This window comes from Galendromus occidentalis, unplaced genomic scaffold (genome assembly GCF_000255335.2).
Source record: "Galendromus occidentalis unplaced genomic scaffold, Mocc_1.1 scf7180000075579, whole genome shotgun sequence".
Taxonomy (NCBI): domain Eukaryota; kingdom Metazoa; phylum Arthropoda; class Arachnida; order Mesostigmata; family Phytoseiidae; genus Galendromus; species Galendromus occidentalis.
The window spans coordinates 291,133-344,297 of record NW_003803569.1 but is presented as its reverse complement, the minus strand read 5'-3'; the positions used below and the strand labels follow the sequence as shown (position 1 = coordinate 344,297).

General features: G+C 50.7%; 7 protein-coding genes across 12 annotated transcripts; 2 read left to right on the top strand and 5 right to left on the bottom strand.

The window, feature by feature from the left end:
* Nucleotides 1–13,282: 13,282 nt before the first annotated feature.
* On the top strand, nt 13,283–15,588 carry LOC100897805 (ileal sodium/bile acid cotransporter). Its single transcript, XM_029111418.1, has 6 exons — nt 13,283–13,659; nt 13,911–14,116; nt 14,221–14,428; nt 14,549–14,675; nt 14,791–14,921; nt 15,104–15,588. Exons 1-6 carry the CDS (start codon nt 13,528–13,530, stop codon nt 15,275–15,277), a joined length of 978 nt encoding a protein of 325 aa, XP_028967251.1. The 5' UTR covers nt 13,283–13,527; the 3' UTR covers nt 15,278–15,588.
* A 1,089-nt stretch (nt 15,589–16,677) lies between these two features.
* On the bottom strand, nt 16,678–20,316 carry LOC100906287 (non-specific lipid-transfer protein). 3 transcript variants are annotated; one of them, XM_003737561.2, is made up of 2 exons: nt 20,160–20,316; nt 16,678–18,155 (listed from the first exon to the last, which is right to left on the bottom strand). In XM_003737561.2, the coding sequence occupies exons 1-2, from the start codon at nt 20,249–20,251 to the stop codon at nt 16,919–16,921; spliced, it is 1,329 nt and encodes a 442-aa protein (XP_003737609.1). In that variant the 5' UTR covers nt 20,252–20,316; the 3' UTR covers nt 16,678–16,918. The 3 variants fall into 3 exon arrangements, with proteins under 3 accessions (XP_003737609.1, XP_018495038.1, XP_018495033.1); XM_018639522.1 differs by lacking the exon at nt 20,160–20,316 and adding an exon at nt 19,154–19,214; XM_018639517.1 differs by lacking the exon at nt 20,160–20,316 and adding an exon at nt 19,093–19,163.
* A 717-nt stretch (nt 20,317–21,033) lies between these two features.
* On the bottom strand, nt 21,034–23,821 carry LOC100897660 (uncharacterized). Its single transcript, XM_018639555.2, has 8 exons — nt 23,791–23,821; nt 23,465–23,602; nt 23,089–23,330; nt 22,749–22,947; nt 22,439–22,628; nt 22,101–22,290; nt 21,577–22,008; nt 21,034–21,383 (listed from the first exon to the last, which is right to left on the bottom strand). Exons 1-8 carry the CDS (start codon nt 23,819–23,821, stop codon nt 21,168–21,170), a joined length of 1,638 nt encoding a protein of 545 aa, XP_018495071.2. The 3' UTR covers nt 21,034–21,167.
* Nucleotides 23,822–24,661: 840 nt separating this feature from the next.
* LOC100897511 (protein PAT1 homolog 1) lies at nt 24,662–27,314 on the top strand. The gene is made up of 2 exons (XM_003737580.2): nt 24,662–25,653; nt 25,811–27,314. The coding sequence occupies exons 1-2, from the start codon at nt 24,662–24,664 to the stop codon at nt 26,982–26,984; spliced, it is 2,166 nt and encodes a 721-aa protein (XP_003737628.1). The 3' UTR covers nt 26,985–27,314.
* A 668-nt stretch (nt 27,315–27,982) lies between these two features.
* LOC100897369 (melanoma-associated antigen E1) lies at nt 27,983–29,543 on the bottom strand. Its single transcript, XM_003737579.2, has 5 exons — nt 29,268–29,543; nt 29,009–29,125; nt 28,689–28,876; nt 28,470–28,574; nt 27,983–28,285 (listed from the first exon to the last, which is right to left on the bottom strand). Exons 1-5 carry the CDS (start codon nt 29,385–29,387, stop codon nt 28,105–28,107), a joined length of 711 nt encoding a protein of 236 aa, XP_003737627.1. The 5' UTR covers nt 29,388–29,543; the 3' UTR covers nt 27,983–28,104.
* Nucleotides 29,544–32,830: 3,287 nt separating this feature from the next.
* Nucleotides 32,831–33,609, bottom strand: LOC108864250 (glycine-rich protein DOT1-like). The gene is made up of 2 exons (XM_018639487.1): nt 33,592–33,609; nt 32,831–33,463 (listed from the first exon to the last, which is right to left on the bottom strand). Exons 1-2 carry the CDS (start codon nt 33,607–33,609, stop codon nt 32,831–32,833), a joined length of 651 nt encoding a protein of 216 aa, XP_018495003.1.
* A 6,251-nt stretch (nt 33,610–39,860) lies between these two features.
* Nucleotides 39,861–41,750, bottom strand: LOC100906430 (uncharacterized). Of its 4 annotated transcripts, none has more exons than XR_001951183.1 (5): nt 41,632–41,750; nt 41,337–41,453; nt 40,283–40,323; nt 40,150–40,205; nt 39,864–40,060 (listed from the first exon to the last, which is right to left on the bottom strand). XR_001951183.1 is itself a non-coding variant. In XM_003737562.2 (4 exons), the coding sequence occupies exons 1-4, from the start codon at nt 41,509–41,511 to the stop codon at nt 40,006–40,008; spliced, it is 327 nt and encodes a 108-aa protein (XP_003737610.1). In that variant the 5' UTR covers nt 41,512–41,514; the 3' UTR covers nt 39,864–40,005. The 4 variants fall into 4 exon arrangements, 1 of the variants encoding a protein (XP_003737610.1); XR_001951184.1 differs by having other exon boundaries at nt 41,595–41,740; XM_003737562.2 differs by lacking the exon at nt 41,632–41,750 and having other exon boundaries at nt 41,337–41,514.
* Between the last annotated feature and the right edge of the window lie 11,415 nt (nt 41,751–53,165).

Sequence of the window (53,165 nt, the reverse complement as noted above, 5' to 3'; positions counted from 1 at the left end):
AGACTACCTATTCTTCGTAGCCAACGGCCTGAGTCGAATTAATTTTATTCCATCAGAAAGGTATATTTGCCGAGTTCAGTCTCCGTGTTCGTGGTACGGTCCACGTCGGCCAGCTGCGAGAGCAAGTTCGCTCATCTCTCGAGCGACCACAGGAAGAGTGACCAGGACTGCCCCCTCGCGATTCCGGATAATCTGACCCCCGAATATATGTAGCTGGCCCGATTATTCGGTCCAGAGGGCCTACCTGGCGGGATGTAATGTGGGGGTTTCCGAGACCCGGGTCGACCTACAAATCCCGCGCTATCTCGTCTAAATCGCGAGGGTCATTTCTGGTACTTCCCTTCTTAGCGTGCATCAGAGAGACATTCAGCTATCAAAAAATATCGGCTCGGATTCTCACTCATTTCGGAGCATATCAATGGTGGTTCAGACGTCGGGATTGATGTGTGACGCCCCCTCGGAGACGCGGGTAGGAACCGAGAGAACCGGTGGGTTCCGGATCCGAGAAGATCTGCCGAAACCCGTGGTTCCTGGACCTCGGGTAGGAACCGCTGGCAGCCCTAATTACAGCAGCATCCTATTCCATGGGAGAGGAGGAAGAGAAGAACTCGGATCAGATCGGATTTCAGCATGAGTTTTATTCCATCCAAGTCGGGAATGGCGTATAGTCGATTCTCATTCAGTTCATGGAGCCTCTTCCTCCGATAGTTCCTTTCCAGAGTGTTTCCCATTTCGGATACGGCCCTGATTTCGAAGAGAGTCAGAGATTCTAATCGGAAGAAAGCATCACTTCCCCCTTAACTTTTTCTCTATAGCGCGAGTGATTCCTCGTATAGCGGGGTTCCCGTATAGCGAGTTTGTCGTGAAGCGAACGTCTCGTGGGGTGAGCTTTCCGTATAGCGAACTCCTAGTGAGCAGAACCCCGCTCACGGGGACTTTCCCGAATAACTAACCTTACTGCTGATGATGCGTCATCCTGAGCAACGCATAACATTGCGAGACATGGTCGATAGTCAATAGGAACCTCCGAAAGCTCGGCCCAAGATCCGATTCGATTGCAAACACTGTTCTAAACGGTAATCAGTCTGGTTCTGGTGTACGACTCAGAATCCTTCACTTGCGATTTCCTGGCACGGCAACAGTCATGGCGCTCCTCTACGTACGATTCGTGGGCACGGAGCTGGCTTCGGTGCGTTTGGAGACATCTACAGCGTGAGGGGATCCAGACGCGTCGAGCCGCGGATCAAGGCGTTGGTTTCCGAGAGGTTTTCCAATAATTCCTCATTTACCGAGTCCATTCGAATAAGTGGAGTCTCGTCCATCCATTAGGTTACGCGCGTTCAAATGAGTGCCTGGAGCGGACTACGCCCATTTCTTGCATCTTCACGGATTCTCGAGCTTATCGAAGGCAGATTTGGCTCGCTGGAGTGTTTCCTCCGATCGCTGAATAGCGTCTTCCTTGTCCTCCCGGACGCTGCGTCTCCTCCTTCGTCCAAATCCTCCTCCGGTAGTGACGGCCGGCAAGAACGTTATTATGCTAATCATCGTTAGCAGCGGGAGGGTCAACGTGATGGCGCCGTAGAATCTCTGCTTTGTGCTCAGATTCTTCGCATATTTAGGGTTAACGTAGGGCGAGTCTGAGAAAGAATAAGCACTGTTGAGTACATCAATCGAATTCAACTAGCCTAGATGGGGACAGCCCACGGCTGCCTTGGAGCAAAGCATCAAGAAGGTGTGCATTTACCCATGTCCTCTGATGTGTACTGCACGTACTGTGCCGCTGCAGCGATGTCGGGAAACTGATCCGGATACCGCAAATCTACTTTCTCGTGCTGCCGCAACTTCCTCGTGGGCGATCCGGTGCATCGAGGCACGACAACCAAGAGCAGCAATAGCCTGAGCAGTCTGTATGCAGCCATCGTAGGCATGCGCACGAAGCGAGATGTGGGCCGAAGCTTCGATGATTCTACCATTTATGTTCTTTCCGATCTCAAATCTCGATCGGAGATTTTCGAACCCTCACCGCGAAGTCTCGACCACGGGTTTCGCGAGTTTTCGCCGCGGCGGATTTCATCTCCCGAGGGTACTTGTTGGACGCGCAGCCACTTGAACTCCGCTGAGTGCACAAGCAACTCGTCACGCGCGTCCACTGGGTACGTTGGGGGCGTCGGATTCCGCCGACGAGGTGAGAAGCCCCTTCCGTGAGGAGCGCCTACGATTCTGCGGTCGGGACGCCCTCTTCAAGTCCCGTACTTCATCGTTACATCTCACTCTTTTTACTCTCAATTGCGCCGTGCAGAAGATCCACGCAGCCACAGGCTGTTGGACCCGGCTCGGGACTCCGGCGCGTTTGAGACCCGTTGCATCATCGACCTCCGAAGCAGGTGACGTAATTATACTCGAAGAAGCGTCAGATTCGTTCACCTCGGGAGACATAAAATCACAACTCGACGAGGGGACCCTCTACCGCTAGATGACTCGGTGCGGATATCGGTCAAAAATATTCATGCGACGTCATCAGGAGTACGGCCGTCAAGTGGGGTCGGTCGTCGTCGTCACCGAGGAGAGATCAGGGAGCGACCCTCTGTCGGCTCGTTCGGTCACATCCGACAGGAGCATAAGAACCCCGCCGAAGCATCGAAAGGATCGCTCTGCGGCGGTATGGACCACGGGCTGTGGGTCAGCGCGACTGAGAGTCGGGAGGAGCGGGGGTGACTTTTCAAATGAAAGCCGGACGTGAAATCGATTGCGCAATCATGAGCAAAATCAATAATCGAGAACTCACAGTGCGGGCCACTACCTTTGCACGTAAGTGTGCACATGGTAGGAAGTCGTATGGGAGTTCCGAGTCAGGGAGGACCGATCGCTCGAGGTACAGATCGGATAAGACTCAAGAAAGACACTGGGGCGAGCTCAGATTGACTGATCGCGCCTCGCGGGCGTTAGATTTTTGTACAATCTATCGAAGGACACGGTCCTATCAGCTGCGAGTCGCGCGCAGAACTGCGTTCTCACGTACGCGCTGCCCCCCGGCTAGCACCAAAACTGGTTGGCACCTACCGTGGCGCGACGGACGGTTCGATTTTTTTTTGTAGTGTAGCTTCTTGATATTACTACAGTGGTGTGAACAAGTACGACGACAACAGCGGGATCGGTCGTCTATCAATCGGCACAGTTGAGTCGATCGACCCATGTGAGTCGGCGGGTCCCATAATTCGCCATTCGGGTGCAGTTTCGCGAAACTTCGTCCATCTACGTTTTTTGATAATTTTCGCCTTATTTGCGTTAGAGAGCTGACGAAATCGAGCCGCTTTCCCTTTCTCTCACTCCATGACGAACCTGGGTAGACTCTGCCGTCGCGCTCCCTTATTCTCGTCATTCACGTCCTGGTAGGAGGAGTCTCCCGAGGAATCACGGGAATCGGTTGACCGGCGAACATTTCAGGGAGAGACAATGTGGAGGTGAATTAGCCGATCCCAAGATTCGGCATCGTTTCGGCGCTGAAACATCGGGCTTGCTGGACGTGAGCTAATTCCACAGAATCTCCGAGAATTCTACGCGGAGGCTGTGACTGTCTGTGATTTCGGCGCAAGATGTTCTTTGCGTCAACTTCTTACCGGCGCGACCCATGGAAAACCGAAGGGCTTCAGCGAAATGCGCATCACATCCGGACCTCGGATTCGTGGGACGACTTCGCCTCGTTCTACAGGTCGTATGCTCTAGTCCAGAAGCCAGCTGCGGGCTCCCGTAATCTCCGGGGCGGCGTCGATGTCGTAGTTTACAGCCGCCTTAATGTGATCCCGTACTCCTGTACTGCAGGCGAATGGAGCCTTTCACGATGCGGCGAGAAAGGCGCAAAGTGAGAAATAGAGAATCTCGCAGTAGACTCGAATGTCGAATTTCGAAGAGATTCAGGAGAATCCGCCGTGATTATTGGTGATTCGTGCTTCCCCGCGATACGATGACTTCCAGTGGACGCGATTTAGGGAGCTCTTCTGTACTATTGTCTACGCTGGTGGCACCCCCGGAGAGCTCGTTCCTGTTCGCTCATCGCTCATGCAGCTAGCGCGGTGCCTTCCGGGAGTCTTCGGAATCGAGGAGATCATCCACACGTTGCGAGATTCCCCATCAACGACATTATCCTTCAGCCATCATGAGCCCGAATTACCCTGTAGATTGCCTGAGCGTACCTTCCAGCTTGAAGAAGCACTGACTGATATTTCATTGTCTGGCTCAATCGAGTCGCATGGGAACTCGACGGTCATGGCTCCACCTTACGATCTGAATTCGACGGAGTAGCTGATCATCTACCCTCATGACGAGAGTCCCCGCTACCCGTGAAGCTTTCGAGGGAGTACTCAGAACTCAGATTCGCTGAAATATTCAAGGCAGCCGAGCTGGAGATGTTTCTATCTTCTGGTGACGTCGGCGACTCGCAGAGAAAAGGAGTTTGAGCCATGTTCAAGGCCGTTCAATCCGGCGTTCGATTCCTATCAAGGAGCTCACGGGAATGGGAAAGGTAGTTCCAATACGACATTGATGAGAAAGGATCTTGGGGTGGTAAACGGACTTCGACTTTCCTTGAGAAGCGGAAGCCTCGACAGGAGTGCCGTTCGAGGTATCGGTCGCGGACGTTCGAGGTGTCTCGAGAGAAGAGATCCGCTGTTCTCCGGAAGCAGCTCGTATGAGTCTGCTCGGGGACATTTGAGCGGTGCATATAATCATAAAATGCATATGGTTCCTCCCCAAATTGGCTCCGCCGGCGCATTCTCCCTGATTGAATCGATCAGTCAGTCAAGAGAATCGGAGCCTGCTGCCTGCTGCAAAACTCCCGCTGAAGGCTATATCGTCATCGAAACGACCTTCTGTGGATCAGGAGTCCCGTTGACCCGGCTTCCGCATAGATTCACAATGTTTCGGAATTTCCGGCCCTTGCCGAAGAAGTCTGAGGTTCGATCCAGATACTTACGCTAAGTCAAGATTCCTGAATGATTCAGAGAGTCGTGCTTCTGAGAAGCCATTTCGCTGTAATGACCCTCCCATCAGAAAATGGGCCGGCATGAAGAATCGAAAGTTTCGAAAATTAGCAAGTCAATTTCGTCTTTTCAATTCAATCAGTCAACACCGATGCAATCGGCCTTGCTCGGCGCCGGGAACAGTGTTCACAGCGTCGAATCCGGAATTCGCATGCATAGAGAGCGTGAAGCGAAGGTCTGAGATCTACACTAGATTCGAGCAGCAGATAGCTGTGCCGCAGAATACCCACTCGACGCACCAACCATCCACTTCAGGGCACGAAGACGGTTTATCACGAAGAGAAGACATTCCCTCCTCATGGAAGAACGTCAACCGAAGCATGCGTATCCCGTCTGGAACCACCACACCCTGCATGAAACCGATGCTTTTACTTCTCCGGGAAGAGCCGTATAAATGGCATCAGAGAAGATTCTTCCATCATCGTTCCCTGATTGCGACCACCAGCAAATCAAGATGTCTTTTCCGAGCGTCTCCACCTTCCAAGTAAGCGATGAATATGTAGGCTAGAGATACAACCGTGAAGTTCGCCTCAGTGATATCTCACATTGAATTACTCCTCAGCTTCTGGCTGTCCTCGTCATGCTCTTCGGTCTCATCTCGGTGGTGAGCTCTCAATACGCCGTCTACGGGGGCTATCCTGCGCATGGCTATGCCTACGGTCATCCTTATGCTCATGGATATTATGGAGATTATCCGTACTACTCTGCATATTTCCTCAAGAAATGAGGAACAGGAAGAAGCCAAGGCTAATATCGATTCGGCTCGATTGGTGCTGAATAAATCTCGAGAAAGGAGCTCAGTCTTGATGCTCAGAGATATGAGTATTGATTCCGAGAGCCGTATACATAAGACAGCGTACGCCTCACTGGAACTCAGGATTTCCGAACGACGAAGTCGCACGCAATCCTGCATGCGAGTGATGGGTGAACATCGAGAGAGATTATAAAGGTCCGTGAGTCGATTGAATCTCCTGCACTAGGGCCGGAGTGGCAACAGGACCGGACCGACTCCTCAGGAGCAATGGCTGCGGTCCAACGAGCCTTGCCTATCGTGATTGCTAACCGCGCACCTCAAGAAGGAAGATACTCGAGCCTTGACGCGCGATATACGAGAGATTGAAGCTCTTCCTCAGCTCCGATCATGTAGGTAATGTTTGCGCGAGCTCAACTCGCTTTCCCGAGAGGATTTCTGCCTTAGAGAGGACATATCGCTCTTTTTTGAGTATGGTTCCGTAATCCCCGGGAGCATGTTTCGTCGGATGGGGATGTCGAGAAGCTGCTCCTGGGCGAGAGAAAATGAACCACTCAAGCACCGGATGGGCTGGTCACGATGTGCAGTCATGTCGATCGAACGAAAGTCCTCCACGCAACGACGGCAATTTGCGTTGGCTGCGCTGTTGGCACAGCTCTGTTCTCATGGAGGCAATCGACGATCATTCGTCAACTTTCATGTGGAGGAAATTAAAACTTCCAAACCAAAGGACCATTCAGCTTTAGACATCAACCACCGACGGATGATGACCTCCGCAAATGTTGACCTTGAGGCTTGAAGCGGACGAGCCTTCACTAAACGTCTAAAGTATGTCGTTTCCGACAATAATTTCTTCTGCGAATAAAGAATTCAGCTCACCTTAGCCTCTCTCGAACATTTTGCAAATTCCTCCATTGATTTCAATGAGTCACTGCTATCGCCGGGAACCTGCATTCACTTAGCGCGAGAGTCATGTGCTTCAATCAGGCCTCGGAGTCGGTTTCAATGCGGAGGGAAGAGTTATCGGGGACAGCCGTGACAGTTCGCCAAAGCATACCGGGAAAGATACAAAGCTTGACTGTCTTTCTCATTCTGAGAGGAGGCTTCTGAGCCCCGTACCTACGTCGAGCAGTCGACAAATCATAAACCTATCTTTGTCCTGAGAGCGGAACACCACTCGAGCGCTTCGCTCGGGGATTCCCGAGCCCGATTCCGTTCCGAAGCGATCCGCCCTCGAAGAGGAAGTGTCAACAACCGGAGAGAACTTTCTCTCCCGAGGGCTATCCTAAGTTCCGTTACTACATCGTCACGAGTGTCCTTTCGACCGACTTCCTTCCCGGTCCCTCCCTGAAGATCAGAATCATCGTAAGCATCGTCAAAACTTCCGACTTCATCCTCGGAATCCCTCTCGGTGCCAAATTCGCAAACCTCCTCATCGACGTACGGGGTGGGCTTGATTGCCCTGTCACAGAAAACTTGACCAGATAGACGAGCTACTCGACGGGTGGGAGGAGTCTCTATTCTACTTTTCTGGTGTCAAAACGTGTCGTCGTCACCGTTCAACGCAGCTGTGTCCGGAGAGAAGAACAATGTTTGATCTCAGAGACGAGATCTATCACTCATCTTTTCATCACTCATGATATGATTGTCACCGTCGAGATTCGCTTTTTTTCCGGACAGGGCATGGGATTCTGGTCACGGCGGAGCTCTGCTTGGAGCTAACATGAAAGGGCAGCATTGTGCTCATGGCTTACAACATGACCGCATCCCTGCACGTCGGCATTGCATGCATGTCGGTATCTTTGCAAAACTGCTTCATTCGACGAGTGAAAGCAGACGGATGCTCCGACCGAATCGACGATTGGGAAAGCATAACGTCGCTTGGATAAGAATGGAAAAGGTTAAATTACATGCTCTGCAACCATTCACGATGAGCGTTAGATAGGGTGGACCGTGTGAGTAAGCGAAGAAGTGTTTGTCAGCTGACCGGGGCAATGTCACCTCTACCTCGCTTAGTCACCCGTCTGTGTGACTTATTCCTTCAGTCGAATGAACAGGAGTAGGCTTCCCAATCAGATGGCCCAGTCCCTGTAGGGAGGTTCTAAGGGAAGACCCTCCTCCTCGAATCTGAAGGGATAAACATAGGCTCTACTTGATGGAGATAGGTTATCAGGCTCTCCCTCGAAAGCCGAGCAGAATCGTCCGCTCTCGTGGAAGTCTATCCTTCAGAGAGGGATCGTATAGGAGCTGCGATTATCGATTACGTTCGCTGGTTTGGGCACACTCTTCGGGCAGCTCCGTCAACGAAGCTGCTGCTACGTCAGAAATTGATCGTTGCCGACGCGCTGTCACATCTCGCTCCTGTCGGAAGGTAATTGAATACCGGAAGGCGTCTGGGGGAAGAAGAAAAAAAAACACTCCACCTTTCGTCTCCTACACTTACAGAATTTCTCGCGATATGAGTCGATTCTACAAAACTCCCACCGACGACAATCGACTGACTCTGTTGTTTGCTTTCGGTGCTCCACTGTCCCTTCCTTCAACGAAGTTAGAAGATCTCCCCCTCGTGAGCTGCTCCTTTCTCCAGCGGTAATGATATATGTGTCATTCCTCGGATAAATTCTAAGCGGACGCAGCTTTGTACGGATCAGAGTATTCAGAGCCACCGACCATGACCGCCAAGCACATTCGACGATCTACATATATGAGCTCTGAAGTTATTCATGGGATACATGTATGTATCAATGAAAAACATATATGCATCAATGAGATACATCTCATCTCTCCCTCGTACCCGGAAAGGGATTCGGAGATTGCGATCTCCGCAGACTGATGATGAACAGCCCGAACTCATGATCTGGCCCTGAATACGCATAACCATGCGGTTACAATGTGATTGAGCTGGATTCGGTAAATAATGATAGGCACCGTGGAGTGGAAAAAACGCGAGATTGTTATGAGACGGAAGGCCCGTCAAGTCAAGGTGACTGATTCCGAATTATTAGTCATCTGGAAGCAGTCGCGAGGCTTTGATCGAGAGTGGTCGTCGTCTGGAAGGGGTTGACACTGAGTGAGCTCGTTACAAAGTAATCAAGAGGCGCTCTTCCTTGCTTCTCTTTGAAATTAACCGCTGAACCTTGACCAGATTGCTTCCTTTTCTTCTGCTCTTTTGTAGATTTATCCTGATCATCGCCGACGACGGCGAATACCATTCTTCAGCCGAAAGACGATGGAATCGGGCCGGCAATAGGGGAGATTTCAGTCTTGAACGACCCTACAAGGAAAAAACTGAGGATGACATGCTATGTGATGCGAAGTCATAGGCAGCTTTCTGTCGGACTGCCTCAACAACATCAAGTGGTCCAGGAGGAGATGACTCGTCGTAGGATATGACTACACCGCTGTGACCCGAAGCATAGAAAGCGAGAATCTTTTTCGCTCGGAATTGCGTATTGCTCGATTGACTCACCCGAAGTTCCGAAATGATGAGAACACGAGCAAGGACTCTAATATGTAAGATTCTAGAATCCCCGACGCGCAATCCCTGGTTCTCGAGTCGTCTTCCCAATAACTGTGTAGTAAGGAACTTCATGAGCGAAAAAGCGTTGTTTGAATGACTTGGCTTCATCGTGATCGCAATCTCTCCGGACATCGCGTCCGAGAGGAGATTCTCCCCGGGGCATATCTCGAGGAGCGAGCATCCGTTAATCGTAATGCTCAGCAATCCAGCCCTGGAAGGAAGCTGCCTCGGGTTGGACGCTCCTTCCTTACCCGATTACAACACTGCGGGCTCCCGCTCCTGAATGAAATGGGCTATCCAGACGTGAGTCAATCGGGATACCAAACAGAACCCAGGCGTTACGCTTGACGGATATTTTGAGGGCTCAAGAACTTTCGATGACATCGTTTCGGACCGTAGCGGAGCTCCAAGAATTCAGAAATCTCATGCGAGGAATGGCTACGTTCACCACGCATCCAGCCGACATCGGCAATGTTCCCGTGAAGAAAATTTCGCGGCGGTCGATCTGTCTGCGGTAGATTTGGCTCTTCTGACTATTTCGATCCTCATAGGGACTGAGTCTGCTTTGCGTTCGGAATTGATTCGCCTTTCTGGCAGGATAGTGCGTGATCCTCGTGGCTACTCCTCCTCCTCGAAACCGAAGGGCAATGTTGATCCTTCTTCTATGGGTTCCGGGGTCGGATCCGCGACACACTGAGGGGTCAGGATAGAGGTCTCAGGTCGACTGGAACCAGTCATCTCCATGAGAGTTGGCTCGTGTCTGTCCGAGAATTTCGAAAGTCTCTCCGTGCTTCCTCCGAGGAGCTCCCGTCGAACTGACGATTCAAAGGCTTCCGGATTCCTTTTGTGCGCCATAATTTCCATAATTCCTCTTCTGACAAGCGTTATTCAACGCCGTCGTTCGTAACTGTAGGTCGCGTCAATAATGTGGAAACTGCCACGTAATACGGACCCGGTAATCACGTTCAGTATCGGGTAATACGAGGTCAGTCGGAGAAAAGGGATACAGAATCGCTCCGTTATAGCGAGTCTGTACTTCTCCTATTCTCTGCCACTTCGTCTGTCAGCCGCTTCGCCCGGTTTTCTCACTCGGTCGCGGCCGGGAAGCGGGACGAAAACATCCGGAGCTGCAAATAACAGGAGAACCTCCCAGACGTCGCACAATGAGGTTCATCAGATTATACTGGTCGTCAGAGCTCCGCGAGAGATTATATGGAGAAAGTCATACCGACATTGTGCCGTCAGAATCGTAACATTGACAAGTCTGGCGGACAATATCCCGCCTAGGTCGAGCCTGGAGCATCCTCGAGCGACCTCGAGGAGCGTATAGGACTTTGGATTCTCCGGATTGCACGAATGGTCTGATTCGGCATTCGAATAGCGAAAAATGCGGCGCCAAATATATTCTTAGCAAGGGGGAGGAAAGCAAAAAATCGTCAACTTTCGCGAGAAGAAAAACTATCTCACGTTCTTTGACAATTCTGCCAGCCAAGATCAAGGCAAACGAGGGTCGGCCGTTGACGAAACGGAAGTGGTATTCGTGAATAAGTGTGCCCGTGTGTTAAGGTTTGTTGCCGTGATTGCCGTCAACACGTAATGCTCGGGGACACGCAGATCTTGGCATTGTCCGTAATCGAAGCGCCTCCGGACGCTCGAGTAGGAGCTTCGCTCTGGGAAACTCACGCTGCGCGAAAGGGTGCTTACGATTTGTTTTGCTCTTCCAGGTTTTCAGGAGGAGCGAATGTTTTTTTCTCGAAGCTTCGATAGAAGACTCCACGCCTTGTGATCTTCCCGCCGAGTCAGGGAATTAAGACCCGTCCGTCGCAGCAATGCTCTACGGGCACACTAATCTTCCTCTCGCTGATTCCTAATTCGGCAAACCTTGGATACGGATTCCATTCTCGGCGGATGCTCCAATCGTTCGCTGGACCGGAATCCGGACATCATGCTGGTCAGCTATCCCCGAAAGATCGACTCCGAGGCTTGATTTCCTTGGAAACCTTTGCATCCGACAGCGGACGATCTTCGAATCGACTTGCTCGTGGAAGAACTCGCGGAGACCGAAATTCGAGCTCCCTTCTGGGGAATACTTCGTTGTACCAGTCTTGCAACAGAGGGGGCGACAGAGGGAACAGCCCGCCCTATGACTTTCTCTCCGGATCTTCTGTTTTTTATGGGTTTTCTTTCGTTCCGTTTGATTTTTTGAGAAAACGCCGGTGAGGGAAATCTCTCCTGCCACAACAACAGAAAGAGGTGTTTATAACCGGACAGCTCCGCGATTCCAGGACAAAAGCCTCCCACTAGAGTCGGTGAGTACATTGAAAATTTTCCTCTTGAGCCTCCCTCGTGTGATTCCGGATTCTTGAAGTTCCGAATGATAGTCAGTGAACCACTCCGCTCTCAACCGGATGTCGAAGAGAAAGTTGTCCCTAATTCGTATTTCGTGAAGTCTCGAGCGTCGCGTTCTCTGTGCAGAGCATTGCGTCCCCTGTGTTCAGAAAGAGCCTCAGACTCTGAATACTGAGTCTCATGTTCGAGACAACGATTTGGATATGAAGTTTCCTCGGAATGGAGTCGAGATTCGAGGAAATCCTGGAATGAGCGATATACGATCCCGTCTGTCCGAAATGTGCTGAGAATCATTTGTTTGTCGGACGTCTCTCCCCGTTTTCCCGCTCTGTCGGTGCTCACTTCTGTGAATCAGTTCCGAACCGGCGCGGAGCATAATGTGGCGACTTACTGGAATCGCTCAACGGCGGCGCCCCTCAACTTCGGCCATTTAGTGCGGAGATTTCAGCTTTTCTGCAATGGATTGAGGCATCCGAACACAGAATGTCATCGCAGGGAAGACGTGACAAGTTATCGAGAAACGGGTATCACCTCCAGTGTAGCTTCCGTGAAACGGAGTTTCGATTCGACGGAGGCATGAAATTCCGCCCATCCGAACGGACTAAGGAGAATCGAGCGACAGAGCCTCAGAGACGGACGGATAGTCTTAGTGACAGCCAGACGCTTCGATGGACAGGCAGCTCGAGAGTACTCTCCGCTCAATGTAACTCTCTCTTTAACCCACGTATTTAACGTTACGCTCCTATCGCGGGACATGTGTGCGTCTCTTCGAAGGCTTCGCATGTCTTCACTTGCTCTCTGGAGTCACTGTATCATCACGGCTTTGTGTCCCTAGCGCAGGAATGTCCACCAAACAGATGTTTTAATCGGAGATCGGCTTTCACTCCCGAGAGGTTCGTTCGAAACCGAGTTCAATGAAGTAAGGATCCGGGCTATCGCTCCCCGAGCTGTCTGTGACTCAAGAAACTTGCCCGCGCACCTGTCTGTCTGCTTGCTCAACGTGTCGGCGTCGACAACGTCGGGGCTGGCCGCGGAGGGGTCTGATACACCATCGAGACCCATGATTGAATTTCAAGAACAGGCCCTCCTCAGTGTGATTGCCGGGGAAGGTCCAACGAAAAACCGACAATCCGTTCCTCGTGATCGCGACCGGATGTCAACACCACGCCTTTTGGGACGTTCCGGTACAACTGATTTTTATGATTTTTTTTGGAGCGCGAACCCCGAATTTCCTCCGTGACTGAGTGGTGGGAGAAAACGCGTGATACTGTGCAATGGATATCATTCTTCTCACGTTTTAACGGGAATTCACAACACGGAGAATGACGCCGGATTGCACCGGTTATATTCACCGGGCTCTGATTGGATTCGCGCTGATGGCAAGGAAAAAAATGCTCCGATACAAATATTTAGAGGGAGGGAACGACTCCCATTGTGAATGAGATTTCTAGCGCTCCACAAAGAGTAGAAACCCGAAAGAGAAGTGGTTAGAAAGAGTTTTGGGAGTGGTTTCTCCGATTCTCCGATCGTCAGAAAGCGTCATGTAGGCTGATTCTGCAAGATCTTGCATTCCGCCGGGTCTCTACTCGAGCCTCTCACCATAGATCCGCGAATTGTATCGTTTGAAAACTTCCTAAAATATGCCGGATTGTATGGTTTGTAGATCCTCCCTGACCCACGCAGGTAATTGGAGCTAAATACTTCCGATAGCGACCGAGAGCGCGTCCTTTTACCTGCTGTCGCCCTCCTCAGGAATTCAAGAGGATTCGGAACAAATGAAAATAAAGTTCCCCACGAGACATCGATTTCTCTCCGCGCGATTCCGCGTGATTTGACGCCGGAGCCGACAGGATCCACCATAAGGAATCACGATGAATTCAACGTCATTCGATGCGGAGTGGAGCTCCGAGCCGCACTGGCTCAAGAAGTACTATGATAAGTCAGTGCTCAGCATTTTGGTTCTCATCATGTTCTCGATGGGATGCACAATACGCTGGAAGGAGGTTAGTGGTAGATCATTCGAGATCTCTTCATCTCTCGTTCGATGCATTCCTCTTCAATCAACGCTTCCATGTAGCAAGGAGGGATGACGATACGTATCTATATAAACCTATAAACAGATGACGGCATACTAGTTGTCTCTCTAAGCTCACACTGACGTGTACGATCACGATCAGGGGGCGGATCCTGTCAGCGGCCTCGGAGCCAAGAGAATTCGACATATACTAATCTCACCATGTCTTTCACCCCTCAGTTGATGCACCATCTGAGACGACCTTGGTCCGTGATGGCTGGTCTATTCTCGCAGTTCGTTCTCCTTCCTGCGACGGCTTTTCTCCTCATGAAAACATTCTCGGTGGAAGGCTATTACGCGGTGGGGATGCTTATCCTCGCGTGCTCACCGTCCGGGACAACGTCGAATATATTCACCTACTACCTGGATGGAGATGTGCCTCTCAGGTAGAGCTCATTATCTCGCACGTCCTGGTGCCAGCAATGTCCCTACCATATCGCTGATTCGCTCGATGTACATGTATGCATGCAAAAGTAACTTCTGCTTTCAGCATCTCCATGACGGTCTGCTCCACGGTTGTGGCGATGCTCATGATGCCATTCAACATGTATGTCTATGGACACTCCTTGGAAAACAATTCGGAAGTCAACATACCTTACCTAAAGATGGTGCGATCTTTGATGTACGTCACGGCTCCAGCCGCCTTGGGAATGCTGGTATTCTACAAGTTCCCAAAAGTCGCTCCTTATATAACAAAGGTCCGTAGAGTCGTGAAACATCCATACTCTACGACAATAGTCTGATCCAATCCGGTACTTGAGTCGCTACATATTTTCGAGATCACTGATTCCTGAAGCGAAGCCTTGCTTTTCTCACAGCTTGGATCCTTAGCGGGTTTCGCGATGATAGGTGTTGCGCAAGTGATGATCTTCCTCATATACCCGAATATATTTTCCACTGTTCCTGCGAAACTATTCATCGCGGTCGCCATATTGCCGATTGCTGGTGAGTTTCTCATTGAGTTACTATTGTTTATACGTGGCGACAATACTGTGACGGATGTGACAGCCTGATCTATTGATTATAGTATGTGATTATTCATTCTATCTTAACTTCCTAGGTTTGGTAGTTGGGTACATATTCGCCCTGGTCACTAATCGACCTGCGCCCGCTCGGAGAACGATAGCCATCGAAAGCGGCATACAGAATGTCGGCATGGCTATCACTGTCGTCACTCTCACCATTGAGAAGGTAAACTCTACATTACTCCGTCTCTAGTACTCGCGCTCCGACTTTGAATTATCCCATTCGATATCCGACGTTCTGGAGGGTGGTATGAATCCGGGGAATCTCGGATTCACCGGAACTCAGCTCAGGGTTAAGAATCCTGATCACCCTTATCGAGTCCTCACGTCTCCGGAATTATCTTTCAGTTCCAAGAGAAGGCGTTGGTGTTCCCTCTTTGTTATAGCTATTGCATGCTATCGTTGTGCGCCTCCGCATCGATCGCCTATAACTTGTACATGAAGTTTTCTGCGGAGCTGCTTGAAGAGGAGGATGAAGAGAAGAAGGTCCCCCCGAGAATCTGTGAGGAACTGCTGCTATAATTTCAAACCTTGAGAGAGTCCACGACTGTGAGAATCGCGCATGTTCCGACATTTCGAATCGATCGCTTGCATTCGTCATATGCTCTCTTACATGTAGCATCCCGTTTCCTTGACAAAAGGGAGTATATCAGCATGAAACGTACATTCCAGTGATTGACGCCTCTGTCCCTCGATCGACGTCGCCGTCAAGGATCGCGATTCAGTCCCGTTAGTGTCGGAAGTTCCTAGGGATTGCCTCTGTAGATATGCTCGATACGTAAATATGATACTTACAATTAGTTAGATTGAGATAAAAGCGTCCTCGTCCAGAGACCCACAACGTGACTCGGCCCACTTGTTTCTGAGCTCGGCCTCTTTGTCTCCTCCGTAAGTTCCATGTTTCGTCCCCCCGCTCTCTCATGAGATCTGCGTTTGCTTCGTTCCTGCCTTGTCTTTCTCTTGAGCTCGTTTGCGTCGAAATTTTCGTGAGCAATGGACGCAGCGGATAGTATCTGCTCGGAAGTCGGAATGTTCCGCCGCCCATCTTCTCGCTCCTGTCTGTTTACATTCTCAAAGCTTTCTTGAAATTCGCTGGTTCCGAGACGTCCGAGATATACTAACCTCATTCACCGGGTGACAGTTGCAGAGACGCCTGAAAATTCACTCGAGTTGGCTTACTGCCTCAGAAACTGTCATTTCTGATAGGACCGATCACCGGAGCCTGCTAGGAAAGTTCTGCGAGGTTGCTTGTACTCAATTGCTGCCGCCCTCGGGTTTCGTGATACCGATGCCGTGATCGTATCTCCCTGCATGGGGAGCTGGATTACTAGGTATCCATTGAACGAGCCCGGAAATACTTGGCATCGGGAGCCTGGCCAACACATTCCCATCTCAGATAATGGTGTTGTTTCAGTCATTTTGTAAATTGAACGATCACTCGTTGTATAAACCGTCTCCTTCGCGGAGCCGTTCAGGTGTTTGAGGAGAACTTCTGCGTATTCGATATGTCTAAGCGTAGTCCCGACCCGCGTCGAGAGGAGGTGACCTGCATGTGGATCGACCCCGACGAGATAGAATGGAAGCTTGTGCACTGTAATAATTCTGAAGAAAAATTCCACCTCTGTCTCGCTCTACGAAACCGACTGTGGTAGTCATTTGCGGTTTTCGAAACTCCGCATAGATGAGGATAAGCAAGTTTCCGTCACAGACAGAGACGTAGGTTCTGGGAAGCAACCGAATGTGTCTCGCCCAATTCATTCCATCGCCCTTGCCCGCGAATGTAGGCACCTCCCGAAAAGGTCATCGGTCGTTTTATTTCCTCACTTTCTGCTTGCTTCGACGGATATTCAAGCGGACATCGAATGTCGGATTCTGTCCCTCGCTCCTTTGAAGAAATTTGCTGCCGGCTGAGGTAAGAGGCGTTTTTTAATGAAAATATTTATTTTCGATAGAGGAAGAGCCTTTAGCGCTTCCATCATCTGTTTCCTTACAATGGACCCTTGAATCTGACAAGAAGTCCGTAAAATTATAATTTCTCCCTCTTCTCATCTCAACGATGTAGACTCGTATTCATATATATAGATAATAATATATTCAATAAAAGAGCGAACCAGGCATGGAAAAAGATAAACAACACCCGATCTGATCGGCAGACTTCAACATCTACAATTTCGATTTCGGGAAGCCGAGTCGATACAGGGCAACGACGCTGGCACCGCCAAGACCTACGTTTTGTTGCAACGCGATTTTCGCCCCCGGTACTTGACGATTACCGGCTTTGCCACGGAGCTGCCAGCACAGCTCAGAGCATTGAGCTAAGCCAGTTGCCCCGAGAGGATGCCCTTTCGAAATCAAACCACCACTCGGATTTACAACGAATTTTCCGCCGTATGTGTTGTCCCCTCTGTCTATGAATTCACCGGCTTTACCGATTGGACAGAGGCCCAGAGCTTCGTACGTGATGAGCTCATTGGCACTGAAACAATCGTGGAGTTCGATCACTTGGACATCGTTCGGTGTCAGTCCGGTCTTCCTGAAAGCACGCTCGGCGGCCGTTTTAGTCATGTCGAAGCCGACCATTTTTATGCAGGACTTTCCCTCGAATGTCGACGGCAGGTCCGTTGCCATTTCCATCGCGATAATCTCCACCGCTTGGTCCTGGAGACCTAGCCGTCTAACCATGTCTTCGCTCATGAGAACCGCGGCTGCGGCTCCGTCGGAAGTCGGACAGCATTGGAGTTTCGTCAGTGGACCGAAAACCTCCGGAGACTCCAACACTTCCTGGAGGGTATGCTCGGTACGGAACTGCGAATTCGGATTATTGACCGAATGCTTGTGATTTTTGACGGCGATCTTAGCCAGCTGTTCCTTTGTGGTGCCGTACTTCTCCATGTGCTCCATCCCAGCTGCTCCGAACATCTGAGCCGCCATCGGGGCCGGAGAAATGCCGTAAGTCGCCGCCAAGACCTTGGCGTGAGTCTCGACAGGGTTTGCGCGATCTCGGAACTTGCTCGTGAGGGAACCACGGTCCATTTTTTCGAAACCTACGGCTAGCACGCATTCGGAGAGTCCGCCCTCGACCAGCTGCTTGGCCAGGAGCAGTGCGGTTGATCCAGTGGAACAGTTATTGTTTACATTGTAGATAGGAATTCCGGTTAGTCCAACCTCGTAGAGTGCCCTCTGACCGCACGTCGAATCTCCGTAGACGTAACCACAGACGGCTTGTTGAACCTCAGAGTACGGTAGACGCGCGTCGGCCAGCGCCGCGGTAACCGCCTCGCGGGCCAGAACCGGATAGTCTCTCTTCTTGTCTCCTGGTCTGGCAAAGGGGGTCATGCCGACTCCCGTGACGAAAACACGACGCATGTTGGACTTGATAGATGGCGAAGACAACGGAGAACTGGAAGGAATCAGGTTGAAGCGCGTTAGCTGTATAAACACAATGATGCGGATGGGGCAGGAAATTGTTTTCCACTCGACACTCCGCGGAGGATATTTCTTCAGTTTGAGTTGCGGCGGAACGATCTCTTGCGCGAAACGCGCGTTTCCCAGCGAACGATTCGAGCTCTCGATCCTCCTCGCTGGAGCTGAGTATTGAATCAGTTGAGCCGGTCGTGAGAAACCGCGTGGGAGACGCGAGAGCGCTTCAACCGATATCGTTCCTGATTTGATTGCGATAGAGCATCGTCTAGAATTGATGTCAGATTCCAGGGTCCGTCACGATTAGACGATCAAGATAGAAAGCTCGACCCGTCTCATCATCGCAGAGAGAAACACAATCCACCGCCGACAGACCGGATCGACATCTCCAACAATGTCTCTCCGCCCGATACTCACATCGGAGCACTGTATCATACAACCGAGAACTGGTTACTGACGATAAAGATTTCACCGCACAAGGGTCGACCGGGAAACCTCGAGCCGACAATCGAAAATTACCGACACCTATGCGGAAGATTTCCTGTGCCGATGCAAACATCACAGAATATCCTCGAAGCTGACGAGGAAGTTCATCACCATCTAGACGTCAAAATTTTGTTTCTACTTTCCGTCCAGTCCGAAGGGAGAATATGGATCGATTTATGGTTTTTCCGAGGAGTTGTTCGACGCAATGTGTGTGGACTCGCACGAAGAACGCTCGCTCGAGCCGTCTTCACGCATGTGGAGCGAGGAGCCGCCGAAAACCACCGGCACCAACGAAGCTGACATTGATGGTAACAGCCGTCAGCACGGTCAGACGGTCGGGGAGTCAACACCGCGATTCTCTTCGGCTGACAACGCGCACTTAGGGCATCAGACATGAGCGCATCAAACACTTCGTTCAACAAGGTAAATACCCGAATTTCCTCCAGCAAACTGACAATATGTTTCAGCTCGTTCGCTGCCGTAAACACCTACCGAACGCACACTAAAGGATGGAATTATCGAGTATCGAGCAGCAGCAGCAGCACCGCCACCATTACCACCAGAAAAGACACAAACAGTCCCTTGCCGCTATGGAGAGGACACGCTGTGAGAGCTGCAGTTGGATCGTTGCGTGTTCCACGGGCAAGCATTCGGGAGCAGCTCCGATCGGAATCGTTCTTGACGTCTAGAGAAAAAAATTCTCATGGATCACTTGGACTTTATCTGGAGCCAATGACTCCAGATCGAGGGAACGCATGGAAATACAAAGCTGTCGGGCAGTGATCAAAGTCGCCACGAACTATGCAAAATAGCTCCCTCAAGGAACGAAATCAATTTTAACACAGGCGAGTTCCCAATCATCGACTCCGAGGGGCAAGCGCGGGAGCCGAAAGCCAGGAGCCAGTTGTGATTTTGTTACATAACTGAACATCGTTGATGCGTAAGTGGACTGCAGGGGTGCTGTTTTCGTCGCTGCTCCTGCAACACTCGCTCAGTCGGCTGCGGTATCTATGGTGTTGCGCAATAATCAATGTCGGTCGCCGGTCAGACATTGCGTTAACCGGCTGACTCAGTCGTAGGAGGCGGCTGAAGCGCTCAATCCGAGTGAAAAGAAACCTTCGGAAGCTACGCGAAAGGTTGAACAGCTCCCATGAGGGCCACAGATTTTTCGATTCGTTCGAGTGAATGGGAAGACGAATGCAAGCTACGACATCACTGGTCCCGACGTCGACGGTCAACCTGGAGCGCTATTGTTCACCGTCGCTGTGCGGGGTCGCTGTCACGCCGAAGAAAGTTCACGAAACTTCAGACAAACGTTCACGAACGGAGAACTTCAAAGAGCTCTGACTGATCCGTGTCGAGCAGAGGCACTGACGTCGACCGGGGTTCACGGAGCGATTGGATTTGTCACATACACCGCTGGTCACGGTCACTCCCGACTCACATTAAGCTGTCACTGACTGAGATTGATCGGAACACGGCACCCGATCGAACTTACCTGCTATTAATGCTAGAACTGATGGTTTTCTTTCTCAACGGTGTGACATCTTGGTATTTTTGGTAGTTGGCGTGCATGTGCAGGGGATTCATGGCGGGCTCTAACCATTCGCTTGTTGGCCAAGCGACCCGAGCAGTGGAAGTGAGCGCTTCTCGCTTGACGGCGGGTTACACAATGGCTGTCTTTCTTCAGTCCCTTCCTGGAGTCCCTCACCCTCTGGGGCTCCGCTACTAGGGCAAGCGAGGGGCCGCGGACGATGCGCATCAAACCATAGCGGCTTGGGGTTGCCTTCCGAACGTTTTCCACCGCAGGGGCGACGTTCCCGGAGAAGACGCCATCTAAACAAAGTCACGCGACCGGGCTCGATCGGTCTTGTATTCGAATATCAGCTGATCGCGTTCGTCCCTCTCCGCGCGCGATTCAAATCCCGGCAAGGATAGTGTCTCTCCCCTCGGACCTTCAATTTATCTGTCATGCCTGGCTGAACTCCATTTTTCACCCTTTTGGATCACTTCACGAATTATTTCCGTTCAGAGCTGGTCGTACTTGGGTTGACCGCTTCTTGAACCGTTATCGGATGGAAGGAGCCTCGATAAAAACTTCTGTGAATGCTGCCGCGACTGCCAGTCTGATTCACCCTTTCCAAGGCAACTGTTGTCAACACATGATGTCATTTCCCCACTCCTTAGCTCGGAACGCGGGTCGGCTCCGGCATCCGATCAGAAAGTGAACGTCCGTGGGTTCACCTGAACTACGAGCCTCTCCAAAGCGCCGGTGGACTACTTAAAATACTCAATTGTCGCGCTCGGCTCCTATCGAATGTCGTCTTCGAAAACTCCTGGAGAACATTCGGCGCAAGTTTTCTGTCGTATCGAACAACGTAATGTTTATATATTCAATTCATTTACATGCGTATGTTATTCAATAGAGTTCCACAACGAAAACGCGATTCCCGTAGAGCGGAAGCGGATTCTGAGCAACTCTCTTCCCCTGTATCCTTCAGTGATTTTACAATGAGAGCAGAGAAAGAAGTTTCTGTCGCTTTCGGTTTTTGCTGTGGGAAATCACATTGTCCCATGCTTCTTTGTTGTTATCTTCGAAGTACTTCAGGCCCCAATGGAGAAAGACGAATTTCCCGATCCGGTCTCCGAGAAGGGTCTTCTTGTGTTTGACCAGCTCTCCGGCGACAACTCTCAGAGTCTTCACTTGGCATTGTATGATTACCTGTGAAATGTGGAAGACATCTCGCCGGTGAATCGAGTCATCAGGAGGCTGGGAACTGAAGATTCATTCCGTGTCCGAATAAACTGGAAATCAGCGATTCCTATCGAACCTCGTTCGCTTCGCTTTTGGTCCACCCATATATAGAAGACACGGGAACATATGAAAGGCCAGACTTCGATCGACTCCAACTCACCGCGTCCATGAGTCGGCTTCCAAACTTGTCGACCGCTATGTTCTGGAATTTATCGGTGAGTTTGATCAACATCTTCAATTTGACTTTCTCCCCGATTCTTTCACTCGATATGATGGCCTCGAGTAGGTTCACATGAGAACTGCACGCCAAATTCATCAGCTCCTGCGACGAAAGGTCGTCGAGCGCCTTCAAGACTTTCTGATTAGCTTTGAAGTTACAGATGACCTTGAAAACTTGGAAAAGACCGAGGTGCCTGACGAGGAAAATGAAGTTCTCTTCACCCGGCTCTTTCAGCTTCATTTGAGCGTATAATTTATCCAAGAAATCGTTTTGCTTCATGTCGAATCTCAGACAGGCTGAAGCCAACTCAGCCTTTTTCGTGAGGAGCTCGAGAGTGAATTTCCCCGATAATTTCTCGTATAAGTCGACGAACTGAAACACAAATTAGACAATTAGGCCCGAAACTATCAGGAAAGCGGATAAATTCGACATCAGCAAATGTTTGTGAAACATAAGACCAGTACCTCGTCTTTGTCCTTGAGACCTGCAATCATTCCAGTGATAATTCCTGGGTTCGTCTCGGAAACTTTGTCGGCCATCTCCAGGATCTTTTCAGAGCACTTGCGCTGTAGATCGAACGTGGACGAATTCCTCAAGATGGCGTCCACTACGATGAATGATTCTTCGCATAGCAGGATAGACTCAGCATTTTCCCTGTAATTAATTCGATTACGTCATTCGTTAATCGATCACGTCACTGCACGCCTTCCCGCAGTACAGGGTTCAAAGATGCGAAACTCTGGAGGGATACTGCGGTAGTTTTTCCTCCACACCCCCTCTGGTCAAGGGACGCCAGACTCACCCAGAAATCAGTTTGAGGAACCTTTTGAAAACTTTCCTCATTCCCATCGACGCCGCCAGACAGACCGATAGTGCAACTACGAAGCGAGCTTGCGGATTTCGCATCAGAGACTCGAGATCTGCCTCCTTCGTTAGGTAATGGAAGTACCTCTCGCGTACCTTTTCCAAGTCCGACGCGATCCCTAGAGTCTCTGATCAAAGGAAAACGATTAACAGCTATAGTACGCGACCGTTCATCAAGGTCTTCCGAAATGCTTCGGTGGGCTAAACTCCAACGAGAACGTGTATTTCACCTCCCAGATTGAACTAACCAGAATCCACTCCGTCAGCGAAAGACTTCACGAAGCGTTTCCCGCATATCATACAGAGAACTCTCTGCATGACAAGCGTTTCTTCGTTCAGAAATATCTCGATCTTGTCCATAACGTGAAGAGCCAGAGAATTAAGCCATCGAATGAAAACGGCGCCATAATCCACATCCGAAGCCTCTTCATCGTCCTCAGATTCGAACTGAAACGCAACATCAAGGGGAACTTTAGGAGACGAGTCAATCAGACGAATATTCGTCAAACCTACCCTTCGCCCTTGAAATCATGGAGCTGACAGCAAGAGTACCGGAGCTTCTCTCCAGCTCAGATGATTGTCACGCACCTCTGCCGGGTTTCTGAAGAAGTTCATCGCAGCATCGACAAGAGCCTCGAATATTTTCATAGTTTTGTGGCTCGGTATCACTTTCTCCAAATTGAAGGCTTGCATGAACCTCGCCACGACTTTCGGCTCCGTACACTGGGCCAGAAATTGGGCCACGTTGCCATTCAGGTGATAGGAGTCACTTTTCGTGAGTAACGCTTCTTTGCCGGCGGTTTGTTTCAATACATTCGAGATCATCAGGCCTGCGTTGGGAGAATAAGTTTGCGCTTAGACCAGGTACCTCCGTATTCTGAACGCCTCTGATCTGGAACGATCAGTGAGCGACTCGCTGGATAGATTAATCACTGACTGCGCGATAAGCATCGGATTGAATAACCTTGCTCTTCCTTGTCCATCTTTTGGGCTTTCAGGTGTGCCTTCATTTGGGATAGGAAATTTTTCAATGGGACCAGATCTGGATGAATTTCTTCTCGCTCTTCGCGGGAATGTTTCGCTCCATTTTCTTGATCGAAATCTTCGTGGTAATCCGATGGACGTTTAGAGCCTCTCCTGGAATCCCTAATCTCAAGCTATCGGTTCCAGCTTCGGATGATATAGAAATGAGTTGCGGTGTCGATAGACGGGCTTACCTATCTTCGAAGTAGAGTCCACTTCCCCGACCTCTGCCTCTGCTCCCTCCTCTGTTCCCTCCTCTGCCCCTACCCCTGGAGTTGTACCCGCCGTTCCAGCTCATGATGCGCACCGTCGCGCTGAGCAAGAGAGCGGTATAACGATCACCTAATGAGGAATCATATTTTTCCGGCTGTTCCTACATCTCGAGCATCATATGTCACATCCAACTGGAAACTTCGTCGAACCACGATGAAGGAATTATCCAGAGTTTCTACGTACCGAATGATCGCGTTGGATCAAATTCCGGACTTTCCTGTCAGCGCGATGAAGAACCAAAACATCCGGCTGGAGTCGCACGTGGGTCTCTCGCTCAGATCGCTGTTCATTCCCTCCTCTATTGTGAGAATGCGACCCGACGCTTCGCCGCCTCTCGGGAAGCGGCGTCTACGTCATCCGACCTGAGAGGGGATCTTCGATCACAATAGGGACGTTTGATCGAAGAGAAGAAGATCTCTGAGCTTTCTGAGAACAACTTTCACGTCATCTGATATGGGACCGGAACTTTGTTTACAAATTCGAACTTCCGCGCCAAACGTGGCGGGAAGGTCGCGCGCGACGAAGGGGCCTTTGTTGTCGAAAGGGTCCGAGCCGTGAAGGATATTCTGTCCGCAGGCCGGTTGCATGGATGATCAGTCTGAGTCCCCTAGCGCGTCGGGTCTGCTCTGATAGGGGTCAGATTTTCCGATCGCTCGGGACCAAAGTTCTTCGCAAACATCTTCTACAGTAGTTCTGGCGCTGGTGTCGTTCCGCTGCCGCGCCTCTGCACTGGCTATCTGTCGGCTGCTTCCCTGACTATCGAGAAAGTTGTTGTAAACATCCAATCAAATTGACCGTCGACGGATAATGCTCGAACGCCTGTCCCGCAAATGAGCAAGAGCGGAGACGTTTGCCCCTTGCCGATATGGAGTCGACGCTTTGTGTCGATCAGGACGTGAAGGAAGACGAGTATGACGCGCTCAACGACGAGACATTTGGAGACGCGGGAATCGACGACGCCTGGGAAGAGAACCATGATGTTCTCGCGGCCCAACTCGAGGAAACCATCAAGTCGCAGCAGCATAACGCCCAACATATTGAGGACATCGTCAACACTTCAATCTCCCAGCTCGGATTGGACGAGGAAGTCAGGAACTTCGCGTCTCAGCCCCCCGCTGCGGCCTTCACGCAGCAGCGATCGGGCTATCCTCCACCAGCGCTTGCGGGACATGTTAGCGCTGTCCCGTTGCCAGGACATCCTGTCACGCCTCAATCAATGCCACCTCAGAAGCTGCTGAGCTTGATACAGGGTCCGCACCAGGCAGTTTTACAAGCACGAACCCTGATTCGGACTCCGATGATTCCACCCATGGTGGTCAGTGCCGAGCAACTGGAGAAACAAATGCTCGAGGAGAGCCGGCGATCCCAACCACCCGCACCGCCACCACCCCAGGTGAAAACTTTGGAAGAACTCGAGTCTGAAATGTTCCTCCAACAGCAAGGTAAACAACGGACGAAAGCTCTTCCAGCGCAACAGCGGCAGCCATCGCCACCACCACAAAAAAACCAACAGAATCTTGTACGAGCTCACCAGCCGTTGCCGCAGAACCTCCCGCCGCTACAGCAGCTGCAACAACAACCCCGGATCCTCCGGCAGGCCCATCCGCAACATCTCCAGCAGATGCCGCACTTACAACAGTTTCAACAACAGCAGCAAGCGCAGCAGCACTTGCAGTTGATGCAACAGATAGGGCAGCTCGACAGAAAGCCTTTGAATACAGAACCTCATCTGAGTAATCCTTCTGTGCTGCAACCGATCGCTGACCCCTCGCAGGCTCCCGCTCCTAACGGATTTCGGCAATCCAGAAATCCACCCGCAGGAGCCTTCCCTCCACCACCGCAGAATTTCAACGAACGGTAAGTTCCCCTAGAATTGAGAGTTCCCAAAAAGCTTCGGACCTTCGAGAAACTTGGGATGGAGGAATGTAGTTGCCGACCTCCCCGTCTGGTTTTCCCTGAAAGAACTATCCTCCCGCCGATTCTCACAGGTCTGATATGATACTTTTTCCTCCAGGTTCTCGGATTTCCAGAATATCCCTCCCGCCATGAACAGTGCCCCCATGGGGAGCCGTTTCCGTTTCCCCCAAGGACACCCCGCCCTTGTCTCGAGTCATTATCAACGAGGTCCGGACTTTCGCGATCAGCGTTTCCGGGATCAAGGACCGCGAGATTATCGACGGGACGATGGGAGGTACTCTGAGCAACGAGGGGAGAACTGGCACGGCAACGCTCATTCGCCGAATGATTTCCACGAGCGGAACGCGGGTCGGTACAACAAACGCGACGTGGAGACATTTGGTTTCGACGCTGTCCACGAGCTCCAGCAGGAACAGGAAACCAAAGCCGTTCCCCGATCGGACGACCCTTATTGCGGGCTAATGGCCGAAAGGGAGAAAGAATTCGTCATTCGGGTTCAGATGCTTTCGTTGAATATGCAATGTCCTCAAGAGCAAGACTATTACTACCTGGAATTCATGAAACGCAAAAGCCAGGGAAAAGCTGTTTGTAGGAACAAATTATTGACGCAACGCATCCAGCGAACAGTAGACAGCCCTCGTGAACCGCAGCAGTTTGAGAACTCCTTGGGCAAACTTCACTCGTCGACCGCGCATGCGCCCAAGAAGATCCTTGATATGGCCGGATCGCGAAAACTCGACGATGGTGACGGCAGGACCGTTCCTGCCAATACCGATCTCTTGCTGTTCCGGAAACTTCTCATGGACACCGAGAGAGGATTCAGCCTTGTTCTGAAGATTGAGGACCCCGAAGTGTTGACAAGTTACGAGGAGAAGATTCTGGCTGCTCAGGACCTCGTTAAAAGACTGGGCCCCGCGCCCGAATATCTCCTGGGGATTCGGAAGGGACGTCTCCTCGTTCTGAGGAGTATCGGAGCCTTGTGGCGGCTCGGTGGCCACAGAGAATTTTGTATTCGATTACTTTTTTCACTTTTTGACCATCTCGAGCTCATTCTCGTGAGGCAACGAGGTCTTGGGGATGCGGTGTTCATCGAGAAATTAGATATTATCGACGACGTTTTGAGGGAATGCCAGCCGGAGGACATTGAAAAGCTTCAGAACTGTATGAAGAAATACGAAGTGCCGGGAAACGATGTTGGTCAGTGGATTTTGGCCGGAGAGCTCGGTCAAATGATCACCGAGAAGCTGCGAGAAGCCGCAAGTCGACGATGAGGGACTCTCGTGGGAAACCGTTCGCAGTTGACTCTTTCTGTTGATCTAAGAATGAATTTCATATTTTCCAATTATTCCGACAGTGCGTTCGCCCCCAACATTTGCTTCTAGGCGTTCGGATTGTCACCAATTTTTAAGTTAAGGAACATTGTGCTCATCGAAGATATACATAGAAATGAAGCTGATCAAGCGTTTCTCCCATCAGTAATGAAAGCAATGGCTCACATGCCCACGGTCCCCGTTGGAGTTGACCAGAAAGCAGAAGAGGAAAATGCGAACTCATCGTTTTGTGAAAAGAACTCCTTCCAGTAATAAATCAATACCTGACATGCATTTCGCGACCGCTCTTCAATCGATCGTCTTCCAAACCTTAGGAGTAGGAGCGTCCGCGACCGTTCTTCTTCTCCTTCTTAAAACTCGTATTATTCAATGCTTTCTGTATGGAGCACAAGTACGAGCATCCATCCCTTACGAAACATGTCATCAGGTCTCGATCATGATCCCACACCGATCAAGGATGTGGCACGCTGCAAACTGCCGAAAGTTGTGATAGAGAAATCCTTGACAGATGTCTTCCAAGGCGTTTGAGGCGATCAGATCCGCAACACGAGAAGATAGCGCCATTTGCTCGGGAAGTTTCTGAACCAAATGGGGTCCCCTATACTAGGCCATATCTGCGGAAAGAATTCGGGGAATTCCGACTCGATTCTGATTTAGATCCATTTCGACGTGGCGTCGAAACTTGGGGAAGTCATGACGAAAGCAGAGCCCGCCAAGGCCGGTCGCGCGTTCGGTTCGCCGTTCGCTGGCGGGGAGTCAGAACACAACCTCTTTCGTTTTTCCGATCACGGATGTTGGGATAATCGTCACCGACAAAAAAAAGATTGACTCCAATTATCTGCATTGCACGAATCTCCCTTAAGGCTTGCGTTCACAGATCTGACAAATCGACTGAGTTCGGCTCCAGGTCGACAAAAAGGCTGCGGCCCGGCTTTTGATGCTATAACGCGCCTTCAATCGAAGACTTATTTATTTTTCACATTAGAACATCAGCTCCGAGACTATTTACAATGGTGATCCGCACCCAGACATAGCATTTGGACCCGCAGCTCCTCGCACGTTACTCGTCAACGTGGAAGCTCTCATTCATGCTCTCTGATGACTGAGCAGCTTGAGCCTCTTCCTCTAGGCGTCTGAAAACTCCAGTGAAATCACGAGCTGTGCGACCATCGCCGTAGATTGACGCCACAAAGTTCAACATCTCCATCTTGTTGAACTCGTGCTCCGCGCGAACTCCCCATCTGGAATATATGTCCTGTCGGAAAATGACTCGAGATCCACAGGGAGGGTTGAGCATTGGAAGGGAAAGTCGATTTCATATGTATATCTTCACTAAGGAGGTTATAGGTTCCCGTTACTGGGACTGTCGTTCAGAAATCAGTTTTCTGCGGTATATCCCGGACCGGGCAGCTCTCGGAACCCCACCTGAAAGAGTTCAGTCCTTGCCTCTCTTTAATCAAATCGAGGTAATGCCATCGAACGAACGTGGTTTTGACAAGTTTCTCCACGTCGCCTAGCGTCGGATGACTCCTGGAAAAAGAAGTGAATTTAAGTAGCATCGCGTATCTCTCGGACGTGCAAGTCGTGAATAGAGATCATCCAGAAACCATCCAATCACGCAATTGGGATCGTTGCTCGACTGACTTGTCATCTTCGGCCACATTAAGATTCCTGAGGAAGTCCCATAGCTGCTCGTCTCGAATCTCGCCCCCCGACATGAGGATGAAACTGAGAACGATGCAGAGGAAGCCGCGGATCTGTTTCCATTCGCCATCTATTTCGAGGAACTGTTCAACTTGCTCGAAGTCCAAAGTATTGACAAGGATGAAGAGCTGAAATCAGGCTCGTATTGAATCAGATCTACTGGGAGAGATTCTGGCGGAGACCTTCCGAGAAAAAGCCACAATCCTCGACTCCGATCATGGAACGTGAGGCTTCGACTCGAGTATATCGGGACACCTTACAGCTTTTCCTGGAATCTCCTTGATCTTGTAACCGAAGGCGTTCTCCAGAAGACGACTTGCTTCTTCGAGAACTTCTTTCAGCAGCCTTGTCGTGGAAGCTCGATCCTCGGCGTGACCCTAGGGGGCACAGGACAAAAGATCCATGTTTGGAAAAGAATTGGAATTGATATGAAGCTGCCGAAGGAATCACCATAGGAATTCCCTGCCAGCGGGCGCATGGGAACTTCCGTCCCCGGCAGTCGATGTGGTAGAAACTCACTCGCAGAACTTGATTGATTATGTCACTCTTTTTCAGGCCGAGTTTTGTCTTCTCTTGAATCAGGAGCATGTGAGCCAGATTTGAGGCAAGCGACGCCACTAAGTCTAGTGAATGACTCATTTTTCAGAGCTGATCTGCCGGTCCTCACTTGCACTCAGACCTCACATTTGCATTGAAATCCACAGAACCACGATCCCCGGAAACACAAAGTCGAGAAGCGGATTCCGAGTAGAGCACAGGGGGGAGCGCCGATACTCGCGCGCTCTCTCTTCACGCTCTGTTGTTTACATCGCGAGACTAGAAACTTACAGCGCCAAATTCGAATTTCGTCACTGTGAGAGTCACGCTACTGTATCACGCAGAGGAATCTTGCATTCGGACTCAGGAATCATGCATTCAGACACTTTCGCTTGAGCTCCTCGCTCATTGTCTCCAATGGATTGTTTCGGCCTGTATCGTCCCTTTGATTTCTCTCCGTTTTCGTGGAGCATCACAATCAGATGGAATAACTGTCCCCAGCTGGCGATATTTTCGAGTCCGCAAATGATGAGAGACCGTGAAAGAAAAACGCCGGGCACCCGTGACAGAGGGTGACACACGATGACATACAGTGGCGACCGCAGGCCCATGCTCGATCCGCTCTCCGGAGCCCTAGGCGCTCTGGACGAGCTCAGCTCGCCAATCTGTCACGCGTGCAGTTTCAAGACTTCGGAGAACTTTCAGGAAGTAGGACGATCGAAATCCAGTGCCTGAAGGAGATCTATAGTCCGGCACCGCTACGCCGCAGAACGCGCCGACGGGGGAGCTGAAGGATTTTAGTCATCGAAAATCATTCGCTCCCAGGCTAGAATCCGCTGCGGCTGTGACTCGCCCGAGGCTAGAAACTCGCTGGTTTCCTTGATTCCGGGCTCGATTTGGTGCGACGGCGATCCCGTTCCTTAAGGAGCGAATTGGCGCTCGCAGCGGGGATCTTCCACCTCTGAAAAACTTCATTCCACCTGGTGGTGGACCCACATTGAGTGCCTCACAGATAGCACGCTGCGTTGCTCGCAAAGCAAGACGAAGGGTTGTAGAATTGAGCTCCGAAGGAGACTTGTGATTTGAACTGTAGGATATTCTTGAATCGTTCATATGGTTAGTTATTTACCGCGGCTCGTGTCGCGAAGTACAAATGTCAATTGTCCAGGAGACGATTATCGTGGATGGCGAGCCGGAGAAGTACGTCGGTCTCATTTAGCGGGCTACTCTTCGGTGTGGTCACATCGATTATTATAGAGTCTGGATTAGACCGTAAGGATCGGAAACTTCTTCTAGATTCCGAGACCTCTCTCGACGACAAATACCAAGGAATGACCCATGAATAATACATGAGCCTAACGCTCTGATACGTGGAAAGGACTACTCGCAGAGCTGGGATGGCCAGGGAGGCGGATCGGGACGAATTCCAAAGAATAAGTCTTCCGGCAGCATCGCATATTTCGTGGCTCTCAAAATTGAGGACGGACAGGCTATCGTCGGAGCGAAGAGCACGGTTATGAAAAGAGCGGAACGAAGGGTTCAGACAGCCGCGGAAGATCCTGCCGTGGAAGAAGTATTCTTAACGCGAGCATGGTGGCATTACGAAAGCGTATTCATCTCTAGGATGTTTTGAAGTCGTTTTTTCCTGATGACACCAGGGTCCGCGGCGTCGATATGCATCTCATCACCGACTGAAATATCTTTAGGGATGGATACTCAGCTAGACTTCGGACGCTGGCGACCGGTCGCGACCGGTTGACGCATCCGATGGACAATGGAATCGGGAGAGGAATAAATAGAGACTTCCCTCGTTCTAAAAGCTTCGTGCGGACAATCCTTTGTTTTCACAAGCATTATCACAAAACTGCGGTCACAAACCTAGTCGATGTCCTTAGTCGCTGAAGGGTCAAAACATCGCGGAATGGCCGAATGGCCTCAATAGCTCGCTCAAGCGCCGTGCCGGTCTCTGTACGGAATCTTCAACCTCTTGAATCAGACTCAACGACCTGATTTCCATGAGCGTCCTCCTGAGGGAGGAGTCTCAAGTCATCCACCAGAATCGGAATGGCGTGCCATTTTATCGGACCAGATCATAGAGCTCTCCCGACTTCGTGATCCCTTACAGACGATGGATATATTCGACGGGAGAGGCATCTATCGGCCAAATGCGTGACGAATACTTGAAAATAATAATCCCGGGGCAAGCTATGGACGTAATGACGGCTTCAGTGGGGTCTGATCCTCAACAGATCGTCGATAAGGTATATCGATAGGGACAGTCCTCACTCTGCCAAAAAATTTCAGGTGCCGGATGCAGCTGGATTGTAGATATTCCTACATATCGTCCATTTCATCTTATATATATATTATCTATTGATCCAGAATCAAGATATGATGTGTGGCAAGACTTGTTCCGCGGTCCATCATGGGGCCCCGACTCTCCGCATTTGGTTCCCATACTGCGGGATAGGTCTGAGACTTTCTTCTCTATGTTCACCGGGGCCTTTTTCTCCGCTCTGATCCCAGGGACCTTGAACTGCGTCCCAAAAGCGATGGAGTTCTGGCATCATTCTAAACTCGAACGAGAATTCGCGAAAATTATCAATCGTTTCTGAAGACAGCCAGATTCGTGAATCAGAAAACACATATATTCGAAATTGCCCCTAAACAGCCAGATGGATACTTCAGTGGGGCCCCGTTACCAAGCGCCTCGGACAATGAACGCTCCCGATGATGAACCTCCTTGAAGTGTAACCATTGACCCGCATGGCGGACTGATCCGATCAGCTTAACGAACTCCCTCATATTCCGGGGGGGAACGGAGTGGATCTCGGACGTTTCGAGGTTTCCGAAGTCTCAGTTTATATCCTGCGGGAGCGCGACGACCTGCAGCAATCTATATGCAGGATTGAGCGGTCCAATTGGTGAATCAATGTGTTCGGGAAGCTGTAGGTCTGCTGTATTGTCTTCGTGAACACAAGGCTTGAAGCCTTTTGTGAATCTAAATTGGGCGACGCGCATCGCTCGGAACGGGAAGCCTCGTCGCTCATCGGACCAAATGTCGAGTAAGGCCCCTCTCAGCGAACTTTCCAGTTCAGGGATCTTTTCACAGCACTGAAGGGACTTTATAAGAACCCATCTGTACCTTGATGATAGAGTCCGTATCCCCTCTTATTTGTTTCAGACTTCGCCGCAGGTCAGGTTCGTTTGTTTTTGACTCAGTCCAGCAACAGCTTAGACGAAGTGTTTCAGCGGCTGTTCTCAGCGAGAAGGGCATGGATTTCATTCGTCAGAACAGTGGTATTTATTTTCTTTGCTCTCGGGACGTATGCGGTTCTGATTTATCGGAGATCGCTTCATCCTTTGTTCGATATCATAGTAACAATCAATGGGAATGATGACATTATATACAACAATGTTCTTGAAGTTGAAGCTATCTACACTCCTGAACGTGAGGAACAGGAAGGGGACCCGGGCCCGGAGTAGGAAACGACACTTGAGTGTCAGCTCAGAATTGGCCAAAGAGTGTGGGTGTTTCGAGGGCTTCACCATCCTCCGCGACCGCCACCGCCTCCTCCAGACCATCCACCTCCTCCGCCGCCTCCTGACCATCCACCGCCGCCGCCGCCACCACCTGCGGACCAGCCTCCTCCGCCGTGTCCACCTCCTCCGTAACCACCTCCGCCTCCTCCAGACCATCCGCCGCCTCCGCCGTGTCCACCTCCTCCTCCCCCTGCATGTTTAATTTGCGCGGTGCCGACAGACTTCACAACCAGGATCTTGGCGGTACCTCCACTGCCTCCGCCTCCTCCGGATTTCGATAGGATTTTCCCTCCTTGGTCCAAAGTTCTGACTTGATGGATGGTCTTGATCACGTGGGTGGGTCCGGCCACGGTGAGAGAACCCCCGCCGTGTCCGCCTCCGCCTCCTCCTCCACCTTTGACTAGAATGATCGCGGATTGTCTGCCACCTCCGCCATGACCCCCACCGCCACCTCCGGACCAACCGCCTCCACCTCCTCCTCCGCCTCCGGACCAACCACCACCACCTCCCCCTCCGCCGGACCAGCCACCTCCACCTCCGCCACCTCCCGACCAGCCACCTCCTCCGCCACCACCTCCGCCGAAGTTACCCGCATGAACGGAGTGAGCTGCTAGGCAGCCGAAAAGAGCGAGAGCCTGCAACCAATATTATCCGAGTCAGAACACCTGTCACTTCCCGCACATTCTATCCCGTCGGACTCGGGTCCGGGAACTTCGGCGAAAACAAATCGTTGAGAGGTGAAAGCTCATCGGAGAACACTTACGATCACCCTGGCTCTCATGTTGAGCCCCGTCAGATGAAGCACTGTTGTGGGGGGAAAGATGCGCGCGGCAGATATATATGCGGTAGACCGGCCCCGGGCAAGGGTGTAAGTTGCGCCAGCAGCGAGCCATGACGCCAGCTTCCATCAAACCATTGTGTGTATGTTAGCGCGTCCGTCTGTCGGTCTGACCTAGTGTCTGTCTGTCTGCCCTCCTGCTCATGTGAAAGTCGCTTGGTCACTTGGTCCGCGTGAGTTTGAATGTCCATCGGGAACGACTTCGGTTATGACGAGCGGCAGCCTGTCTCGCCTGCCAGTTGGTCGGTCGCTCGGTCGAGCGAACGGAACGATAGACAAACAGACGGAAAGTGCCATCTGGTGGGTCACCTGCAATAACACAATCCTGTCATCGACGACAACTCTGGAACAGGCACGGCAACAACAGCAGAATCAAACAGGCGAGGGAAGTGTTCATTGCTTTCGGCTAAGGAGAACTCACAGTTCTTGGGTCGAGTGTCCTCGTCATCGAAGTTTACCGTTACATGGCTTTCTCGGAGAAAACTGCAGTGAGAAGCAATTCTCACTCAGCAATGTTTTCTGGGTGATCGGGGAATGTACCGAAAATCCGACACGGTCGAGAATCGGATGAAGAAAGTAGCTCCCAGGAAGCGAATCGTCCTCTGACAGGCACCTCAAGACCCTGTCCCTCATCCCTCATCGCACCTTTCGAGGGGCTCCCACGCTAAGGGAAATTCTGATCCTCGTGAGATGCATTCTTTCCGACAGAAGTTCAGAACTACTACGATCCACGCTTCAAACGGGATTTCGAAAGGTGACAGCATTCTTCGTTCCAGGAAGACTCGGGCAGGCTGGAAATAGCACGGAGGGCGACGATGCAGACTTTTTGAGCAGCATCGATTCGCTTCATCTAGCATGCCATTCACGTCGCGGAAGAGTTCCGAGAAGAAGATTCTCAGTCGGAGCTGGAATTTTCCATCATTCACTTCAACCTTGGGCATGGCTCGAGTGCGAAATAAGACAACCCATTGATAAAGCGCGGAGCGAATTAAGCTGAACGCTCATCAGGTGACATAATCTCTCGCTTTTTGCGAGTGACATCAATCACGACTAGGAGCGTATTGTTCTCTTCTCTGCAATCTGCCCTTCAGGAAAGTACGCTCATTCAGAACTCAGCCGACGAAACTTTCTCTGGCGGTGTCGGCTATGAGAAAAAGCCCCTTCCATGGATCGATTAAAGAACAATCGACGTGAGAGCGGTCCATTCCACCTCGAAGTTTGATCCGGTTATCTGGCGTTCACTTCGTCTTTGCTCGAGCGCGGATACTGGCAAAAGTTCTGTCGTGACCTTCGGCAGATGAATCAATCACACAGATAGGGATCTCCATCATCGTTATCTCCATGAACACAATTGCGTTGGCAGAAGCGGCAGCGCCAACAACAGCAGTGCCCAAAATCATTCCGGCTTGGACTTCGGCCTTTGACATCTGAAACCCACGGATGATTGCCCGAGGCGTCGCTTAGATCCGTGGCGTGAAATCGCGCAACCAGCATCACAACAACAGCGACGACGAGCACGACGACAATGACCACGACCACGAGCACGGCAGCACTTTATAAAAGTCAATTCAAATTCAGAAAAGTCCGTTTTGGATTGCGGTCTCACAGACATTGTGCAAACGGCGGGCTTTCTTTTTTCTCAAGAAATCATTCCGGTCGTGATTTGCATCTCGCGCCGCCGAAATTTTGATGCTGCTGACGTTCAAGCTTGCCCACGATGCCCCGCATTGTAACTATTGTCTGAGATTTTTTTGAGGATTCATCCCGACATCCTTCGAAGGCGATAAGGCAGGTGAAGCTCAATGGGGCCCACGAATAATGAGTGAAATATTCAGATGGGTCTTAGGGCCCGCCATAACTTTCCGGACGCCTCTCTTATCGGAATTTCCATACGATGCCCCTTCATGGTGTCATGAAGAGACGAGAAGGAAAGACTCTGTCTCATAAATTCGACGGGAACCAAGCTTTGTTATCCGATGACCGACGGAACGCGCCTGGAGTCGTACATGTCTCAGGATCTCTCAACAAAGAGTTTCGAATGTAGCAATCTCCTCACCGTGGGTACTTTCAACAATGTCGACCTTGAGCAGGGTCCGTGGAATAACCCGAAGTCAATAATGAAACAATTTGAAGCTTAATTAACCACCTAAGGCAGACAATCAATTTCCGAATGTCGCATCCTTATGAAACCGGGTTAATCGCATATAATAAGTCAGAGCATCATGAGAGGAGGCCGATTTCTAACCGAATGATGAGTGTCCCACCATCTGATTGACTGACTGACTGACCGACCGACCGACTGACCGATTCGGTATATTGATGCAACTGGTGTTTGCCGCTTATCTTCTTATCGAACACTTACGTCACCTACGGCTTGTTCATTGTGAGCTTCGAGAAGAAAAAAAATGATCCACGAGCAACTCGACTCGTCCGGCTTTGAAACGGATCCTAAAGCAATGTCAGTCGATCACCTAATTGTCGCTGGGCGTATCAGATAATTTCGTTTTCTAACGATGTTCCAACGATGAACGCAATGTAGCACCGTCCGAGCGGCGGTGGTTGTTATTCCATGTTTCAGGTGCGATACCACTCCTCAAACCATCAACTTTTGCTCCACATGTGTGTTATAATTCCTCCGGTACAAACCGTTCATTTGACAAGCGAACCAAGTAAATGATCTTCATGAGCAGTATCGATGAGCTATAAATAAATGATTAGAGCAAGCCCGCGGCTTCTCGTCGATAGCTGGGACTCATGGAGAATCCACTGACGGCGGGATACTCTGTCAAGATCACGCTGAATTCGCTCTCGATTACCGGGAGAAGCATTTACAAGACGTTCAGTCGTGCGACCAATACGCTTGTCCACACCGGTGAGACGATCTCTCCAAGGTTAGACCTGAATGGAGAACAGAAAACGCAGTTCCTGGAGGAGACGATCTTACATGTTCTCTACATCATTACAGTGAGAGAAAAACAAGTTCCAATGCGTCGCCGCCAGGGTGCAGCCAATCAACTCATAGTCTGCTCTCCGGAACTCGAGCTTTGAGTGTGGCGAGGATGGTGTCCCGAAGCATAGAGAGATGTCAAACCAAAGCGCTGGACGATCAGTTCTGACCGGGGCAATATCTACAGACAGATTCAAGGTCGAATCGGAACGTGATGTCAAGAGTAGGTCCAGTATGTTGCGACTCGAGGGACGCGTAACCTCAAGTATCATTTGGGATAGGGAGTTGAGAACGCCGAATTGAAGGAAGATATTTTCCCTCGAAGTATCGTTTGTGAGAACCAACGGGGAGGACCAATCTATCGACGGGAAATTAAAGTCACCCACGATAATGATAGCGTGCTCAAAAAACAGATAGACTCCATAACCTCACAGAGCGTTCAGATACTCTTTCAAAGTTATTCCGAAGTACCCGTAGGAGGACAATATTCGCAGAATAGACGAATACCGAAGATGTCCACAGCGAACAGTTCACAGCCCACGTTCCGGGGGAGGACGTCTATGCAGGTCACTCCTTTGCGAACCATCAGGCAGACTCCACCGCCCCTCCCATGTGGTCGATTCCTACGAAAAAGAGCTCCGGGTTCTCGATGAATAGCTGCCCTCGTATCCCCCGAACTCATTGTACAGCGGCTCGTATGATATTTTCCTTTCGGTATGCGATTTCGTCTCTCATCGGTGCTTTCTTTATTCACCCTGAGGAAATTGTCATGTCACGATTTACAATCGGTGTCTTGAGCGTGTCAAGGTATTCAATCGATGCGAACTTGAACAACCGGTAAATGTTTATGACTCGGTGTTTTGATTTTAGACTCTCAGGTCAGTACTGAAAGCCGACGGTGACCTTGTTGGGTAGATCATCGACGCTGCTGCAACAAAGTCTCTTTTCTGCCGTGAATCATAAAAAAACTCCGTGTAAGTTTTCTCTTTATTCTCGAATTTGTCGCGGCAAACGCTCGTTACTCTAGATCTACGCCATGCCGATTGAGTAACCGAGCGAAGTTCTGCCGGGCGCACGAATTTCTGATAGATATCAGGAGTTCTTCCGTCGCGTCGGGAGGACTCGGCGTAGGTGTCCCTCGAAAGTGAATCGGTATGTTTGTTCGGTGTCCCATCTTCTTCATTCGATCCCAAGTCGAGTCGTCGTTGCTTGCTGAGCATGATAATTCTCGGGACACGGGGAAGTTTGACCCCCTTATCGGACCCTGATTCCAATCATTCAGCTTTTCTGCGGCTCGGATACGAGGATGAATGACTTCCCATGTAAAGCAATTCTGTTCAGACTTCTCGAGAAGGTGATCAGTGAGCGATAATTCTCGTTCGAGGAAAAGTGGATCGTGGAAGCGGGTTATAATCCTTGACTACGAACAAGTACCTACTCTTCGCTCGGGCTTGAGCACCCTTTCTTTTGGAAAGTATTGTATCTGAGAATGATCGTCAGCGAAGTGTCTTTCTTCAGTAATGATGCAGATACAAGCCCAGGAGACGGTCAATAAACATTCTTCTTATCGTGGTGTCGACAGAATTCTGACATTGAGTGGCCGTCCATTCGGCGAAAACGTGAACGGAATCTCATGTCAGGTTTGCGCAGGCGGTCTTCGAGAGCGATGAAGATTGCCCCCCCTCGATGCCAAAGGGGGAGGAACCGACCGATTTAATGATTAAGACATTGGTATTGCTGCTCCGAACGAGAGAGCCGAATGCGTCCAGCGTGGGAAAAATTGATGAACATTCTCTGCAGGGGTTGACCGCGAGCATCGGCCAGTGTCGAGAATCATTCCTGGTATTATATCGATAAAAGCATGCCCGGCAGGATGGCGACCTGTTCCAAAGCTGTATCCCCTACTCCAACCTAGCCCCCGATACAGCCAACTCCATAATATAGCAGGATCCGCGAAAGGAACTCACGTCACTCCGCCGAAACTTTCCTCAGCGAATCCTCGCGTCAGATGTGGGCTTAACCTTGATCTAGAGCCATTCTAATTTGGAGACTAATGGATATGTGCTTGTCATAGAGCTCGACTTGAAGTGTTGTCGGACATAGTCGCTGAGCTGTGAGAGTTCGTCCCGCCGGCTGTGGGATCGCTTCGCGAGGCTCAGGCCCCGTTCCGAGACCTTCCACAATCGTACCGAGGTAGGGGGCGAATGTGTACGATACGACGCATACAATGGTTACGAACACAGACCACCATTCCAGAGTCTCTCAGATACATCTAGACTGGCGCGAAAGTATTCGAGAGCTTCGGCTGGGATTCTCCGAGCGGCGCCGCGCCGCAAGGACCATGGGGACAAGAAGCCGCCATCGATTCTGTCGGACGGTTCCCCTCTGAACGGAGCCATGCTGCTGACGTCAGTCCACACTGTCGCGCGCCTCACTGCAATAACGCTCGGTGTGCGTTCCCTTGCCTCCGCCGTGAGAGTTTTCCCGGTGCAATGACACTGCCACGTGGTAGGCAGCGGGACATGCTCAGACGTGCCGGGGATTGCCCACAAACATCGATGCATGGCTAGATCGCGTATTATCTTCAAGTGGAGATCTGTCTCAATGGTCTGTATCGTTGACGCCTCTACTACCTATATTGCTTGCATGTTGTTTCCATGCTGATGCCAAATGGGGGCAAAGATCGACGAGAAGCTGAGACAGCCGCCACCAAGTGTATAAATGAATTAGACGGCTCGGAATCCACACATCGGCCTCTGAATGATTATCATGCGCGCGTTACTGCTCAGAGAAATCTATCCCCCCTCTCGTAGTCAGTGAGCTAATCACAAGCTGTGGGACTGTGGATCCAATCAAGCTTCACAACTCCCAGCCGCCGATATATGAAATGTGTGGTTTCTCGCAGGAACCCTAGAGGTCGATGGAAATCTATCAAGGTTTCGGAAAAGTTCGTGGGAGAGAATTATATCAGCATAGAGAGTGTCTATGTATAAGAGTACAAGCCCGATGGCCCTACTTGCTTGTTTTCTATTCTCTTCCATGGAAAAGATCCAGGCTGCGACTGCTCCGCAGACCCCTGGTCTCCCGCAGGCATCAATATTCTATCGGGTATTCTATCGTATTGTTGATTTTGCACTCCCTCGAAAAATATTCCAGCCCCTGAATCTGGCTGGGAGTTCAGATCACAGAAGAGTCAAGATGGAGAATATCGACACTCGGGAATAGACCGAGAATATTATACATCTGCTTAAAATAGAGGGGCTGTATTGAATTTTAGTAGAAATATACAATGGATATGATTCATCCTAGGTTGAGCCTGGGGGCAGACCATCGTGGCCGTGGTCTACCAGAGCTGAGATCTTGTGGGTTCGACCGGAGTCGTGGACGGCGAGCTACTGTTCGATCCTTGCTTCGGGTTCGGCTGTTCGGTCGGGACCGACAGTCCTGCTGTTTGGATGAAGACATTCGTTACTTCCCCCAAGTATTTGAAGTATCTAGAGCGCGTTCGATACAAAGATTCTTGGCTTCCAACTCACTGTTGGGTCGCTCGGCTTTTCTCTCCCACTCCTGGGGGGAAGGGAATCGCTCGTATCTGCAATGAAAGGAGTTCAGTTTTGCATGCGAGGAACCGCCGGGTGATTGCACACTCGAAAAGATTGGGAGACTCACCTTGGATCTATGGGCCTCGCCCCCAGCTCGATCCTTCATTTCTGTGGGAGTCGTAGAATAGCTTAGCTATCAGAATAGATTTCAGTCGCGGGAGCATTTAGAGCTACCTATCCGAGGCTGGGAACGTCAACAGCCTCGTTTTGCAATAGCGATCTCACAACGGGCTTCTATAGGGAAAACAGGGTAGGAAGGAAACCGTTCGACCGCAACCCCCAGATAGTTCTCCCGATGCATAGTCCCGGATGGAAATCCGCTGGCATAGCGACCATGCCGATGTTCACGAATAGTGCAGTGAAGGACACAGTGGCCAATGACGGAAGGGATAAGGGCTCTTGAGCGACCTCCGTTCTATCCTTGGCTCTGACCGGAAGATCCAGCTCGGAGCGGATGCATTTGATTCGTTCTTCCGGGGCTAGTTTTCTTCCCATGATAGAGGCCATTCCCGTTGAGCCATAGATAGCTAATTAATCTTCCCATGATAGAGACCATTCCCGTTGAGCCATAGAGGGCTAATGATTATTCCCTCCGAGAGTTCGCGGGCATGACCGATCAAAAAATCCCTCCCAAAGACGGGTCCCCGGAGTAAATGAACTTTCCTGGATGGCAACGCGGAATTTCTCGAACCACTGAGTGGGAACTCAAACCTGGCATAGGCTAAAAACTCATGAGAGTTAAACGGGAACGCGCACGCCAATCGATAATACGGGCATCCTACGGAGGAAATTGCTCGAACCAAACATTCCTACCGGGATAACCATTTCCAGGACAATCCACATTCCAATCCGATCGTCCGCCTAGCGGGAGATACGGTCTGTATGGACGCAGTCATATGCAGCACTATCGAAGTTTTCACTCCTTCGACTCGAACGCCTGATTGAGAAACAGAAGAAAGCCTTCCATCAGGGAAGTAGAACGTACATAGTTCATTGATACACCACAAGCGGAGAGAATGATAGTGGCGAATATGCCCTTATCATAGGGAGAATACGAAATTGAAGTTTCCCGAAAAACTGAGTCAGAAGTTCTCTCTTACCCACACGACCTTTACTCTTACCTGACAGAATCCGAAGATATCGGTCTGCGATGGAAAAGCGGAGAACCCTGTATTTTCTGCTGTCAAGCCTTTTCAGCCGCCAATCGTTTGAAGCACTTGTTGATCGAGGAGGTGCGTCTGAAATACTGTCTCGTTGAGTGACATGAGTCACTGGGTTGTGACGGGTCGAAACCATTTCGTGATCAAGGACTCTTCTTTTTGAGCCCATCTAAATACTGAGTGAATCAGATGATCACGAAATCACAGAAGCAATCTCACATCATCACAGAACGCTGCACAACTCCCTACCACGAACCGAATGGATTCAAAGCCGGGGATTCGGCTTATGCGGAACGCCAATCTGCTTTCGTATGCAGTCCGTCGACCTTTTAGCCGGCTTTCCACGGCTCGCGCAGCCGTCGAGTGACGCTCCCGGTGGTGACGCTGAGCGAGAGTTCACGCCATCGGAGAGAATGTATGCGCTGCCGTTCACGGAGCAAGGGCTAAACTGAGTACCCAAACGATGCATACGTGTCCACTGTCTCGCTTTATCTGCTTGGGAGAGTCTGGAATGACGCAAAAATATAGCTCACAATGCTCGACCGCAAAAGCGTTTCTATGAGGAGCTTGCTGAACCGCAGACCTGTCTTCTTTATCAATCGACGCCTCCTCTCGAGCTAGTTGGTCTTTGACGCACGGCTTCCCCGAGAGACGAACGCCCTGAAACTTGAGGCTCCACACTGATTGTCAGTCGGTCAGGGGTTCAGTGTCTAGTCTCAGACAGTTTCAGTATTCCCCGACGTTCCGTGGGATATCTCTCGGGTGACCCTGACGTCTTACGCCGGTCTGCTTCCTGATGAAAGCTGACGCAGCCAGCACAGTCCTCGGTAGGATCTTTCGCTGATTCTGAGATTCCTGATGATGAAAGCTGAGATGTTCTGCCGAACCAAACTTTTGGATCGCTCAGGTTGAGCGTGAATCATCGTGAGCTTCGATGAAAAACCTTGAGGGAGTCGACTTGGGGAAACAATAATCATTTCGGGAAGGTAATATACTTCCTCTTGGGTAAGGAGAGTGGCAAAATTTTCGAGGCTCCTGGCCCCCTTTAGGGCGTCCCTCCTCGGCAGCTTTTCGTTGATGCAGACTCCCTAGAGATGGGATTCCGCCCGTCAGTATCGAAACGTTAGGAGAAACGCGATTTCGCGCTTGTTTATCCGAAACTTTGGGTCCTCTGAGACCGTGTTGAATCACTCCGTGTTATCATCCTGAGATGTCAACAGCGGTACGAACACGTAATGGAGACATTACGATCGCTTGCGTTCTCGGACCACGAAAACAAGCGGATAGAACAAGAATTCAGCGTATGCGAACCTTCCCGTCACGGTAAGCATCGGTCGCTCACGTGATAGCAGAACCTGACGGCTCGATGCAGACAATGCGCGTATGCCATCTTCAACCAAGCGGTACGGGTGAGGGACGGGTTCCGAGCTTGCGATTTAGACGTCGTAAAACAAGTTCTCCCCAAGGTGGCCTGAGCCTCCTGAGTGGACGTGGTAGAATTCAAGTGCGACACGGAGAGTCGAATCTCTTCCTCCCCACTCCCTCTTAGAGGCGGCAGATTCTGGCTTCTTCCAAGCATTTGAGCCGGCGTCGGAAGTTACATTCACGGCTAGGCCAACGGCGAAGAAGATGAAATGCGTCATTCCGTCGATCGCATGAGTCCATACTTCCACAAAAGTGCTCTCGCTTAGATTCTGACGGCCGAAACCGCATATCCTGTCGGGATCTCATCGAGAAGCCGTCCCCTGAATTTTCCCTGACTCGTCGGCCTCCGATAGGATGCGGATTCGGCGGAGGTCGCAAACATCTCCTACCTCTTTCCGGGAAGGTCCTGCCTTTGGGAGGCACGATTGACTCGAGGGAGAAGTCGGACAATAAGGCGAAACAAGACGAAGAGAAACAAGATGAGAATCAGAAAGGCTTGGTCGCTCAGTACCCGGGAGTTCGAAAGGGCTGACAGTCTGGCTCAGGCTACAGGCTGCTTGCGAGGTATAGTTTCGGGAAACATTGCCGCCCATCGAAGAGGAATCCCTTGATTTGACTCGTTTTTTGGTATAAGCAGTGGCGAATTAACCCAGTAGACTTAGTAGGCTATAGACTGGGGCGGCTAATTTCGGGGACGACTAATCCCTGCTTAGAGCTCGTAGGATTCTCGACGATTCAGTGGAATTATTCCAGTCCCAGACGAGGACGTCAACTCTGTCCATGAGCTCGAAGCTGTCAGAATAACGGCGGGGAGCCGTTCCAGAAACGAATAGCAAGAATCAATGTGTTGGATGATCCCTGAGATCATACCCGATCAAGTATTCTGAAGAGGAAACCTTCTACCCCCTTATCTGGGATCGACGAGTCACGATTTTCAACTCTGTGGATCCCACAGGCTCTTAGTGGAATAGAGATGGAATCTTAATAGCTTGGTGCAAGCGCCAGACAGGATCAGGATTCTTAAATGGGTTGTATCAGGGCGGCGGGCCTGATTAAGCCTTGGGCGGCAAAATCGAAAATCCGCCACTGGGTACATCTTAAGCTCAATCATGGCATAACAAGCGTTGTCTCCTCAAGACTATCGATCTTGGAGTGCTCCTCGGTCAGACACGGGCATTCGATGGCCTTTGCGGCCAACAGGTTGAATTTCTCGCGGTTAGCTCCCACGAATGAGCCAGTGGATTCAGCGGAGTCTTGGATCTTCGTCGTCATGGAGCTGACAATCGTCCGAGATTTAGGAAAACTGACTGATTAGACTGACTCATTTAGTGAGAAGATTATTCGGACTTGAAGCAGTTAGTCCGTCTGATGGGCATGGGATGAAGGAATCAAGTTCGGGGAGGAAGTAAGCTGCACGAGATGAGCTCGGAAGGATTTGAGAATGATTTCAAAGCGCTTCGTCAGCGAACATATGCTGCTGAGGGTCCGGCTCGTCCTGCTGCCGATCAGTCTCGCGGCAGAGTGCCTCGTTACCGAACAGTCTCGCGGCGAGGGATTCCTACCGCGGCTGAACGCTCACGGTCGAATGGGGTGTTCTGCCGCGGGGTAGATTGTGAATTCGAAATTCGATTCTGCGGATTCCGAATTCCGATCTCAAGTACAAGCAAGAGCTCTCATCTTGAAAGCTAGCATGGGTTTCTCTAATCATGGAGTTTTCTTCGGCGGGAATTTCCGTCCCAATGATGAGCCTCGCATCTTCCAATTGCCGAACTTCGTGACGGAACATATCTATTGCAGACACTCTGCATATGCCCCGACGAGGAACAGGCGTTAAAAAACATTTCCCGCTCGAGCAAGCCGATCGTCATCGTTGCATGAATCGCAATTCTTTGTTAAGGTTTCCAGTTGAGATCAGGCTCGAGGCCTGCTGAGACTTGATGACTCAGGTGCATGACCGCTCGCTGGTAAGGAACCAACACAATTTATTCGGATGCGGAATAGTAGCGAGGAAAAGGGGACATCGGCACGGATAGGGCATGAAGGGGACATGAAAAAGGGTTTCTGGTGTCGAAAATTTCGCTCCCCGATTTTTCATGCGTCGGCGAAGTAAGGAAATACCGCATGTATGGAGAGCGGTAGAATGACTCGGGATTCTTGCCTCGTAACGAGGCGAGCGTGTGCTTTATCGGACGGTACCAAACAGAAATTCCGGAGGGCGCACGGGAAACTATGAGCTCTCGATTTTTACTCATTGCTACCGTAATTCGATGAATGAGTGTAGATAGAGAAGTTTTTTTCCCGTTCAGCCAGTGAAGGGAGGGTTTGACCTATGCGGTGCTCGACGTATAGTATATACCCTATATAGATCTCCCGAGAGGAGGAATAAAAGATCTTGCTTCCCGTTTCATTCTCATCGTCTCTTCCGTATATATAGATGAAGCGTCGCTGTTGATATTGTGCGTTTCGAATCCCCCTCGAGGGCTGCAGGAGTGACGATGGGAAATAATTCGTGGGGAGAAAGCGAGAAACAGAAGAAGAATCGTTTCCGGGGGTGCATGAGAATCCGTAATCGAGAATTCGAGAATTCGATCGCAATCATTGGAATGCCTGGGTCGAGTTCGGTAGTTGAGCTGCCGGGTCGAGAACGCGGCCTCGGACCGCGAGAAGGCTTCGCCACCCTGGCTTCGGAAGGCGGTTCGAGTTCCGGGTCGACACTGGTCGGGGGGTGAAGCCGGAATCTCAAGTCACGATCGAGATCTTGGACGCAACGGGGCTACGATAACTCGAAAGATTTCTCCCCGGAGCGTGAATGGGAAATGAGCACCGCAAGGAAGACTCGCCGCAGTGCTGATCCAGATATTGTAGACGTTGAGATCTCATTCGGAATTTATTTCTCGACCTTGCTCATGCTACGAAGACTGCGGGTATGAGTCGGGAATGTGTTGAAGAACATTCATTAGATCGAGTTGCGAGAATGACGTAATTCACCGTCAGCGATCACCGAGCACGAATAAAGGGAACGATGTCCGCCCTAGCGAATGGAATCCGTGCCTTTCGAACCACAATTGAAGCACTGCGTGACTTAGCACCACATGAGTTTGGAGGGGAAGTGGAAGGAGTTATTGACAATCTCTGGGCGGAAGGGTAGAAGATGAGAAAAAAAACATCAATTCACTCACCGGGGAATCATCCCCCGACCGCAGAATTACTTGGTGCCGAAATCGGTGAGGAGAAAGACCCGAAAAACTGCCCACAGATGTAGCGCTTGCGCTTTTATTCTATAGCCGGCTGGATTGTTGTTCGACCGGATTGTCCGCTCGGGAGACGACAACCCGTCCTTGAGTCCGAGTTAGTACGGGTAAGGGATAAAGGAAAACTGCCGACTTCGCCGTCTTGGTTTGAGTAAATCGAGGAAGTCCGTTGTAAGGGGCACTGGATGTTCCAGTCCCCTGATTATTCTTACGGATCATGAGTCCGGAGAAAATGATCTAGAGTTCGGTCAATAGGGTTGAGATGAGAATTGAAGGCTGGAATTTTCCCGTCGAGGGTTCGCGGAAGGAGTCGATATCCTTGGCGGAGTCAGCGGAGAAGCCGCTCCCGACGACACCCGACCCCGGTGATCTTGGTCATCATGAGTATACGATTGAACAGGCGGCAGTTCATCGAAAGTGTACGCTTGAAGCAACGCTCGCTTGAGCCCGGCAGTCAAAGCCCAAGGTCCTGCCAGGTCTGGTGCGAGTGCGCCATCTTGGAATGACGATGACGTAATAGTGCATATTGAAGAAAAACCCGGAGCTTTTCGCGACCCTCGGGGGGGAAGGGTCGGTGGGGCCAAAGTCGCAAAGGCATGGGACGGGATCATTCCTCGTGTAGTGCACACAAAATCAGGTCCAAGTGATGGGGCGAAATGGTCGATAAGGTGCGAACTTACTGACAGACAGTCATTACGCTTCTTTTATAGGGGGCGAAGGTGCGAAGACTGACAGATGGACATTACACTTTTATTATAGGGAGTGATACATAGGGTGGAGGGGGATTATAAATTCTGGTGTTGTTGGTATCCTTGCTGGAGGAAACTAGGATGAATATATTAATAGTTTTTGATGAAAACAGTCCCTGTCTTCAGCGTAGGTTCTGTACCTGGAGATTCGGGAGTAATAAGTCCCACTTCATTAGATGGGAACGGGAGCAATCTGGAGGGTCCGTGACCGACGGAGCAAATCCGAAACTTCGTAAGCCGTTGAGGAGAAGGCTCCCACCATCTGGGAAATCTGCCGCGAGCGATATCCATTCGGAAAGCCCTTGCCGCGGACATGCTCTTCCAGGGCGATATAAAGGTCCGCTCGAGCGGCCGAAACTCTTCCCATATCCAAGATATGTAGCGAGGCTGGAAGTAAAAATGGAAACTTAGAGAAGGATCCCTCCGGTGTCCGCCAAGAAATCTACGAGAATTCGCTACATTAGAGAACCACATGCCTAAGATTACTCACAAGTATCCCAGAAGAGAATGCTCTTGAGCAAAACAAATTCCATCTCGTCGAGCTGGAGTTTTCTTATGGGCTCTAGGAGATCCTTGTGTATCTTCTGCCCCAACTGCATCGTGGGACTCGCTTGATCTTCGCTTATGAAGAGTCTCTCTCCCATGAGCAAGCGGGGCTCGGAAGATTGCGGAAGACTCCTCGCAATGATCTCGAAGAGGAGATGCGTGACTCGATGATCCTCGGCCAGCTTCTTTCGGTCCTCATGGCGGAGAGCTGGGAAATTGGGCAGGTTTCTAGCCCAATCAAAGATCCGCTCGGTCGACTGATCCACGCTCAAGTAGAGATCGACGAGTGTTGCGGCCGTCCTGCCCGAAGCATCGATCGCGCTCTGAAAATACGGGGAAGAAAAACATTAGAGTATTAAACTGTGAGAAATTCCCTCAACGGCGCGGGACATTGAGGATGATGATCCACGCCGCTATGGCAACAAACTATTATAAGACGCTCGCGCCTGGCTACCGACGGACGCATCGGAGGAACTCCTCGAATTTTAGTTCCTGACCGATGAGAGCTCAGAAGCGCTTCCTGAGGTCTCTCCTCTGGCGACTTCAGCAAACGATTTACCCCCACCCCCACACCCGATCGTAGGACCAATGGTCCTCGCTCTGTATACCTAACACAAATAGTGCGTGACACCCACCTTTGGCAGAATGCTGGAGCTGGTGATTGCGTTGTGACCCAGAGGCGCTTGGCCGTTCGCCGGTTGGTTCTCCTTATTCTTGCGCGGACCGATAGGGTCTCTCTCTGGTTGAACAGCTGCGGAGAAAGGAGATCCATCTTGAGCTTGAGATTTTTGGTCAATAGTCGTAGATATCAGGATTCGCTTCGCGTACCGCAGCCCTCCAGAATAGCACGCCTTTGCATTACTCACCTCTTGGATTCATTCCCACCTCCAGACACCTCCGTAAACGGCAGTGGCGGCATAGAGATTTGCCCCCCGCTTCAGACTTCTTCAAGTTGCAGTTCTTGCTGAGCGGGCACTTGAAGTCGCGTTGACAACGGATGGATCTTCTGAAGAAACCTTTGCATCCGTCGCAGCACACGACGCCGTAGTGCTTTTTCTCGCCGGATCATCGCAAATTGGGCACCGCGACGGAGAGCTCGGAGAGTCAGCTGAACGCTCGGAACCCGAAGATCCTATCGATGGGGATGCTGCTCTCGTTGAAGCTACGGAGCCATCGCTACCTGACGATGCCCAGGCAGGTCCCGAAGCAGCGACTTGGGCAGTCGATCCATCGTTCCATGACTGATTAGGTGGGGCGAAGCTTGCATTCGAGCCAAAAGTCGGAGCGGCCGAGTATCCGCTCCACGACTCTGTCATGGTAAAAGACCTCTTGCACGGGAGAGCCTGATCGGTGGAACCGGTACTCTGCTGCGCAACCTGATTCGTCCTGAGGACACTACCGGACATCGGTGCCATAGAGTTCAGGACGTCGGTCGAGGTTTGAGCCCCTGACATGGAAACCGAGCTCGATGTCAGATCTTGGAAATCGCGAGCACCACTCGTCGACGGGAGTGCTTGACCCGAGAAATCCACCCAAGAAGCAGTTGGAGTCGCGGCGACAAAATTTTCGGAATAGTCCAAACTGCGATTCCCAAAGGCATCCGAGGAGCCATCACTCCAAGAATCGGTCGTAGCAGCGTTGACACCATGCCACGGAGCGTATTGAGACCTCGATGAGCCCTCGTTAGCCTGCATTGACGGGTTAAATTCCATGCAGAAACTTGAGAAAGCGTCATCGAAGTACTCTGAATCGATCTTTGGGGCCGAGTATTGAGGAGCTTGGCCGTTATGCGGGTATGAACCCGCGTCAGCAGGAGCCCAAGAAGCAAATGGAGCGGCCAGATGATTCTCACGGCCTTGAGTTTGCAGGTTCGAGCCGCAGTCTCGATCTTGAGCTGGGGGTGCCTGTTCAAAAAGATATGAGCCTTCGTTGAAAAGATCCTTCAATGGCGCGATGGGAGACTCATGCAGCTCAACCTCCCTTGTGGAAGGAGCCATCTGTGTGTCATCTGGAACTGAAGCAGTCGATACGTCAGAGATGAGGAAATCTGTCTACCACGCCTCAAGAACAACCATCGCGATAAGGAAAAGCAAAACCCCCAGAAGACCACACGCATAGAACTCACCGCCTAAATCTCGAAAGAAGTCGTCATCCTCGCCCAGGACCTGCTCCAGGTTGTCCAAATCGTAGAAAACCTTCTTCGATGAATCCATTGTAGAGACGTCGAACTTGAGGTCGTTTTCTGAATCAAGTCAGTTCACAGCTTCGGAAGCTTCTGTCCTGGAAACCTAGACTCGAACTTAAATAGCAGCTTCCTGTTACTCACCCCGTCCTCGCAGAAGGTGCCAACCTCATCGATAAGTCCCGCCCCGCTCTCTCACTCATCGAGACTCTGATTGAACCATCGGACCAATGGCTTTCGATCTTTGATTGAAGATGTCTAGAGTTGCTCGGAACCTCAGGGGCGCGGAATCCTCAGGGGCGCTCATTCTGGGCGAGACTGAAAGCTCTCGTCATCGGGGCGCTGATGCCGAAGACCAACGATAAGCAAAACGATTTACATGATCGTTCGCAGAGAGGTGAGCTGTGAGTCATATTCTCTCTTTTTCACCGAGTGAATGATAGCGTAGTTCTCATTTTTAATTGGGGCTTCTTCCCGGAACAGACTTCCTGGCTATTTGGATTGTCCGCTAGGACGTAACGAAGTCGTGATGGTCTTCGGAAGAAAGTAGACCATTAAGAATCGGATGACTCATCGAACAGGTGCGATAGGAAGAAGGATCTCCGCGCCGACGAAAAATCAATGTTCTCCAACCTTCCTGACTCTCTCTGTAGTTTGCGAAAGACCACGACTCATTTGCAGAGAGTGCTCTTGGCCCTTGACGTTATCCGAGGGGATGCTTGTCTATCGGCATTTGGTCTCAACCACACTTCGTGCCCAAAACATCGCGAAGATGATCACAAGAACCGAGATCCGCTGTCAGGTAAAAGTCGCGTCGAGTTGATAGCACATGGAAGGGCTCGCAACGTTCACGGCGGGACGAGTCACAAGGTGCCGGAATCAACGCGGAGCCGTGAAGAAACGATAGAATAAGCAGGGGCTTGGCTAAGAACCGACTGTCGATGCCCCCCGCTGCTCGGAGGTTCACCAAAATATTTCTTCTTTATTCACCGATGTGAATTTATTGGAGCAACTTTTTAGAGGTGCGCGACTGGCTGCAACACTCCGGACTCTGAGCAAACCATAGAATCACTGAAGCATCGCAATCGCCTGTTTCCGACCAATCTCAGCAGAAGGCTACCCAACAGAAGGCTTTCCTGAATCGGATATCGAGGCCTGAACTCAACATCTTGAGGGTTCCCCGAAGGTTCCATCACATGGGAGCTTTGTCATAGGACCAATTCTCTTTTCTGGGCTGCCATGCGCGGATTTTCCTGTTTTTTTCCCGAACCTCAACGATGCATCCTCCATCCTTATTTCCAGTTGTCCCGCAAAGGGAGGCTCCTGATTCTCGGTTTGTGTCTCCATTCTTTTCGACGGGGTTTGTGAGAGTGAAGCATGACGCATGAAACCTCTCTATTCACAGGTGATTGATATTCCGGAGTTCATTAGTATTGAAATGGATAACAACAGGCAGCTTCGGTGAAGGCCGCGTAGATCAAATGGCGCGCATCATCCGTCTGACTCATTTTCCTCAGCCGAGTTTCGATCCGAATACATGAGAACATCGTCGGATATGATGCATGCCCGCCTGTGTATCCGGGGGTGTATCCTAGCATATATGTACATCGGTACTGTACATGCGGGCGCGGAATATACAGCCTCCATATAGGGATTAGGGATAGAGATGGGCTTCCCCATTCATGCGGCAAGGAAAAGACCCCGAGTGTCAGCGCGACTCCGCTTATCCGGGGGAAATGGTCCTGTCTGGCAGCTCCATTCGCGAATATAGTCGATACTTACTCAGAAGAATCAGCAGCTGAAAGCTGAGTATCTATCATACATCGAGCGGCCGCCGCATAGGGCGGAAACGCACCTCCATATGTGCTGCTAGGTGGCGGAATTAGAGGGCAGGATGCAACATCAAGTTAGGATAGAAGCTGAGCCGTGATCGTAGAGGGAGCTCAAAAGATTCGTCCCACGTAGTAGAAGCTGAAATTCACAATCCTGAGAGGGTCGTCAACCAGCTTTGCGTTTTGCTTCTTCCTCGAAATGCCATCGCGACACATAAGACTTCGCGGCGATCCGAAATTGTAAACGATCGCGATCAGATCGATCCTTTCATTACTTCTCGAGTCGAGTATTTCGAGGACGGTGATCATCTTGTTCAAGTTTTTCGGCAAGTAAAAACCTTTGATTGGTTTGACTTCACTCATCTACGATAAATTGTTTTGTTTGATTCAATTGTGAACCTGATTTGAGATCATATAGGGTGTTTCAGTCAGATATATGCGATCAAAATTTCATCTGACGTACTTTGGTGAGATGCAATCCGAAAGCCGCTGTGACCTGATTGTACGCGGGATTGCTCGGCTCCGTCTCAAACGCATTGAGGCGAGTGGGGCGAGTCGCACATGGCCCCGGATGCGACGACCTGAATCGTTCCCAACGTGTCGGCCAAAGTGAACAAAAAAATGGTACCTTCTTCGTCATTTTTCTCCCACTGTCGGATCCCGGTCTTCGACTGCACTCAGCCCTTATCGACTCCTCCGATGCATCCTGACTCGAGCATCATCAAAAGCTCCGGCTGCTTTGCTGGGCTCTTACTGTACTCCCCATTGTCTATAGGATGATCGAATGCTTGATTGATCAAATTCAAGGCATGATAGACCGGTGACCGATGGGACAATCTCTAATCGAATAGATAAGGTTCCTCGGGAGAATTTCCCACTCTTTTTCGGGTTTCTCAACAGCCTTACTTTCGATCTCCCTTTTTCTCTGGAGGATTTTGACTCCGACGTGCTAGTTCGTAGGCACTTCTGGTCTTCGTAGCCTGTCTATACGATCTGAGTCGGCTCCATGTGATCGTGGTCAGTGTGATCAGTCAGCCTTCACTCGTGAGAATCGTCTAGCCTCGAGTCCTCCATGTAAAGGTGATTTTTTGACGTAGAACTACGCCATTATGGACGCTGTCCACGAAATGTGACGGATCTTGTGACGGATGCACGAACGGTTTCGAATTGAGAGTTTCGAAATCGCGGAATGCTTTCTAGGCGACATCTGGCAAGGGAAAACAGTCAGAGAGAGGCTATTGAACTCTCCGCAGCTACGTCTTTAGAAAACTATCTCTGGAACCTTTGAATCAACTCAGTTATTGAGGATCATTGAATATTGAAACCAAACGTGGTGCGTTATGATGGGCAGTGGTATTCAAGAGTGCCGGAGCAAACGATTGAGCCACTGAGCTGACAATCGTGGTACAAAAGCGACGAACATATCAGGGTATTCGGGTATCGGTATCAGCACATCGTCTCCCACGCAACGCTGAAGACGAGTCGAATTGTCGCGCGCCCGACACATCTCGCGTACACCCGCATACTCGCCGCCGCGTGGCCATCCCACGGCCGAACTGAATCATTCAGAAGATAAAAACCATATACCGTATTTCCTCTAATAGTGGGGCATGCCCGATAACTGTTCAGAGCCCCCAGATGGGTGCCCGTTAAATGGAAGTGCCCGCTGATTGGAGCATGCCCGTTTGGATTGGATGACCTATCAAGGAACTCAAGAAAAAACGACCTACAAAAAACACAAACTAATGCTTGCCTGTTTCTTATATTACAGAGGTACCTCACTATGGTTTTATACATATTTCTTC

Bases quoted from the DNA above. Each gene is read 5' to 3' on its own strand.
- LOC100906430 (XM_003737562.2), bottom strand. From the start codon at position 41,511: ATGGTTTCGACCCGTCACAACCCAGTGACTCATGTCACTCAACGAGAC. The intron at 40,206-40,282 runs GTGAGTCTCCCA...CTTTCATTGCAG, and splicing joins GCGAGGCCCATAGATCCAAG to ATACGAGCGATTCCCTTCCC. The intron at 40,061-40,149 runs GTGAGTTGGAAG...TCATCCAAACAG, and splicing joins AAAAGCCGAGCGACCCAACA to CAGGACTGTCGGTCCCGACC.
- LOC100897369 (XM_003737579.2), bottom strand. From the start codon at position 29,387: ATGAGTCATTCACTAGACTTAGTGGCGTCGCTTGCCTCAAATCTGGCT. The intron at 29,126-29,267 runs GTGAGTTTCTAC...TGTGCCCCCTAG, and splicing joins TAATCAATCAAGTTCTGCGA to GGTCACGCCGAGGATCGAGC. The intron at 28,286-28,469 runs GTGGGGTTCCGA...CATATATTCCAG, and splicing joins CAAGGACTGAACTCTTTCAG to ATGGGGAGTTCGCGCGGAGC.
- LOC100897660 (XM_018639555.2), bottom strand. From the start codon at position 23,821: ATGAGCTGGAACGGCGGGTACAACTCCAGGG. The intron at 23,603-23,790 runs GTAGGGGCAGAG...ATTACCACGAAG, and splicing joins CGGCGGGTACAACTCCAGGG to ATTTCGATCAAGAAAATGGA. The intron at 22,009-22,100 runs GTACTGGTCTTA...TTTGTGTTTCAG, and splicing joins GTCTCAAGGACAAAGACGAG to TTCGTCGACTTATACGAGAA.
- LOC100897805 (XM_029111418.1), top strand. From the start codon at position 13,528: ATGAATTCAACGTCATTCGATGCGGAGTGGAGCTCCGAGCCGCACTGG. The intron at 13,660-13,910 runs GTTAGTGGTAGA...TTCACCCCTCAG, and splicing joins GCACAATACGCTGGAAGGAG to TTGATGCACCATCTGAGACG. The intron at 14,922-15,103 runs GTAAACTCTACA...ATTATCTTTCAG, and splicing joins TCACTCTCACCATTGAGAAG to TTCCAAGAGAAGGCGTTGGT.
- LOC100897511 (XM_003737580.2), top strand. From the start codon at position 24,662: ATGGAGTCGACGCTTTGTGTCGATCAGGACGTGAAGGAAGACGAGTAT. The intron at 25,654-25,810 runs GTAAGTTCCCCT...TTTTTCCTCCAG, and splicing joins CCGCAGAATTTCAACGAACG to GTTCTCGGATTTCCAGAATA.
- LOC100906287 (XM_003737561.2), bottom strand. From the start codon at position 20,251: ATGAATCCCCTGCACATGCACGCCAACTACCAAAAATACCAAGATGTC. The intron at 18,156-20,159 runs GTAAGTTCGATC...GATTCCTTCCAG, and splicing joins AGTTCTAGCATTAATAGCAG to TTCTCCGTTGTCTTCGCCAT.